The 72089-nt window shown below is 40.1% G+C and overlaps 2 protein-coding genes across 5 annotated transcripts in view; both read right to left on the bottom strand.

Moving 5' to 3' along the window:
* Positions 1-24947: 24947 nt before the first annotated feature.
* mdfi (MyoD family inhibitor) lies at positions 24948-52985 on the bottom strand. 2 transcript variants are annotated; one of them, XM_067587735.1, is made up of 5 exons: positions 52486-52985; positions 50839-51040; positions 39893-40030; positions 29190-29561; positions 24948-28105 (listed from the first exon to the last, which is right to left on the bottom strand). In XM_067587735.1, the coding sequence occupies exons 2-5, from the start codon at positions 50987-50989 to the stop codon at positions 27852-27854; spliced, it is 915 nt and encodes a 304-aa protein (XP_067443836.1). In that variant the 5' UTR covers positions 50990-51040; positions 52486-52985; the 3' UTR covers positions 24948-27851. The 2 variants fall into 2 exon arrangements, with proteins under 2 accessions (XP_067443836.1, XP_067443837.1); XM_067587736.1 differs by lacking the exon at positions 52486-52985 and adding an exon at positions 52331-52479.
* A 9384-nt stretch (positions 52986-62369) lies between these two features.
* The window catches only part of foxp4 (forkhead box P4), a 95670-nt gene continuing 85950 nt past the window's right edge, over positions 62370-72089 (bottom strand). For all 3 annotated transcript variants that reach the window (XM_067587734.1, XM_067587733.1, XM_067587732.1), the window contains 4 exons: positions 70977-71098; positions 70285-70351; positions 68922-69091; positions 62370-68141 (listed from right to left, as the gene is read on the bottom strand). In XM_067587734.1, the coding sequence (XP_067443835.1) occupies positions 67994-68141; positions 68922-69091; positions 70285-70351; positions 70977-71098 (507 nt within the window). In that variant the 3' untranslated portion in view covers positions 62370-67993. The remainder of the gene's footprint in view (positions 68142-68921; positions 69092-70284; positions 70352-70976; positions 71099-72089) is intronic.

The following is a 72089-nucleotide window of genomic DNA, read 5'->3' as shown; positions in this document are numbered from 1 at the left end:
CTGCAGGATTTAATCCCTAGAATGAAACCTGACACCCGTGGAGGCTAATGAAATCATCCTTTTAATCCAGGGAAATGTCCCCCATAAGCCTACAGCTTTAGAGAACCACGGGACGCACGGCGCTCTGCACAGCGGACAACACAGCCCAGGATAAGTTCAGGCAGAGGCACTGGAAGGAGAGACACAGACCTCTATATGAAAGATGTTTGGATATATTTAAAAAAAAAAAATCAGAGACAAACATAAAGCAGAAGAATGGAGTGTCTGAAAAGAAGGCAAAGAGCCGGAGGTTGCAAAATTATAGAGTATCGACAGTGTTTGATTAAAGATGAACCTATCTTTTTAACATTTCTCAAGAAAAGAGAGATGGTTCCTCACAATACAGGAGCTCTCTCTCCCTCCCTCTCTCTTCTGTCTTTCTGTCTGTCTGTCTGACTCTCTCTCTCTGTGGCTGTGTGGGATTGAGTTGTTAATTAGAATCGTGGCCAGGCCAAATGAATTCAGACCTTCTTCCTTCTGTAATGGTGCTGCAGACCCCAAGCTGTGGGCTTTAATTCTCCTCTCATCAGTCTGATGGAAAAATCACCTCACCGCCATTCAGCTCTGCCACTCATTAACCATGCCAAGAAAAGGTGATCGGCACAATGGACAATTTTATTATGTTTTTTTCTTGTCTTTTTTTTTTTTTTTTTGATGGCAAGCATATGCATATAAATCATTCTGTAACCAAAATGTGTGCATACTGTATGTGTGCCGTAAAAAAGAAAAAGGCAAGAAAAAATATCACATATGTAGAAATCAGACTTGCATTTTCTCTCTATTTTCATGCCATGAAATTTGCACATCAATGCTTTTATGAGAATTAAATGGAATAAAGAACAACAAAGGGTCCATAGGCACCTATCTAAAAACATGTGTATGTGTATCTACTGTATATGTGTGTGTCTTAGTGCCTAAATACTCAGGAGGGCACAGTTTGCTCAGCTTGTGTGTATTAACAGGCCATGTGTGAGGCATGAGGGTCGAGTTGCGATATGCTTAACAGCCAATTTACAAAGGTCAGGTGAGTGGGATCAAACGGGTGGGAAGATCACACCTCACACTCCTAAATGAGAAACAATCATCCCTCCAAAGGTCACCCAGACACAACCAAGGATTAGAATAATAGAGCAGGCCTTCTGCTCCTCCTTCTCCTTCTCCCTCGGTTCTCCATCCTCCTCCTCCTCTCCACGGGGGGCACAGAGGAAACCGAATGAGGTGACTTCTCTTTCTGGTTTTATTCAGTTTCCTCATCCTCATTTTACAATATAGTCTTTGTGAGCTTCTGTGTGTCTGTTTGCAACTGACATCAGGGTTAGGGTTAAAGACAGACTATTAAAGGCAGTGGTCACAAATAACAATTTCTTATGATAGGACCTCTCCTGAGTATATAATTTTTTTTTTAGGAATGGAATTTGTAATGTTTTTTTAATTTCCAAAATGTTTTTATTATTTCTTGTCATTCTTTTTTATTTTATTCTAATTTTAACCTTCCATATCATATAAATTTGGAAGTGCTCTGGCTATACAGATTGGTTTTTTTCTATCTCCATTGCTATCATGTTGCATAAAGTCATTCTAAAATACATACACATCATCCTAAAGGCCAAAAAAAAAAAAATGCATTTTTGTGTTTTATAATAAAAATTCAAAATTAAAACAGGTAAAATCTTTGAAATAAAGTATCTCCTTCATTGTGATATAATTTTTAAACATAAAATTACTGAAAAAGTTAAAAAAAAACAATTTAAGACTGTCAGTTCAGACAAACTGTACTGTAGATGTAGTTGGATGAGGAGGGGAAGCGGCAGCAGCAGCATCGTCCAGCCGGCAGAGAGGTGCACAGACACAGCGCAGCAACAACAGGGGGCAGTGTTGGGTCATTTTAAACACCCAGCTCTCTGTCCACCTCCCTCTCTCTCTCTCTCTCTCTTTCTCTCTCTCTCACTCTCTCTCTCTGGCCACAGTCCAGTCTCGCCACCTCTCAGGATTAATTACACTTTTTCAATTAATGTTCTAATGAGAGCTGGTGGTGCAGAAGTCTGATAAGGCAGTTAGGGAGTGAATGAGAGAGACACACACACACACACACACACAGACAGATACACAGACACAGACACACACACACACATACACACACACACACACACACACACACAGTAGAGACAGACAGAGAGAGATGTACTAACTACAATGATTGATGTGACATAACAGAAGCAGATGGAGTTGATACAGTGTAGATGGAGCACAGATCAACTTGAAAAAAAGTGGACTGAGATGGACACAAACACACACCCAAATGCAAGATGTATGTGTGTGTGTGGGTGTGTGTGTGTGTTGGGGGGGGGTGTTAATTTAAAAACACACACGCAGTATGTTTTGATGAGAATACTTGCTTTGGCAACACCAACCCACACATCTGCAAACTGGGTTTCCATGGTAATGAGCTCAACTGGTGCAGAAGGGGACCTCACACATACACACACACACACACACACACACACACACACACACACACGAACTTTGCCGGCACGCACCAGGGGACCTGTCGAGTATAAATTAGCGCCGTTGATGTGTCACAAGATGCCCCCGAAGGTCATTAATTGGTCAGTGATTGGAGGTTGGCATGTCATTTATATGAAGATAATTTGCATAAGGCAGCAGAGTACTTTCCCCTCAAAAGCATTTTACAGATTCTATATGGTGAAGCCTACACTAACTAGGGCTTCTTCCCCTTCTTCATCGTCTCCAAGTGAGACAGTCTGCTTCTGAGTAGCTGCAGCTTTATGTTTCAGTGCAGCAAGACAGAGCCTCCTTTGAGAATGTGCATTCTTTTTCATCCACTATTAAAAATGTAATAAATTCAGTCAATTTATCATTCATTCATTTAAGGCTTCAAGGCCATATACCTGACAGCAATCCAATGTAATAAAGTTAGAGTCAAAAAATATTTTTATCCAAATGAAAACATCTGCAATTTTAAGAGGCATTATAATCCTTTGAATTTGGACAAATTTGAATATGCATAGCTCCTCTGTCAAATACAATACATTCATATTACCATTTAAAATAAGCCACAGAAAGAATAAGTACATTTTGAATGGAAGGAAATGAAAATCAATGGAGATCTGATGAATCTTAAAGGGGGCCATTGTTCAAGAACCAGAACCAGATTGAAGGTCAAGGAATAAAATGGAAAATCCCCGACTTTTTCATGACGTCCTTTTGAAAGTGCGGAGGCTGACTGTTCTTAGAGGACAAAGGAGAAGATACTGTATGCTATGTGTATGTGTGTGTGTGTGTGTGTGAGAGAGAGAGGGACCGTGAGTGAGTGAGGAGAGTGTAGAAATATAGTTTTTAATTTAAAAAAAACGCTGAATGTGATTCTTACTCTCACTAATCAGAGCAAACCATTACATTACATTTTACACTTTTAAAGATAATAAGAATTAATAGTGTCTTGTCTGTATACGCATTAGTCCGCATATGCATTAGTTAGGAGTTTGTTAAATTAGAACACCATTTTCTCTCATGTACTTACACAGTCTTCACCAAAGGAGAGTATGAAAGTACGAGTGTGAGAGATTGCTTTTCTCTCTGCTGCTCTCTCTTTCACACACACAGACACATGCGCGCGCACACACACACACACACACTTATTCACTCACTTTCTTTCTCCCTCTGCTTCATTCTCTTTTACTCTCGCTCTCTTCGTCTCATTGCCCCATAACCACAGAGAGATGAGTTCAAGCCACCATTAAAGCGTTAAAAATTTAAATATATAAAAAAAAATCTTAACGCTCTTTTTAATTAAAAAGGATCCTAATAATCCACATCATATTATACGTCGCAGATTCATCGGTCAATTTAATAACAGTGAGGCTTTTGGATCTTAATATCTCTGCTACCAGGTTTCCTTCATAACTGAGAGCCCGTGTTAATTACAGTAGAGCCTAATGGTGGGGAATATTCAGGGCCTCTCCATGTTTTGATAAATGGCTTTCCACTAAGATTTATTCCTAATTATCTCATTTGTCTTTCTCCATTACTTTTTATAGCTTAAATTTATGAAGTCATTAAGACGTTAGTGGGCCTGATAATGATTAGGAGAAGGAATTGTATGAAAGTGAATTATATGAAAATGATTATGGCTAAAGGAGTGTTTAAAATGAGGGCTGCGGAAGCCTGGACTTGTGTGTGCGCGCGTGTGTGTGTGTGTGAGGTACATGGCTTTGTTTGAAGGTGGTGCATGCCACCCCCTCTCCCCCACCACCGCTCCCTGTCCTGCCCAGCTGAAGCCTCCACCTTACACCAGTGGAAACGACCATGATGAAACATCTTTGTCACTCTCTTCATCCCTCTCTCTCTCTCTTGTCGCACTGTCTCCCTGTGTGTCTCTCCTCCCTGTTGGCCCCCCGTTAGCTCCTCTCTCTGCTCCATCTATCTGTCTGGTCTGACTCTGTTAACGCAGGGCAATGTTCTCAGAGTAATGAGAGATGATCTTTCTCTGTCTCTAAACCATTCACACAGAGAGAGAGAGACAGAGAGAGAGACAGAGAGAGACAGAGAGAGAGAGAGAGAGAGAGAGAGGGAGAGAGGGAGAGTTTTTGGGTTTTGTTTAATTTCATTTGCCCTAGAAGATAATGAAACATATAAATACAAAGGCCCACATGTGCATTTGGGGTTTTGGGAGTATGATCATTTTATAGCGCCGTCACTCTCTGGTCTAATCTGTTTGATGAAGGCTTTCAGGTCCTGCACAATGGGGAAATAGCAGTCCTTCCCTCTGCCACCAGACACACTGTTTGGTCTAAAATGGATCAAATGCGTGTATACCTCTGACAGACACCACCCTAAGTGGAAATTACACCTTTTTGGCAGACACGTTGAGTCGCCCTCCTGTCGTTCTGGCCCTCCCTATAGTCTCTCAGCAGTCTGCTTCCCACCCTCCTGTACCTCTTCTTCCTCATCTCCCCACCCTGGCAGGCTGTGTGCCAGAGATCATAAGAGGCAGTGCAAGCCCCTGCTTAATGAATTAATAATTTGATTATTTAATCACCCAGATGAAGAGCGTCTTTAACACTGGCGTTAATTAGCCAACATCTGGGCCAGTCAGCGGGCCAGCCACACAGAAACACAGAGAGCAATACCAACACACACTCTACCTCTCTCTTAGGTGTCACAATCTGCATCATCTTTTTGTCCACTACCCTCCTGCCAGTGATGTCTTCAGTGAAAAAGCGGGCAAACTGACCTATAATGTGTGTAATTATATGGAAACAAAAAATTTCCAGAATGCATTTCTCTCAGGTTTTTTCCCTCTTGATTTTATTGTGTTTGCCACGACACACATTATGAATCAATATCATACATGCTTGTCTGTTAACCTCCAACCAAAAACCATCCTTCTCTGCTACTGTGTGTGTGTGTGTGTGTCTCACCTTTACTTGCCTCACCCACATGCAATGCTGCCTCTCGCCATTGGGAGGAGCAATGTCTTTTCTTCTGATCTAGTAAGACACGCTCACACACTTGATTTCACTTTCAAACAGAGCTGTCCACAATGTGATTCATGATGATACATGCAGGTAGTGTAGTGTGCACTGTTGTACTTTCACACAACACCTGTCTCATCACCTATTGTGATAAAATTCCAACTGATTCTGCCACTAATTATAATATATAAGTATTTATATTGCATTTTATATAGAAACCTGAAGGTCACACATGTGTCCCTGTCTTGCTCTATTTTGTTTTTTCAGTCTTCTGTGTGTCTGGGATGAGGAAGACAGAGGGATGATCTAGTGAAAGACAGCAGACAGTGAAGGAGGGATGGAGGAGGAGAGAGATACTTGTGACTCTCTACTCTGATTAAGACCACTCCAGTCTGGGTGGTGCTACTTCACACCGGCAACAGCCTTCAGTGGACGAGGGGCGACTGTAGAAGTGTGTGTGTGTGTGTGTGTGTGTGAGACAGAGAGAGAGAGAGAGTGTATGGAGAGTGATGAAGGGGGGTAGAAGGAGGAATTCCCTTTAATTGCAATCATTCTGGCAGCACTGCAGGGATCTACATGCTATGCATACAATTAGAGAGGAGAGGAGAGGAGAGGAGAGGAGAGGAGAGGAGAGGAGAGAAGAGGAGAGGAGAGGAGAGGAGAGGTTACTTTCTTTCCTTGCAGCCATTCCATGACTATCTACACTACCAACTACCTACACTACCAACCCTAAATTTACACACAGTTGAAGTTGTACAACTGTGCAGTGTTTGTAGCTGTTATTATAGTTATGAGCTCTTTGTGTGTCTTTGGATGTGAAAGTCTCTGGCTTGAATGCATCTGTCTATGTTGTGTATCAGTGCCGGGATGGCAGCAGCATCTTGATTTGTGTGTGTACGTGTTTGTATATATGCTTTCCGTGTGCTGCCGAGGTTAATTGAGACACACAGCTCATCTCTGCCCTGATGAGGGTCAGAGCACACAGGCAGATCTGCATCACATTAATCTAACCCCAATTTATGCTGCCACACACTGTCAGTTGCAAACCCTGCCCCCCAATCACATACACACTCGTATGCACTCACACATACCCATTAATTTAGCCCCAATTTGTGTTGTCTTCAGCTGCTGTGATGCATGACACGTAACACTTGGATCGGCAATCACAAATGCATACAGAAAAAACTCACTAAAACACACGAAACACTTCTGCTTACTCTCTCTCTCTCTCTCTCTCTCTCTCTCTCTCACACACACACACACACACACACATAAAGGCACATGCAGCTCAGGCAGAGTTGATGTAATCTACTTTTGTGATCTACTTAAGTGTAAAATCAAATCAACTGCTAAAGAAAGCAGCTCTCTCTCTAAACAACTGCCTCGCTAGCACACTTTTCCTAGCAACACACACACACACACACACACACACACACACACACACACACACACACACACACACACACAATATCTCACATCCATGTGGCCTCTATTATTCCTGCATAAGTTCCTTGCAGAATGCCGGCCTGACAGAAGCTAAATCCTGCAGCACCCAGAGAAGGAAGGCAAATTAACCAGCTTCACTTTAACACTGAGGGACCATTAAAGTCGAAACGCCTGATCTCCCTGGCCGGTTTTCCTCTCCATCCTCTCCCTCGTTCCTCTCTCGTTTCCTCACTCTCCAGTTGGAAAGGTTAACCGCGAGAGGCTCTCAGAGACACTCCAGCAGACACACAAGTGATCTTTCCTTTAATTGGCTTTTCCACTCCCCTTCTCCTCCTCTCTTCTCCCTAGCAGGTCAGCACTGTCCACTGCAGGGCCCGACAGAGGAAACACACACACACACACACACACACACACACACACACACACACACGCATACACACACACACACACGCGCAGTCAGGCTGAACTGAGGACTGGATGCATTCGGCAAGGTGTGTGTGTGTCTGTACACCTTTAAATATCTCCATCCGACCAGTCAATCTGTCGTTAGTAGTACAGGAGAAGCAGTGCTGTGTAATTGAGCTATCTGACTCTTGGGCCTCCATGATGTCCTCATCCATGAAGCAGCTGACACTGCGGCTCTGCTCCTAGCTGTCACACAGACAGGGCACACAGGAAATTCATAAGGAGAACACTGACAGGCGTGGAGCAATTATCAGCCATAGCACAGTCTAGTTTTTTTTTTTTATCAGCACTGAAACTTACAAACCCTTGCTTCCTCCTGATAGAGATTTTCACAAAATCAAAATTGTTTTGAAGTTGGAAATAAAGGGATGTTGAATTACTTTCAGATAGACCTTAGGCTCTGTCAGAATAATAATAATAATAAAAGAGATGCAAGTATTCTGGCACCATGAATGCTATTGTCTCAGAGCAGGATTTGAGGTTAAGCTGAACTCTTGCCACTGAAAACAGCAGAGAAAAAGTTATCCAATCCTATAACTTCTCATCACATCAGGAAAAAATAATTAATTGTGTTCTTCTAAACTCAATCTGGCAGCTAGCAGATCTAGATAAGAGAAAGAGAATCACAGTGTGAAATGAGCTACACGCTACGCTGACTTAACCGTGCTAGCCTAGAATCAGAGCAAGATGACAAGGCTGCTCAACGATTGCACCCTGGACCGAGCTGTGCCAACTATTCTGCTTCATCTTGGCCTATGCGCCGGTCTCGCCACAGCCATTATCCACAGGGTGCGGCGTGTGAGAGGACATCATTACCAGCTGTCTGCAGAGCTGCCTGCTGCCCCTATCTCTGCTGACACCATTCTATCTAACGGCTGGGTCCGAGGAGAACCAGAGCCAGGCCAGCAACTGAGAACAGTCTCATTCCCACCTGCCACAGAAACAGATAGGACACCAGACATAATGGAGTGAGGCCTATGACTCATCAAGTCAGAAGTGCAGATGTTCAATCCCCATCTCAGACGCAAGACTTATTGAGATACATTTAATCATAGCAGTGTTGAAACAGAACCTGTGTGTATGTGGGGCAGATCAGATGAGACTGAAGGCTCTGAAGGTTAGTGTGCATTTACCCCAATTTTTCACTTTCCCCTCACAATGTTTAGCTATGAAGACATATAGTTTCGGTTTTATTTGCCCAGGCTTTGAAATACAGCAAGCACTGGCCCAAATGGTGGCAGCGGCAGCTAGCTGTGGCCCTTCCAGTGGCAGTCTTGCTGACTTGCCATGGCATCTGCTACTGTTCGTGGCAGCAGCCACTGACCTATCATGGCTGCTGCCGCTATTTACTGACCTGTCACTGTTTGTGGCACCTGCCATCGCTGCAGAGGAGATGCCAAGGACATGCCAAAGTCTATAGTTTATGAATGCTAACAGTCATCAATGTTGTGTTCGACTTGCTTGAAGAAGCATTTCCATGATGTGATTTGGGCATTAATTTGCAAGGTTTTCTTGATTAATATTTCTCAATATTTCTGAAAGTGAACTACTTGGTGTTCTTTATTTATGTTTTTATAAGCAAGGCATTCATACAGTTATACTACAATGTTATTCTAAAATTCAGTTTTCAAATGCTCAAATAGTGAAAATATGAACCTAATAATGTCAGAGAACATACCACACATCTTGGTACAATATTAAGAAAGATTGTGTTGTTAAATATGATAGAAAATATTCAATATGCTTGTATGTATGATACACAGATATGTTATAAAAAGAAAATGAAAAACTGAAAGCAGTTTGTAGTTAATGAATATTAACAGTCATCAGTGTTGTATTAGACTCTCTAGAAGTAGCATTTCCTTGCTCTCGTTATTGAAACATGAGATTTGTCTTGTCTTGCCAATACAATGGAAGTCAGTGGATTTTTTTGTGATTATCACTGCATTGAAAAATTAGGTTTAAATTAGACTGAGATAAGACTATGCTAACATGCTCATAGTGACAACAGTAACATGCTGATGTTAAGAAGGCATAATGTTTCCCATGTTTGCTATCTTAGCTTGATGTGTTAGCATGCTAACAATTGCTAATCAGCATGAAAAACAAATCGCAGCTGAGGAGTCATAATTGACACATTTCAATTTAGACCCAATGATGGTGATAGATGAAAAGAAGTGATTGCTACAGTGATTACAATTGAAGCTGGATAACATGGATGTCTGTACCAAATTAAATGGCAATCCATCGAGTGGTGTAGTCTAGTTTTTATCGTGGGTATACTTTGATGATTTCCTTCCAGCATCATACACACCTGTCCCGGAGCGACACCCCATAAGCACCACCACACTCACTAACGCATATAGTACATGCATCCATACATAATTGAGACTATTCTGAAAGACTGGGTATGTGTTATCAACAATTTATTATAAGAACACAAGACTGTAACAGCCAATGACATTTACAGCTGGGGAGATTGAAACACTTTGGACTGATTTTCTACTGTTTTAGTGTTAATCACCATTCCTGGTGATTTCGCATGGCTGGAGGAGACAGTCATTCACTGCTTTGACAGTCAATGGGGCGCTTCACATGGGGGTTCATCACAATGATAGATCTTTGAGCTTCTCAAAAAAAAAATAAAGAGGAGAGGAAGAGGACCTTAAGGAGAGGAATTAAAACAGTATGTTCAGTTATCTTCCAGACCATTGTCAAACTTCATCTATGCATCAGATTAAATGCAGGGGAAAGCATCCAAGAACTGCTGCAAGACAAATAAGCTTTGGAGATCGAACTCCTTAATAGATAAAGGCTGAAAAGGCACTTTTCAAAATCGTCAAATTATGCATACTGGGTTCACTGTGTGGCAGCCCACAAGCCCCGGAGAAAGGATGGAACACTCAGAGACGGCCCAGCTCCTGTTCCACCTTGTCCAGTTTCTTCTGTTTGCTGGCAGTGTCCTTGGGGTGGGTGAGGTAAGAAGGGAAGGGGTGGGCTCACTACAGTTCTGTCACAAAGATATATTGTTACCTATCCTTGCACATTTTTTAGTGGGTATACGCAAATCCTCAAGTTTTTTTAGTGGGCATACGGCATATGCCTGCGTATCACGTAGACTACACAACTGAATCCATTCAATAATTGTTGAGACATCTCACTCAAAACCACAAATGTGAACCTCATGGTGGGGCTAGAGGAGAAGTCATAAGATAAAGCCAATCGTTGTTGAGGTATTTCAGTGTGGACCAAAGAGATGGACAGACTTACCAACATTGTCATGCCATGAGCGTGATGTCCACAGTTTTCTTTGGAAGTCCTTTTTTAAAAATAAAGTAGTCCACTTAAGCTATAATATGTAACTATTCCGCATTAAGATGTCTAAAAATGAGTAGACCTATGTTATATATTTTGTTGAGTTGTGTACTCATATTATCCCAAATGTTTCCAACAATTTTCAAACACAGAGAAATCCGTAATTTATTTATTATCTGTATACTTGCATAAGATGTATGCATCAGTGTTGTGGTTGTCCGCCACAATGGTGTACACACATACAAGATAATATTACGTGAAACTGCTTTATCTAGTGTTTTTACCAGTTTTAACACCCCTGCATGTTTGTTATTGAGAGGAGGAGACCTCTGCTGATAATTCGGCTCACAGTAAAATCCTACTGAATGTCTGTATTTTAAATTGTCAGAGAAACAAGCTAAGCAAACGTTAGCCACAACTTGGCTTGCAGCCCCTCCTTATGTTCTGTGTCCACTGAACAGTGTTGGAGAAACATTGACTTTTTACATGAAATTGCTTTATTCAGTGTTTTGACCTGTTTTAATCACCGCGTCTGTTTGTTGTGGAGAGGAGACCTCTGTGGATAATTCGGCTCCTGGTAAAAATACCCTGAACAAAGAACATTGTAGTAATCCTAACCAGGAGAAGCTGGTTGTTAAACAATGAAGACAATAACTCCCATGATCCCGTGCTACTTCACAACGCCATCAAACTCAGTATTTTGTTATTGTTTTGATTGAGAGACCCTTAGTGGTAGAAATTGTGTGTTGTGTGGCTTAATTTCTCCTTAGCTGAGGGACTTTATTGTGTTGCACGGAATCCCTTAAAAGGTTTCCTTAGTTAAGGAAAAACGTTATGGGATTTACTGCATTGAAAGAAATTTTACAGCCGTAAAATTCTACAGCTTCCACAGAGACTGTTTGTTTGCACTCGTGCTTGTGATACCTGTTATTAGCTCAAAAAGTTGGCCTATAGTAAAAAGATGGAAGAAAAGAAGTCAAGAAAACCACATTGGTCAGAGAAGGAAAAGACTATACTTCTGGAGTAATACAATAAAAGAAAGCACATACTAAAAATTAAATTTGATGTATAAATAACTGCAAACAGAAAACAGTGAATGTGGAGGAACTTGCAGTGAAAATTAATTCAAGAAGTCTGGTGAAGAGGTCCATCCAAGAGGTCCAAAAAATATGACAACTTTTCTGTTCTGGCCATAAGAGAGAGAACTAATTACAGGAGGAAATCCAGCAGCTTACTTACAATATGATGTGACTTCTTCTAACTGTTAACGTTAGACTATATCACTGACGACAAAAGAAATCTCTTTACAGAAGTTGTTCATAATACAGATGACATCTTGTAATGAATTATTTTTTATTGTTGATTTCATTACACATTAAAGTATTAAGCTATAGATATAAACTAGATTGTAATGGTAGGTAATGTTATAGTCTACCGTTAGCTTACTAGCTAGCATGAAGCAGACAAAAGGCCCATATAATGTTCTATGACATAACTAGCCTTCTTGTTTAGACAGTAACCTAACGTGCTATAAAATAAATAATTTATTAACAGATTTTTTCCCATACAAAATGTAATGTTCTAGGTCGGGGTCCACCTCCAAAACCTCTTCCAAATGAGGCAGTGATGTTAGCGGACATTATTGGTCATGACTCACCTACCATGGTTGGAATTAGTGGTGGAGGGGAGAGCGGTGGTCATTTGGAAAAGTAACAGTCTTCAGTTTAAGTCTAATTAATGACAATAGTGTTAATGGCATGACTGTATAGTTAACCACTAAAACCTTCCCCAGTGAGCCAGGTGAGGAAAAGAGGGAGGAAAGTGATGTTGCAAGTATCAACTGTCAGACCTGGCAGCCCAGCGAACCCTTCAAAGACACCAAGACTGTCTTTGAAGTAAAAAGTTATTGTTATACTACGGTATTTTCTTTTTTCTTATCAATTAAAATTTCCCAAAATCTCAGTCTAAACACACTGTAAAATAAAGATTATCTTTTACTCTAACAAAGTTTTCATTTATATTTCTTATTGCAGTGCAGTTAATGTTCACATACATTTACCGTCTTGTGTGACCTTTTTGCGTGCTGCTAAAGTTGCATCATTGCCTGTCCCCTCTTTTTTTCATTACAGAAACAGCGGAGATGATCCATCTGTTCTGGCACTCCGAAGGGAAGTTTGGCTTCTCCAAAAAAGAAGCTTCAAATTGAGAACTTGGCCGTAGAGAAAAGCAATTTGCACATGCAGAATATTTTACTGCAACATAAAAAAAACAAGCTCTCTGAGGAATCAATCACATTTACTGTGGCTGCTCTTGAAGAGTAGATAGGCAATATATCCACTACATAACAAATAATTAACAAATTAAGTATTAATCATTAAATATTTATAATCATTCCTGGGCATATACGTTTCAATAACAAATAAAATTACTTAATTACGATCATTTTTGGAATCATTCTTTATTTATAGTCTATTATTTCTTTTAGCTGAAGAAATTGTTAACTATGGTCTCTTACAGTGTAGCCACTGTTTTCAACTCCTTTCTCCACATCCTCCTCAAACTCTTCAATGGTCTCATGCTGCTCATCCTCATCTACTGCAAAGTCCTTTAATAAGTTGAACAGCACTACACATGCAAGAATGATCTTTCATTCTCTGCCTGGATCCACACGAAGCTCAGCATGCAGACAGTGGAAGCAGTGTTTCAACTGCCTGTTGACCCGCTTGATAATTGTCCATGTCTTGCATAAACTGAAGTTGTAGTTCTCCTGTTGTGAGGGGAGACGGAGAGAGGAGGGTGGGGGAGCACATGGTACTATCAATTATTATCAATTACATTTAATCAATTATAAGTTACGGTCATGCATGCAGCTGAACAAGGTAGGCCTATGTCACAATTTGGATACCTCTTGCCTGAGATCTGACAGGATTTCTGAATGGTGTCATTAGCCATGAATGACATGGATAACCACTGTCCCCAAGAAGGACGCCTTTATGCCTCCCCTCCTCAAACTCCCTTGAAAGGATGCTCTCATCCAGTATCTGAGCATCATGGGTACAGCCAGGCCACTGTGCTACAATGTTGGTTATTTTATTGTCATGCTGCAAACTAATTGGACATTGACTGAATTTTTTTTTAAGGTTTTGAAGTTTGATGGCAAGGCCTCTCTTGTTCTCTCTAACTGTGCAACAATGGTGATCTTCCTCTTCAGGAGCTGCTGGCTGAGTTCATAAGAGGTGAAGAAATTGTCGCACATGACATTGTGTCCCCTCAGTCCATCTGTCACATCAAGCACAACCCACATCCCTTGGTTCTTCTCTGGGCTCTCTTGCAACTCTCAAGCGTAGCTGGATTGTGCATCACAGGCCACCCACATCTTGATGCCATACTTTGCTGGCTTGCTGGGCATGTACTGCCGGAAAGGACGTGACATTTTGACAAAAGAGATTACTATCAGTAATTAGTATCAGTGTCACAAAAAACAATCACATAACTCAATGATATAGCAGCAATGCATAATAAAATTAACTTGAATCACTTACATTATAGATATGAAAATAAAAATTTACCACTGAATGGAACCAGTTGCTCATCCGCTGTTACTTCAGGCCAAGGGTTGTAGAAGTATGGCAGACACTCCAGCCACTTCTCCAAGACCTTTCTTATGGCCGCCAGTTTGTCTCTCACATGTCTTGCAGATCTTGACTCACGGTTATCGAAACATAGCATTCCTTAGAAAGTGTGAAAGACTTTCAGTGGCAACATGGCACAGAAAATCATCTTTCCACTCTCTGCATCCCAGAGACTCGATGTAGTCTCGCCTTAGGACCTATACACACCTGCTAATATTAGCAGCCCTATGTGTGCACATGGGTCAATCTCATTCATCCTTTTCCAGTTGTCTTAATTTTACGGCACCTTTATTGCCTTTGTCTGCATTCCCCATTAGTACACAATGCTTACAAGAAATGTTTATTTTGTCATGTGTCATGTGTGGGGTCATGGAGGAGAGATGCTGCAAATGCACAAGAAAATCTTTCAACAAGGGTAATTTTTCACTTTTTCTAATATTGGGATCACTCAAATTTCAAGTTTAAGAAAGATCATTTAGGGAGTTTTCTCTGCTGTTAAACATCGTGGTGTCTTGTTTTGACGGGAACCTCTTGTGTTTGAAACTCTGACTCGTGGAAATGAAATATGTTGTCTATTACTGACTGGAAAGATCCCATAGCATAAAACCATAGAGCAATCATTAATTGCAATACAGCTCTTAGAGCACAGCTGTGGAAAGCAGAATGATCCAACTCTAGACGGTCAGACAAATCATGAATTGATTGCCGGTCAAATCTACAATGTAAAATCAATTGCTCATCATTAAGCGTATCCATTAGGTTCTCCAGGTCATGCAACACTCTTGGGAATGCTTTCATTTACTTAATTTTTCACCATAAACTTGGCCATGTTGCGGTTAAGATAGAGTCAGAGTTACCTTAAGTTGTTTTCCTTACCTTGGTTGCTAAGGTCTTCTGTGCAATGGTTTAACAAACTTTATGGGATTTCTTATCCCATAAGTATGAGACCAAGATAAGAAGAAACCCTTAATTTCGAAAGTGAACATTTAAAGGGAACCTTAAGGAGAAGGCTTAAGGGTGTTTTGTGCAACTGATTTTTTTTTTAAGAAAATCTTAACTTGGACTTTAAGAAGGATCTGAACTGAGGGTGTTTTGTATAACCAGCCCCAGTTCCGTAAATGTCAGTGAACTGTGTGTTATGGAGGCTATTATGTACACTGATCAGCCATAACATTAAAACCACCTGCCTAATATTGTGTTGATCCCCCTCATGCCACCAAAACAGCTCTGACCCGTCGATGCATGGATTCCAAAAGACCTCTGAAGGTGTCCTCTGGTATCTGGCACCAAGACATTAGCAGCAGATCCTTTAAGTCCTGTAAAGTTGCGAGGTGGGGCATGTAGGAAAATGCAGCAGTAAAATACATTAAGGGTTAGATATCACGTTTCTTTTTCACATATGAATGAAAAAACATATGAGAGGTTTGTGATTTCGACTTTGAAAACAGTGATTGTGGTGTTTTTTGATGGAGAGCTGTGATGTGCTGCAGTTTGACTGTGTTTGAAAGCCGTCTTTTCTCCGAGGTGGACATGTTACAGCAGGTGGGCAGCTACACAAGGGTAACAGGCACTAAAAGGAAATGGGCTTTGAGGTTGTCATGGTAATGAGAACGTTATGACCCAAATAGTCTCTGGGCTATTACCCCAACCCACGCTGCTGCCCGTCTCCTGACCCCTCCTCCCTTCACCCTCGCTGAGGTGTGGGTCTTGCGTTGAGGTCAACTGGACCAGACTTTTTGAATTTCTGCCATCGCACCCACCCACCATGCTGTTACTGTATCCTTTTTTCTTTTTCTTTTTCACATACAGACACACACACACACACACACACACACACACACACACACACACACAGACAATAGTCCAAGGTGCTCTATCTGACACAGGGCAGGATATAAGTGTTTATGTGGACGAGGAGCCCCTTCCTGTGCGTTCCCGGAGGGTCACCAACCCCCTCTAATCCAGGCTCTGTGTGTGTTTTCAGGATTTCACCTTCCCTCAAAAACACTAACTCTGGATATAATTCTTTCTGAAAACTCTCTTTCTATTCAGTCTCCTCTCACACTTGATTTTCCTCATTCTCTGTCTTTTTTAATCCTTACTGTCACTCCCTGCTTCTCTGCTTTTACTGGCTGTGGAAAACAATGGAGTTTTGTTAGTGGATTTTACCTTTATGGGTATTTTCACATTTGTTTTTTCTCCAGATGACCCAATAAATGTGTACATATTGGGTTTTTTAACTGGCAGCGCAGGGGCTCCAGTTCTGCAGTAGGTCATTGGTGAAGTAGACAGAACTGTGTGTATCAATGCCAAACAGAGATGGAGCAGAAACCGGAGAGGCTGTTTAGACCTGTGAGATGTTGACTTGTTGCCGTTGCATTCTGTGTGTGTGTGTGTGTGTGTGTGTGTGTGTGTGTGTGTGTGTGTGCATGTGTATGTGTATGTGTAGGTGTGTGTGTGTGTGTATACTGTAAGGACAAGGCTCTGGTCTGTGCTCCCTGTTTGCTTAAGGTGGCATGAGTCAGCTTGACTCAAAAACAGGAGCCTGTTTTCGTGTGGCCTGCCAACTGCCTGTCTGACATTTAGCTAGCTTTCTCTCTCACACAGTCACACACACACACACAGTCTCTCTCTCTCTCTCTCTCTCTCTCTCTCTCTCACACACACACACACACACACACACACACACACACACACACACTTAGCCGCAAGTCAACATCACTCTGTGGAGCTGAACTGCCCCTTGGCTCTCCATCGACCAAATGTTCGCTTTTCAGCTCTGTCATTTTCTGAGCTCATGTTTCTACCAAAATTAATAACAAGTAAATAGATTCTGTTTATATTCACATTTTTCATATGGAACCAGGATTTCAAGTACCAAAGTAAAGAGTATGGTTGAAATGAGACTCGCTGTAGGTGCGCGATGTAAAAATAGGTGGTTGAATGTTGGACATGGGGAACAGTTGCGATGGTTAAAACTTAACCTGACTAACGTGTTGAGGGCACATTTGGTGGCTCAGGCAGGATGGGAGTGAGCTGACAGTTTTGGCTGATATGGTGGTCTAGGATCAGGGATGGGAGGATATAAAGAGGTTAGGGGGGCAAGGCTCCCTGTCTCCTCCTCCCCTGTGCCCCTCTGAGCCACGTTGCTGCGATTATGAACAGCCAAAAGGGTTTGGCTGAAAGCCAGAAGTTGCATAATCGTGCCCTTAAACCAGCGGGGTGCCATGCCTCGCCTCCCCTCTCTGTCTCTCTCTTCTCTTTAGTTTTATCACCTCAGCTCTTAATCTCTTCCTGTTGGTAAATTTGTTGTACCAAACATTCCTTTTTATCTTTTAATTTGTCCATGACAATCATACATATATCCCATTCATCCCTCTATCATGATGGAGCATCCCTGTTCCTTGCTGGTGCTGAGTACATGTTGTTTTTTAAAGGATAAAGCTGTTCTCTATTTTAATTCTTATTGTCAACAAATATTATCAATAGACCAAAACCAACAAAGCAGTGATCCTTCTTACAAGTATTCTCTGCATAGCCAAAGCCACAGACTCCCACTGTTAAAAACTATTACAAATACATCACTGTGGTTTATCAGTCAGTTTCACATACACCTTCCTGCATTCTTCCATAAATACTCTCACCAAATATGCATTAATCCACAGCTGAAAATAGTCCCCCCTATTTACTCCTATTTTAGTATAATTTATTAAAACCTACAGTGCCCTGCTGTTACTTAGCCCTTTTTTTAAATGAAGCTATACATTTGTGACCAATTTTTAAAAATGTATGTGTATATGTGGGAATGAATGGGTTTGAGGCTGAGTGCCACAGGCAAGTCAGAAAATATTGAGAAATGGACTAACAAATAGTTGGTTTATGGTCTTTCATTGGTATGTGTTGACTACAAGAAAAATAATGGATAACTGCCGTTGAGTCATAATGATCAGAAATGATCATGAGACACAACTTTTTCAAAATCTAAAATGTTTGTCCAAGATCATTATGTATGGGAACAGACAACACAATGTTTTTTGAACTTTCAACCTGTATTATTTAATTTCCTCTCAGGTTTGTACAGCATTATTTTTACCACACTATTTTACTCCCTCCAGGATATGAGCATATGCCAGTCCTCAGATGAATGACTTCCTCCTGCTGCAGTATGTCACTCTGACATTTGGCTGTGGGCTATCAACAGGCTATTCCCTTGATTGTGAAAACAAGTTGAGCAAATTAGCACTGATTAATTATCCATTATTAGAATAAATTATAATGTCAGTTGCATGAGTCCTCCTGTTTTTACAAGGCTTTGGGTGAGTCATCTGGCCAAAAATACAGGACTTACAGGAGCAGCCAAACAGGAGGAATACTGCTTGCTGACAGAGAGCCAACATTCAGGCAGTGCTTTATTGTCGTAGTGCCAGCACTGGGTATCTGGCATCTCCCACCCACACAGATGAAAGCCAACTCTTAAGTGGCAGTGTCTGCTCTGTATGCACCTCCCCTGTCTGACACAGGAGCTCTGAGAGAGAGAGAAGAGCCAAAACTGTGATGGAGCTGATGTGTGTGTGTGTGTATGTGTGTGTGTGTGTGTGTGTGTGTGTGTGTGTGTGTGTGTTTGCTAACATGGCATTCATTATGTATTCAGTTAGGAGTTATATCTCCCCCCATCTTTCAATTTCTGCCTTTTTACTGTTCGCCTCTCTCCCCCTTTATGCTGAATTCACAAGCAGCTGGGATGGATAAAGCATTTTAATGATCCCTAACTGATTTCTGCATTTGCTTTAAACTTGCCTTCAAGTTGAGGCAAGGGTAATGTTACGGTTGTGGTTGAAATTTGCACGAGTGGTTGTGGCCAGAGGAGTTGGAATAGGTTTTTACCCCCAAATCCTCCATCTCAGTTATGTACATCGTCCCTGCCCTGGACTTTGGAGTCTCTTTCATTCAATACACCATGGCCTTGTGTCCCTAAACTCTGCAGTGATAAATACTTGTTTTGATCCGCTGATTTAGATAACTGTTACCTGCTACAGTTAAAGATTCAGAATAATCTCCCCTTTATTGGCTTTTATATTGCTGTATGTGAGACAAAGGAGCAAATGAACCTTGGGCAGTCATAGCCTAACTTCTGCAGGGAAATGACCAAACTGACCGAAGATCAGCATCTCAGATTGGCCACACAATACTGCAGTGCAGAGTGTCACAGGTATGCATAGCCATTAAAACCAAATGACTTTACTCTGTCTTAGAGTGAGATCGTTCAGGTGATTCATCAGTGATTCATTATCTAACGGATGCTCTGACAGCATAGGCATCTACTCACTAGATTAATCTATCTGTCATTGTCTTATAAGGAAGATGTATGGTCATTGTTCAACAGAGCAGGGATGAAGTAAGGGGGCGGGTTTGTATGAGCACTGGACATAGACATTTGTAATGAGAACATCACATATTGGGAGTGAGGAGCTATTGTGCTTCTGTCCTATGAGGAGATATTAAGCACAAATCCTCCTTTTTTAGAGCAGCTTTACAACAGCAGCTGTAGAAAGCTTTCCCTTGTCTCAACTCTCTCACACCGACTGACGTCAAAACACATATCAGATGGTATGGGATACTTTTTAAGGTTCACACATGCAAATGGTCATCTATCCTCCGCCCAGGCTGTGTTCCACCCACTCTCACTGCTCAGGCCTACTGCTTTGCTTCTGCTGCTGCTTCCGTGAGACTGAAGCAGAAACAAATGTCTGAATCCTGCCAGTTTTGTGTGTGTTTGTGTGCTTGTTCATAAATGTGTATTCCATGGGAGCCCACTGGGCTGTGGTTCCCTCAGTAGTCCTGCAGCGGCAGTAACTTGATACAGTACACTCACATTTTTGTTGCTGATCCAAGCTTGTCTGCTTGCCATGATTTTGGTTCAGTTCAACTTGTTGTAAAACACTGCCGTGCACCGTTAAAGAGGAGAACATGCAATCAGTGTCTAATGAACACAGTGTGCCATGTTGTGAAATATGGGTGTTTGCCCTTTAATAAAGTTGATTTGTTTTTGTGGAGTCGTATTTGATTTAACATTTTTAGCAGCATTAAATCATATTTTAATGCAGCGTGTTTTGTCAATGTTTCAGAAAAGTATAGCTGAAAATTTTATCTGAACACCAGTTAAACCCAATTCCAAAGACAATACATTGTGATGCCAAAGTAATGATAAATCCTAAATTTTACCTTCTCTTTTTAACCCCATCCACCCCCCACATTGCTTCTCACTCTCATGTACTCATGCAGGAAGAAAAGATGTTTCTTTGTAGGGACTCACTGGCACAAGTTCCAGTGACTCACACAGCTGCCCCAAAAGAGCTCTCCTCCCTCTGATTTACAGCCAGTAGTGTTATTATAGATTTCTAGTCATTATCCAGAGTTATTTACTGGCACTTTTAATCCATCTGTCTGTGTTTCTGCAATTTGTGCAGAGATGTTTTTCGCTGTTTTAATTCTGACCTTAAAAACATGATCTACAGAATGTGACAAGGTGTGCAATTGCAAAGTGAATGACTTTTTCCAACCCTTAAGTTGATTTTACAGCCATGTTGTTTGACTTGAATTGAAAAACGCTTCTATTATAGCAGATATTCAATACCTAACAGGAGTTCTGGACCACAGCTCAGGCAAGTTTTGTATGTTTTAATGGCCAATTAAGTTATGGCCCACTTTCTAACCAAAGTCATATTAAAATACCTGCGGTGAAGTCCAACACATAAACTTGTGAGCCTAAAAGTTGATGGTGAATGTGATAATGAAGGTGCTGAGGCGTCACATGACTACAAGTGTGATTTCCAGAATATGAGCTGGAATGTGTTGCATTATGTGTCTCTTGTGAGTTTTTAAAAAATGACTAATTTAACCGAAATATGTGCACAATTTTGTGCAGACACATGAACCACAGAAACAGGTAAAGTCAATGGTCTCTTAAAGAGGATAAATTTTGTTATGTGATTTACGTGGGATTGAGTACAAAATCCATTTCATGCTTTATAGTCCTCATGGTGATTTAAGAATTGTACACTTTAAAAGATGTTGTCCATCTCTGCAGATTGCTCCTGGTTGGGCAAAAATGAACTGAGCCGTGTTTTAGGACGGGAAGATTTTTGTGACGGGATTTATTTGTGTAACCCGAGAGGGGATTTGATTCACAATATGGAATTTTGCTTAATATTTTGTGACTTTTTTGCTTTCTTTCAACATTGCAATGTTTTGTTGTATCTTATAAGCATATATGCCTATGGGCATATGTGTAATTCATTAAATAATCAATGTATATTGTAATTATGAGTATAAGTATGATGAGTGAGTACTAATATGTCAAAATGACTTTGAGTTGCATGAGTCCAACAAGTTTTATTCTACTGTAGGTGGAATCATATTCAAGTTTGCAGTAGTATGTAATGTTCTTTTCTCTGTGCCTGGCAATGTCAAACTTCTATACACTATCAGTTCCCAAACAGTGCATATGTACAGCAATTGCCAGACAGAGTCATCACAAAAGATGTTGCCAAAGTACTGATGAAAGGAGCAGATTTGAATGAATTACAAAGGATACAAAATAGCTGACATTGTAATAGAGGTCCCTTAAGAACACTTACAACAATAACCCCTATAGATGTATCCACAGATGAAGGTTACGTGGTTGTCGTTGCATACAATAGTCACATCAGAAAAGTATCAGGCATATTGTATGAGTGCTGTGTCTGTTGTGGTATTCCTTTGACCCAATATTAATAATAAATCGAGTATTTCCTTCTCTAGGTGTCTTTCTGACTTCAGTGGAGGAGGGGTGAGCTGTGTTTGGTAGGAGCCAAGGGCGAGTGGCTTGTCATGTCAGGGGTATTAATTTATGATTTCCATCCCAGCTTCTGACCTCATCACCTCCATTAGAATGCAGCCTTTGTAATTTCATGGTTAATATTCAATAGCCACTTGTCCCCTGCGCCCGCTTTGTGCATGTGAAATTTCTAGAGGGGGTGTGTATCATTTTTGATTTGTTAGGTTTGTGTATGTATGTGTGTGCGCGTGTGTGTGTGCATGGGAAAGGAAATGAGGGTTGACTGCTGCATGGCTTCCTGCAAAACAGTTGCAGATGTCCAGCGATGTCCTCTGTGTCTCTACTCCCACTGAGGAACTTGAATTGCCTCTCTGTCTGACCTGAGTCATTTGAATTGCCTCCCTCATACACGCACATTTCTCTACTCTCTCTCTACACACACGCACACACATATCTTGACGCATGCATGCACACATACACAAACATACAGTAGCTGACCTCTTTACAGGCACTTGCCTCAGGGCCAAGTTATTGGCCTCTTATCAGTGAACTTTAGAGTTTACTAGAAGCAGAAGGTGGCCAACATATCACACCCAGTGGACAGCTCACACACACAAATATGCATGCGCACGAATACTGACGGGAATCATTTCATGAGACATGACTGCAGGCCACTTTCAAGACGCAATACAGGGAGAGAATGAAAAGGGAGGAAAGATTAAGGCAGAAGAAGAAGAAAATCTTCAACAGTAAAAGTCCCCAGCATTTCTCCACACATTGATGTATTGGCCTGAACACACATTCCTACTGAACGACTTTGGCAAACCTTTAAAAAAACACATTAAAGGGCTCTGTTCTGCATGAGCCCAGTTGTTGCTCTGTTTTCTCCCTTTTTTTTCTCTCTCTGCTCCTCTCAGCCCAGAGACAGCTAATCTGTTGGGGTTATGGGAAAATCTCCAGATGCTAAAAGATGATTGTATATTAATGGAGAAATAATAAAACACAGCAACGAAACAGATGAACAACAACACTGTTAAAAATTGGAGAAAATGACCTTAATATACTGTAGATCCACCATTACATGCTTTATTAAACAAACTTTACAAACTTGAAACACGTTATCCTCATTCTATATTGAATTATGTGTTGTTGAGTTTTATACGGCAGTACAAGACTACCAATAACAGAAAATGACACTGTTTGTATGAAGGTCTGCCTTTGCATTTGATATGTTTGCCTTTTGACTGCTGCTGAAACCTCAAGAACGGCTACTGCTGGATAGAGTTTGCTTGCTAGGAATTGAAAAATGAATTAATGTACGTCAAGGAGAGGAGTGAGACACTTCTATAAAGTATTATCCAACCTTAAATCAACTGCAAAACAGTTGTCATGTATGGGGCTAAAGAAAGGACAAGAGCAGCCATGAAAACTGATCCTTCATTGCTCATTATTCTTCATGATTTTTGTATGTTGTGGATAGATCTTTAACCATACAGAAAGTCTTAATAGTTCCTGGTATATAATGTATAAATGGCAGCCACCATCACACACCCGCTCGCTCTCTCTCTTGACCACACTCCTTATACACACAGCCTAACGCCCCCCCCCCCCCCACCTTCCCCATCTATTATGGTATGGTACTATGGCATATGTGAAAAGGCGCAAGACCAAACTGTTCCTGAATGTAGCTGCATGTGTGAAAATCACAAGAAATGCCTGAAAGGTTATCCCAGTAATTTAACGGGAACTATGTGTGAAAGAGGCTTAAGTGTGCTGAACAGTGCTGGTGGGGATGCCAAATGTTCAAATGTAGTTTTGAATTTCTGTAATTCTACACTGTCCGGGTGATGAATAAGCAATTCTTCATTGCCATTAGATTCATTACATAGGAATGCTGCATGGACACTTTTTGTTTTATATATAAATAGACTATGGTACAACAGGAGTATTTATGTAAGCATAATGTAATAAGACCATAGTGTAAAAGTAGGAGCCTTTGTGAAAATAAAGAAGTCAGTGATACATGTAGCCTGGAGTTCACATTGTTTATTCAGTATTAAACAAAGAGATTTTAATGTGACTTCCAGGACAGCAATTGAAATTGACATTAAATGGGGGTAGTGTAAACAAAATGACATTATAGTGGACTACAGTCAAGTAACAATTCAGCTGGGCTAGGATAAATTTAAGACTAACAGGTGGCGAGCCCTTATAAATCAATATCTAAATTCCATCTCAAAATAAGATTACAAATCCACAAATGTCAACAGTTAGAAATTTCTGTGGTCATGGTAATCATAACGAACAACTGCAGATACTGAGTGTGGAAAATACTGAGAGTAAACTTGTGTTTTCTTCCAGTACTAATAACATCACTGAATACCAGGGAAATATTTGGAAATGAGACATCAAATCCACATCTCCAAATTATCTCTAAGATCCAGAGAATGATCCAAATGCAAGACTGGCATTCATTTCCACTTACAGACAGTGTTTTCCATCTCCAGACCAACCAATCAGTCTTTGCCTCCAGATTGGCCCACTGCCTCCATTCTCCACGCATTGAAGCACTTCTCAGTATAGATGTAAAGTACTATTTAATGAAAATTATACCAACAGCATTAAATTAAACTTAAACGATATGTTCACTGTATCACCCAGATCTTATTAAAATGTTTCACATAATTTATGTTGCATAGCACAACCCAACTGGTAGCTTTAGACTTGCCACTCTGTTGCACTTTCTCACTGCAACAGGGACTTTTTTTTTTTTTTACAGTACATCTGCAAAAACCCAGGGGAAGCAACTTTTGGAAAACAGGAACCTTACAGAATGGTTAGACTTCATTACTACTGCTACTCTACTGCTAAAAAGAGGGTTGCAAAGCTGTATGCTTTCTATCACAGGTACAGCAGGTTTTGTTGACTTCATTTCTTCAGCGACTAAGCAGGAAATTAAGCAAAATAAAATAAACATGGTTGAAAGAAAGATTGGGGCCATTTCTCCTGACAGAACAATAAAGCCCTGTCTATGAGCTTCCCATTTATCCTGGTCTGGAAGACCTAAAAGACTGACTCTTTTTGGAGTCCAGTGAGAACCTCAGCATCTTGGTGAGAGTCTTGAAAGTTGAGCTGAGTTTGTGGTTGTGCCATGTGTCATGAATGATAGGAAACAACATGTCAATTGAGCTGGGTTGGAAAACAGTGAACCTGTTGTTTTAGGTGCAAAATGAGCCTGCAGGAATGGTAGGATAAAAATGTATCAATATTATTGCTTGCCTTAACCAAATAGCTTGCATGATAACAATTTGAATTGTCTTTGTTTTAACACTGCCGGCTAACAGGCATAGTAGCCTTGCCATTGTCAACAGTGGAGACGAGTTATGCAAACATTAACTTTGTAGCTCTGTAACGAGCTAACATTTTTATGTTCATGGTGTAAAAACTGTATTCCAGTGGTACAAAGCTGTTCTCAATGTTTGACATCTGTTGAAACCAGTGTTGTTAAGGAAGGAGATTTTTTTTCTGTTTCATACTCATACTGGGTTTGTCATGCAAACCAGATATTTATTGCTATTACTACTTCTTTTTGTGACATGGTAGGTCTGGTGATAGAGAACATGTTCTCAGGTGAAGCACCATTGATGGACTCTTGACTTGAAAGTTCTTGTAACCCGCCTGCCCCCCCAAAAGACATTGTAATCACTTCTGTACATAACATTTTATAATCCAGTTCTCCCTTCATAAATTTCTCTGTACTGTGAAGAATTGCATTGTTTTCCAGAACTTTCCAGGATTTGGTCCCAGTTGAGTTTGAACATGTCCTAAAATATGAAACATGCTCAATCTGAAATGACGAGACAGAGTTATAATATCTTCTCAAGTCGCATTCCCCCAAAAATTGCATATTCTGCTTCCGTGTTATCAGGTTGATTACAGTCTTAGTGTATATTCATAGTCAACAGTGTTAGATTTCAGCCCTTAAAATAGGGTTTAATCAACCACAGCCACATTAGCATAGCAAAAACCCTTCTATGTACAAGCAACTATAGGTCTAGAAACTAAGGTCCAGTACGAGTAAACTCTTTGGTATTTCCAAGAAAAAAAAAAGGATTGCACAAACAGTATTTGATCAAAGAGGAGAGAGATTTCTATCAAGTCATTTTAAAATGCACAACAGATCTAGGTGACATCTCGAGAGGTATTGGGTTGGAGAAGGTATGCGTCTGATCATATGAGAGTGCGGGCCTGTTATCAAAAGCGTACCATTCATACGACAAGCATATGGATCTAACTTAGCATAATGGCGTTGAGATTTTCACTCAAGGAATTAAATTAGATGTTGAGCAATGTCTGCTTTACAGAGAGCCCAGCAAAACCTGATAACACAGAAATGTGATTTTCACATTAGAGGAGAAATGCAAATATCTTAACTAAAATCTACAAAACAAGGATTAATAGAGATTTGGTAAAGGCGACTTGAAAATTCAGGCCTTAAGCTAAGCCAAGGCCATTTGTTCACATAGCAAGAACGACAAAGAAAAATGAAATGTATTAAAAAAAAAAAAGAGATGATGCCTTCCAATCCTCTACCAGTCCTTTACCAGGTCTGACTGTTCAGATGAGGAAGAATTCATTGAATGCAGCCAAAGCCCCTCAAACAAAAAGAGACTTTTGATTAAGAACTCGCTCTCTTCACATGTTAAGTAAAGAACGTGTCCACTGCAGATGCTGTCAAACCATTGCTCTGTGTGTGTGATGTCCACCACTTACAGTGCTCATTTAATGGGACCCATCTTCAGGCTGATGCATGACGCTCCCATCTTTCTTCTCTGAATAAGTCTGTTAAGTGAGATGCTTATTAACAAAAGAAATTTGTCTAAAATATTGCCACAAGCCACCATTAATGTTTTCTCTATTTTGTACATTGCAACAACGACAGCAGCGGATTCAACATACACACACACACACACACACACTTGGGCTGTGTGTGTCACAAATGCCGCTGCATGCAATCAAACTGGAAGAATTTAACCTTGCCAAGGACAGGAGGACAGACAGAAGCATTTCTACTGAGATCTGAGCGTCCATTTTTCCATTATGCTGCTGCTCTTATCAACAGAAACGCTAAAATCCGGTTAAATGGAGCCATTTTCTCATTTGCCTTTAGAGGTCATTTTTCATGCTTGGTGAACTCCAGTCATTCAGACGGCACAAGGGGCTTCATTGTAATAATCCAGAGGCCCGGTCTGCGCAGCCTGGCAGGCACTTGTGGACCACAGCTGAAAGTCACTCTGCACCATACACCCAGCTGTGTAGCAATGGACCAACAGCAAAGACGAGGCAGGAGAGGCTACTTTCCCATGGTTTGATCAATAAAGGAATGAAGAATTCACCAGTGACTGCTCTCAGCATTAGGTCACATCTTTTACTTGGCAAACCCTGTAAGAAATATTGGACATATTGTGGAGCCAACTAGGCCAGCCAATATAGTGTGACCCACAGAGCCCAGGCAAAGCTAAGACAACAAAGACTGGGAGTAGCACTTTGTAGCTTTGATAAGACGCTGGTCGAAGTTGTTGCGGGGCTTGTGGGAATACGAAATCGGACATTTGCGTTGCCCCCTGTGTGGCGGCTGTGGCTTCAGGAGGAGAAGCAAAGGCTGCAGCACTCCATGCAGATCTCCAGGCAGTCCGCAGACTCACAGCAGGCGTCGATGATGCCACAGTCCATGTCACACGGCAGGTCACAGTCACCGCACTCCTCCGACACACAGCAGCAGCAGAAACATGAGTCATCACCCGCGCAGGAGCCGCAGGTGGCACAGTCCAGCACGATGTTACACAGAGTCAGGAACTCACAAAAGAGGCAGGCTAGAATACAGTGAACACAGCAGTCTGGAGAGGAAGACAGACAGTTAGTGAGGTGAGTAGGTTTCTTTCATGTTCAATGTCCAATTCTTTGCTTAAATAACCAGCTTGTGTTTTAATATCCTTTGTTTTTTTTCTTTTTCTCCTTTGTCCACTATTTTCTTTCTCTATATGCAAAGTAAGTGTCATGCCAATAAAGCAAATTAAAAAATGGATCCACCAGAAACAACTGTGCTCTATATCAGAATAAGTCATATAGAAGACATGTCAATGTGTACTTTTAAGTGTTTTACTCCAAGTTAGTGAAAAGAAAGACGCCTTGTTCCCTATATTACAGTTACCTCGAGGTGAAAATGATAAATACCATACTTTTTACAGTTTGTCATTATATTTCAAGCGTGGCGGGTCCAGCCTGCTTACTTTCAAAGACATAAAAGTTGACACTACCACTCAATCCATGACAAGAGGTGCTAAAACAAACCAACACTTCAAAGCATGCAACAGAAGACTGCACATCCGGAGTAGTTAATGGAATGACAAGGTTAATAAATTGAGATATTTTCCAGAGTAAAAAATCGATCTTTTGCTTCTCTTTGGTTAATAAATTTGCAGTTGGTAAAGATTTACAAATGCAGTTTATGTTACAAATTTAGAGTGGGTAAACACAACAAAGCTGCATACTTCAACTGAACTTGAGTCAGTCAATGACATTTTTGATGACTTTTTAAAATTCATTTTGCTGCTGTATAATAAAAACTGTTGAAGCTAATTCATGGCAAAAACTTACCTATTATGCTCATTTCCAGCTCTATATTTTTATTCTTGGACTCCACTAAAGTAGTTTTGCATGATTCACAGTTCAAAAAACTCCTTATTCATCTTATACTGGCCCTTTATGCACCGCCTCAGTTCAGCTTCTGTCTCTTAACAGGCAGTCTTAGCTCCTGTCTCTTTAAAGCCCCCCTTTTTGCTGCTGATACAAACCCAACATTTCCTGCTTTTGCCGCTTCATATTAAAAGCTAAATATCATTTCTAAATTTTTGTCCAAACCAGGCCCGACCTGACATCCACCCTCTAGCCCAAGTTCCTCCATAAGTTTCTGTATCTCACCATCCTGTGCCTCTGTGGGAATCTGGGAGCTGTTGCTCTTGGAGCTGCTCTTGCTCCTTTTGCTGCTCTGGGAGGTGATGGAGGGGTTAGACTGCAACTTCTTGGTGTGTTTGGGTCCTGCTGAAGAGGACGAGGAGGTGGATGAACCGCCTCTAGGGAGAGAGCCAAGCTTAGGATGCTCATGAGGGCCGCCGTTCCTGACCCCGTTGGAGTGGAGTGTATGTGTGTGAGGTGTGTGGGTATGATGTGGACAGTGCGTGTGAGGGGAGTGCGTGTGTGCATGGTGTTTGGCTCCATTGCGTAGTTGGCTACTGGGCTGTGTCCGACACGGCTGGGTGTGGTGGATGGGCGTAGATCTGGCTGATGGCTGAGCTGCGTAGGGACAAAAGTACATTTATTTACAGTAGGCCGAAGACAATGAGCATTTGTTATTTATTCAAATTCAAATTAATTCAGTTCAGATCAGCAGTGTTGCTGTCAGATGTTCCTGTTATTGTGTTCACATCATATAAATACAAGAAAAAGACAAGATCATTAAGGTAGTATTCATTGTGTTGAATTGCACTATTTTGTACAGCTGTTCTTGATTATGAGGATCACATGAATATTAGAAGTGACTAACCGCATTCCAGCATTAACATTCTGACTGAGACTTCTCATTATCAGTGAATCCATTGATTATTTGATGCAACTAATCATTTTATCCGGCAAACAGTCCACAACTCAAAGATATTCGATGTACAATACAAAACAGAGAAAAGCAACAGATCATCACATTTGAGTAGCTAGAACAGTGAATCTTTGACATTTTTTTTGATGAATAAAAAATGATTTATTATAAAAGATTAATTGTAGAGCTGCAATGATTATGTAATTAACTGATTAATTGATTGACAAAAAAATTAATTGCCAACTATTTCAGTATTCAATTAATCGTTTTGATGGATTTTTTAAGAAAAAATGCCAAATTTCTTTTACAAAATTCTTATTTTTGGTTTCTTTAGTCATCTTTGATAATAAACTGAATATCTTTGGGTTGTGATCTGTTGGTCAGGACAAAACAAGACATTTGAGGATGTCATCTTGGGCTTTGGAAAACAGTCAACATTTTTCACCATTTTCTGACATTTTATAGACCAAATGACTAATCGATTAAATGAGCAAATAATTGACAGAATAATTGATAATGAAAATAATCATTAGTCGCAGCCTTACTTAATTGATAATCAAAATTGTTGATTGTTTGTCTATTTACTTAATTGAACTGTATCAGCACTAGAAGTATTGCACTATATTGTGCAGCTGTTACTGTTAGAGATTACGTTTATATCATGAGTCACTGACACAGCTTTCAAGCAATAACATTTCAAGAGATAGAGAAATTAATTTATCAAGCATTAATATAAAATATTATATATATTTATATAAATTACACCTGATCAGTGTTTAGCCCTGAAGCAGGGCTGAGGCCCCTCTCAGTGTGTGTGCAGATTTGTGCTGATGCAGCATCATGGAGAGGGAGGCTCTGGGAAACTGAGTCCAATTACACAGCCCCCCCTCAAAGGCAAGAGCTCAAAGGAAGAGCTATGTATTTACTGAACTGACCCCTGATCCTACTTGTCTAGACTCTTACACAACAAGAAAGAGACTGCAGGGGAAAAAAATGATAGGATAAATGAAAACAGTGTCAGAGAGAAGAAAAAAGGACTTAAACTCATCTCTTTGTTACCCGAGATTTTATAAGAATCCAGTTTTGATACAACATATACAGTATCTACCATCGCAAACATTTGAGCACATGCACATATGTTAATCTTGGCTCAATATACAACTTGGTAGGCCTCTATTTTACCTCTGAGTGCTACCGAGCACTAAGTAGAGAGAAGGAGGCAGAAAAGCACACCTTTGTTGCCAAGCCAAACACACACCCTGAAAAGAAGAATAAAATGGAAGCCTGGTTTTTATATATTATGGTAGTATTTGATACCATCCTATTGAGGCCCTAAATATTTTCTTGACCTGAAAGCATATGGTGTCGAGAGGTGTGGTGAGGCTTGACAGGGCAGGGTAGAGTACAACAGACCCACAGAAAATCAAAGCACAAACTGCACCTCTCAGATACACACACACACACACACGGTTGCACTGAGAGGCAAACACAGTGTGGTCCTAAGCTCCAGCTATGAAACATGACTGGCAATAAAAGCGTCCGTTCGATAACCGCTCTGAGACAGATAACCCAACTGGGCCTGTTTTGATTGGCTGATGGCCCTGGTCACATAACCAATCCAGTGTTATTAAAGATTCTTTCATTCAGCGTTTTCTAACTTTGCTCCAGATGTTTGGCAGGCTGCGGGGCCAGTGTGTGTGCATAAGTGTGTAGGCGTGCATGCATGTGCAGAGGTAGTGAGAAGGAACCATACTTTCTCTTCCAAAGTATGTCAAAAGTCAATACCTGCTGCTCTCTTATGTTATGTCTCTCTCTCTTCCTCTTTTTCTCCCTCACTTCATCTCCTCCCTTTCTGTCTATCTTTCTTGTTGCTCCCTTTTACCGTTTTGCACAATACTGTATTTTAACACCCTGATCTGGCCAGGATGTAGCTCAGTAAGAGAAGAAGGAGATCATAGAGAAAGAAGGGATGGTGTGTGCAATTTTTCAGTACCCTCTCTAGGTTTGTATTGTCCTCCAGGGGATTGTGAGTTGTTGAGAAATTCATACTTCTTGTGAGTTTGCGGTGTGTGTGTGTGTGTGTGTGTGTGTGTGTGTGTGAGTGAGTGCATGAATATAGGCGGATCTGGCAGGCAGGCAGGCAGGCAGGCAGACAGACAGAAAGAGAACGGGAGTCAGAACTGTCTCCAAACAGAGCTTGAGGTTAGACCCACTCGCACACACACAAATATACAGTATGCATGCAAGAACACGTGTGGACACACACTCATTCACATGCACACACACACAAAAAAAACACAAGGTCCCTTTGTCTGAGATCAAGAAAGTAAGTGAGAAAGAGAGAGAATAAAGTCGAAGAAATGGGTTGCTGCTTGTGCATATTTGGACCAGGAGGATGCATGGGTGTGACTCATAAACACAATGATTCAGCAGTGGGAGCTAGTTAAAAATAACAGCAAATAAAGAGCCAAATGACTGTGGGATTAACATGATGAGACGGGGAAACCACAGAGTGTGTGTGCGTGTTGCTAACACGGCAATATTGTCCACTGAGGGTCCTGTGACCTCTAATACAATGGGCATGTATATCTGTGCAGATGTTTCTGGCCAGAGTAAACCGAGCATAAATGAGTCACAAATGCAACAGCACACCCCCCATTCATACACCCTCCACCTCTTCCTCCTCTCCTGGCGTCTCCCAGCTACCCTGTACTTACCCACCTCCCTCCCAGACCAGAGCACTGTTGTTCATCTCTCTCTACTTATCCTCTGCTGGAATGAGTCACCAGGATGACTGAGCTCTGTCTGTCTCTGTTCCAGCTGCTTTATCCTACCGTCTCCCCTGGTGCAGTTTGTCTGTCTATGTAGGTTTATGTATTTAATGCACTGAACTATAAAAAGGAGCAAAAAGATGAAAAAGTTGCAGAGAAATTGGGTTTTTCATCAGATTGTTTTTCATAACAGTATATTCTGCTAACTATGAATACTGAATAAGAAATGCTGAATGCAGATTTGTATAGCTTGAAGTGTATTTTTTTTTTGTTAATAAACAATAATGACATGGGCTTGGCTTGGCTGGCACAAAAACATTACAGTTTCATTGCACAACTTTTTCAAAATCCTCTCTGACTGTTTTGTATCTTACTCACTGAATCCTGCCTGAGTTTCTCTTGCATAGTTGAATCGTTTTTAACTGTGTCAAGCACTTAAACTGTGCAAATGGGAAAATGATATGTTGTTGCTGTGAAATGTTATTGAAACAGTTTTCAATTAGATTTCCCCACATTTTTGGCTGTTATACAGCCCTCCAGCCAACACTACAATGTTAATGAGGCTTGTTTAGTTGCTCCCACTCACTACATTGAAAAAGTCACGTGAAAGAGGAGATCTGTCATATACAAAAAACTGCTGCTTTAAAATTAGGCGTGACTCACTCCTAAAATTAGGAGTGAGTCACAAACTGTGATTCAACTTTGGATGAAATTAAAGGTTAATTCTGGTTACTTACATTTCAAAAAACATTTGTTTGGAGCACTTTACACACACAAATAGCAGCTTATAATATTCTTAGTATCATTCAGATGAAGAGTTTAAATCTTATCTATTAAACCTTTTATCACACCTTTTTCATTTATAAAGTTCATACTTATAGAAAATACAACATGATGTGCACACAGTGTCACAATAACCATATTTATCTAACAGACAAATGTAAAGGTGGTAGATACAGTGGGCAGGTCCCATTGAATTGTGTGTGTAATTGTATATAAAGCACATGTTTCAGATGCTCTTTAGGTTCAGTTGCTGGAGCATGTTTTGGCCCCTGAGGGTGCACTAGAGAGCTGCACTTCTAGCAAAGTGGAGTGGCAAAAGCTCAGCTGAGTACTTGAAGAAATTCTGAACCTAAACAGTCATCATAATTGCAAACAATTATGATGATTGATGATGAAAATAAGAAGAGTATCCTTTAAATGGGGAACTTAACCAAGTAGCATTCTTAAAGGAAATAGTAGTGAAATAGCTCTGAATTACAGTATTAGTCTATACTATTTATGAGGTGCTTCAAGATGGATAGACCCACCACAAGTCTGCTACTTGATATCATAATAGAATGGATTTATCTTACTAATATGTTTTAGCATGTGCTTCATTTGTTTCTGCTTCAATGTCATAACTAAAAACAGTTCCTGTTTCAACCCATTCAGAATAAAGACAGTGTTTACAATTCAACAAGCATACATTTATTTAATAAATCAAATCAAGAGTATAAAATGCAAATTATTAAGGTATTTTCAACCATAGTATTTACATACAAGAGCCTAAATATGATCAAACTATTGAAGCACTCCAACTTGATTGCAAGTTGACTGATGTGTTCGTACCTGCACTTGTATGTGGCAGAGCCTTTTCTAAACCAGGAAAAACAGAGATGTACATAGGCATTACTGAGTTGTATTTTGCACTGTATTTTGAAAATTGGCAAGTTCATTTTTTTTGTGTTCCCATGAAAACATGAAATATGGACAACAACAGCTTGCCCAATACCCATAAGGTCTGGAAAGACTTTCTGGGGGTTTTTTGACATTCAAAACCCTATTTATTCATTTCAACCCAGCTGTTGGAAAAACACTCAATTCACTCCTTTTTTTTTTTTTACAACATTTGACTCATTTGTGTGAATTTCATCTGACAAATCAATGGAAAGAGTGTGCAAATATTTGAAGAAGAGGGTTAGGCCTATATTTTGAAGAAAAGAGGAAAAGACATTGTACATGCAATAACAACACGACACACAACTTTATCCCTGAGACATCAACCAACGGGACGTGACCCCCACCCGTGAGATCATTACCAACACAGCTGGACTTTTCAACACTCAACTCTGTGTCACTGTTATCTAATTGACAGTAAATATGAAGGGTGTGTATATCTGTTTTTTATGTGAACAACAAAGAGATAGCTAATTAAGAAAAACAAGAAAGACTGAGAGAGAAGGAAAGAGAGAATTAAGGCAGAGGATCACAGATGGAAAACAGTTCCAGCACAATGACTGGTCTCTAATTAAAGGCAATGTCACAGTCCTGCTCGATTTCCCACCAACAACACATTGCACACTCCTCCCCTTTGATGACAAGATAATAACAAACAGCTCCACTCAGCATTTCCTTTACACACACTTTCCTGCACTCATACACACATGCTTATAAAACGGACTTCTCCTCTCTTATATTTATTCAATTTGTCATTTTTAGTATTTCAAATTGAGAAAAATTAACAAAGTGGTGGTGACATAAAAGCTGCTGTGATCTTGTCAGTGATGAATTACATGTTTCATTGTTTCCTGGTGAGTCCGAAAGACTGCAAGCAGTTTAACATCTGTGAACATGTGTATCCTGCTGTGACTGTGACGTCAAAGCCAGCAGAGTATTCATGACATCACTGACAAGGAGTGTGTCTCTGTGTGTGTTTGACTCTGGCTGTAACACACACTCACATATGTTAACAGCTCTCTCTGCACATTGTTCTCAGACAGCTTTTCATAGGCCTAGGGCCAGACGCATACTACTGCTATGATGTCATAACTGCGAGACAGAACATACGGGCTGAGGAATTTTCTGTTTTTGCTTCTGTTTCTTCATCCTCTTCACTCACAAACACGCACTTGCTCACAGATGTCACACAACCATGACCTCACCGCAGGCCTGAGTCACTCCCACTCACATTTTATAATGTCTTCACATTCATTATCAAGCCAGAAAAACTCATGATGACTGATTCATTCAGCTGCAGATGACATAAACTGCATTCCTGCTGAGAGTGGCTTAGGTAGATCTCAGAAGACACACAAACCAACTCACACAGACAAAACACATAATAGACAGGACAATCAAAGTGACAGACATATAATTATGGAGACAAGCAGGCATAAGCTATCTGTGTTCACCTGAGAAAGGGATAATGTTTAGAGCTTAGCACTGTTTAGTTTGTGGTTTAAATCCCTTAAACACGTGTGATTGTGCAAGTTGTAGAGGGAGGAAGCTATGGACGAAGGGAGGATGCACATGAATGCAAATGGGAAGGCAGTGAGGACTGGTGTGCATGGCGGTACATTTTGTCCAAGCCTACTGTAGTTGCATAACCCTCCCTGCAAAACATATGGAGCTGGTGGGTTTCATAGATTTTATTGGGATGTAAAATAAAGCAGAGAGGGAGAGAGCGCGCGAGAGAGAGAGGCAGAAAGAAAATCAGACTCAAAATACTCCGTCTTCCAGCATGGACCTGAAAATAGACACACAGCAGACAGGACAGGTCGAGGCACAAACACACTCCATTCACCTACTTATCCATTTCCTGACAGAAATACTGGTTATTCAGTTACCACAAACTAGCTATTATGGTAGGGCAGGTTTGTGTGTTTGTGCATGTCACCCATGGCTAGCCCTGGATTCCGGGAAAAACGCTCATAGTTTTCTGACACATGCTCATATGTCAGCTTACTCAACCTTCTTCTCACCCCTCTATCCCTCCTTTCATTCATCACTCATTCACTTAACACCATCCCTCCTTTTATCCAAGGAGGGTTGAATTGAGGGCAACTGGACTTGGTTGTAGATACTTGAAGGAGTTTCGCCTCTCATCCAAGGGGCTTCTTCAGTTCAATCTGATTGGCGGGGAATCCCAGGTATTTAACCTCTGTGGGGTCATTATCAAGGTCATTGATACCACTTTGTTCTTTAGTGTTCCTTGCTGGTGTAACGACAGTTGTTAGAGTCGTTGGAATCACCTGAAGCCAAGTGTAAATGACAGTGGGTGGAGTTGTCACATGAAGCCAAATGTGAATGGTTGTTAAGTCTCCTGGGAAGGGATGAAAGGACAGCATTGTAGGTGGGGGATAAGTGGCTTCATCGGGGAGGGGCGATATGGCAAAAATATCATGAATTTTTTTCAGGCAGGATCACAATCCAAGATCTTATCATGATTCTTTTTCATGTACATTTTTAAGACTATTTTGCAAGTTACTGAACGGTGCTCAAGATTTAAAAAACTTAATGTTTCACATAATAGAAATTTGTCTTAGTTTAGGGGCTCACAAACAACATAAAAACATACATCCATGAAAGACTCACATAAAATTACACTAGAACACAAACAATTACATAAATAAATAAGAGCAGGGGAGCAAAGCTGCTTTAAAAAGTAGTGACAGTCTATTTGGCCTTGTTAAAAATGCATATTGCAGGTGGAAACCAAACTAACAGTACAAACAAACTTAATTCAACAACTGAAAATCAAACAGTCGATGTTGTGTAAAAGTGTGTCATTTTGGATAACCAGCAGGATGTGCACTGTTATAAAAAAGGCACCAACACAGTACAACAGAGCTGACACCATTTACCATTAAAAACAAACAGTTAAGGCTCCTGACATGAACCATGCAGATAGTTTTCTCTGCTGTGAAATTGTTTATACCCAAGATCCTTATCGCTAGAAGTCGTTTTCACCAGCAGATTGGAGATGTGGTATGAGGCACTCAGCATGTTTATGCTGTTACCCGTCCTTCTGGAAAAAAGCATTGGCGAGGCAACAGTAAACAAGTCGCAGATTAAAATACAACATCAGCGGAGTCTTGTGATTGGTTTGCTCGCTCCACGTGAAAATGTCTTTCGTCAGATGGATGTAACCCTTTACATGCTTGTCCCTAAAATGTTACTGCTTTCATTCACAACACAGCCGTACCAGCATTTTCCCTGGGGTGTTACTAGATCTTGAAGTGGGAAACTGTCAGTACAGATTTCCTTGAATATCGATCCCTGCTCCCATTCACACATATCCCCATGCAGGATATGTCCCTGAACATTTCAAGGATAGACTGCATGTGTGAAAGAGGCTTTGGATGAGGGGCGAAATGTCTTCAGGTATCTACAAACAGAGTCCAGTTGTCCTCGATTCAACCCTCTTTGGAACACCATGACCTGGATGACCGAGAATCTTCACAGACATCCCTCCTTTTCTTAAATTGACAGGAAGGACAGATTTAGACCAATGTTTTAAATTTTTATAGTGTTTTTAGGTAAGTGGCAAAGCATCGAGACAACTAGAGATTTGTGGGTGTTATTATTGTGGATCTTGGTCTTCTAAGTGAATAAATGATATAGTAGAACTAGTTTGAGAATTAGGTTGAGATTCTACTTATTTCAAACTGGAGTGAAAGCAAGAAAAATATATGTGGTGGGGTAATGATATAGCATACTTTTGTAACCTTTGGCTTTGAAACAGAGGGTTGGAGTGACTGATCCCTTGACTGCACATCAAGGAGAGTGAAAGAGAGTCTCACTCTGGCTGAGACATAATCATTGGACTCGTAATATTAGGGAGGGAAATGGGTCGTGGCGGTTGATGATCTGACTCTGGAAGGAGGACCTCCAGGTGTTGTGGCCGTCTACACCAGCAAATTGAGGTGGAGAAGCGCTGATACACCCAGTGAGGAGTGCAGTAATTGGACAGCTGGAGATTTTGGGAAGTAGTTTAGACTTGGAGAGCTGAGTGTAAATAAAGCGCACACAATATGAGACACTTTTAGGCAATTTTCATGCTTTTGTGCTACTGCCAACTAGCTATTTTATGTTACAGCAATGAGGACCAATATTGTGTTGGATCAGTCAAAAACTGGTTTCACAGATGGAATAAACAGTGACATCAAACAGAGAGCCAAACCCGGAACCTCTAGGTTTTGTTACAGAAGAAAGAAAACCACTTTCAAAATCACATCTGTATTTGTAATAACGCACATTACTAAAAGTCCAGCCCTGGAACATAACCATGCTCAACTGTATGTTCTGTGTTTCACTCCATTTTTCAAGATATGGGTGGTATTTTTCACAAAATTATGTAATGAAGTTGTTTATTTAATGTTTCTGTTTTAAGTTGGACTCTTGGGCGATTCTTGAGCTAAGAGGGATCCAAATAAGGAAAAATAAACGAATAAGTGGCCTTTAACAAACAACATTTCCCACAAGCCCAAGACCATCTCAGATCAAAAGATTTAACGATAAATGTTTTAGGTGTTTTTGTATTTATTTTCAGACATTTTTGCCTTTATATTTATTCATAGTCCACAGTAGAAAGGATATGAGAGATATGAGTAAAGATGACATGCAACCAAGGTTGGACTTGAAGCAGGAATGTTGTGATTACATGGTCGCATCGATATTTTTTAAAACAGCAGGGAGATTTCATCTAAAATGTTGGAATGATGATATTAGTGACATGAGCGTGGGTGAATAGCAAACAAACAAACAGTTATGATGACATATAAGAAGCGCCTCGTTGCACTGGAAAAAAAATGATGGAAGATGGAGATTTTATGAATGCAAACAAATTCAGTTATTTAACTTGGTTAAAAACACAAATGGTTCAAATTATATTTGCAAATGCAGTAGTAGACACCCCAGAAACACATTTTACTTTTTCAGGCAGACTGATCAATGAGAGATTGCATTGAGTTTCAGAGGCTGGTGGATGTGACATCAGGACTTTGGCTCCCTATTGATCAAATCTAAGACTTAATTAGGATTCATTTTGCCATGACGTCCCATGAATCCTGGATAATTACAGGAAACTTACAAATGGAGGCAAAAACCACACTGCCAGTCAAACTCACCTTGTGTTGTCATGGTAATACCCCAACAATCCCAGGTTCAACAAATCAGAGTGATGTGAATAAAAATGTAGAGAAGCAGAAGGAAGTGGAAGAGAAGAGGTGTTTCATTTTAAGTGTGGAGATTTAGGTGCAGACCTGCTTGTGTTCAGAAATCACAAACTTAACCTACTTAGCTGACAATGTAGATATTTCTGTCTGTGTGTTTGATTACCTGACCTATTTCTTCAGTGTGTGTAAATGTATTTGTTAAAGGTCAGGACTATGTGACTCATCAGACCAATGATCGGTAATGGAAATAAAACACTCACCAGTCTCTCTCCATTTGTGTGTTTAAGTGTGAACTTTTTGTGTGAGAGTGTGCTATTTACTCACATGTGATACTCTTGCTGGGTGTCGTAAGCGCAGAGTGCGGGAGGCTGCTTTTGCCATTGTCTCCATCATTGCCTAGCAACCTTTCTGGGGTGACATTTGACCTCAATATGAGGGGCTCAGTGTAGGTGTTGGCCACGTCTGAAAAGCAAACATACACAAATACAAACCCAAAGTTTTAAAAAAGACATTTGTTGTCTGTGAGACCACACAGTCTTATGTTTATGTTAAGGTTATTTTGAAGGTGATTCACATTTCCTGCATGAGTAGCAGCTTTTCATGTGGATATTATCAGGTATCAGCAGCAAGCCGTTTTCCCACTTGTAGTAAACATGTCTCCTCCCATGTCATTTCCCATCCACCAGCACTTAATTAATTTAAACAGAGTAGTTCTGCTGACTTCAACAAAGCAGAAGATTTTGTCCGTGTGTGTGTATGTGTCTATGTGTTGGTGTGTGCTCTGTACTGAACTTGCATCTGGAAGCAGTTAAATCACACCCCTTGGGACTGTTTAGGGGTCTATGTGCACGCTTGTGAAACCTGAAATCTGTGTGGGTGTATGTGTGTGCGTGGGTGTCCGTTTGTGTTTGAGAGTGGACTTATATGTGCGTGTATGTGTGTGTGTGTTTGAAATGGACATATAAGTGGATGTACACATCATATGCATACAGTGTCTGGGTGTTTTATGTGTTCACTGGTACTATGCAGCCATACATACACACACACACACACACACACACACACACACACACACACACACACACACACACACAAACACATACACTACACAGAGGCCTTCAAAGCAGGGCAGGCTTGGGCCTCTGAGAGGTGCAGACTCATTCCTGGGCAAATGGGAGCCAGCTGGGTTTGATAAACACACACACACACGTGCACACACACACACACACACACACACGTGCACAAACACACACACACACACACGCACACACACACACACACACACACACACCCACACACACACACACACACACACCACACACACACCACACACACACACGTCCTGTGCATGGACTCAACACTTCCCGGCTATGTTTATTTACTCTATCCACTCCAGCTCACTTCTCTATCTGTTCTCTCGTTCCTGTCCCCTGCCTCTCACACTCTTCGTCTCCAAATTCACATTCCCTCTTCACTCTTACAAATAAATTTCTTCACATATTTGGCATAACTCTATAGATATATTCTGCTGTATAGTCTGCTCTATTCAGCTGTAGAGTAGAGCTGCAAAAGCAAACTTTATTTTACTCAAAAGCAAAAGAAAGATGCAAAATAACACAGGTGTTTTCTTTCAGTGACACAATAAAAACAAAAATGTGATTGTAAGAATGAGCTGAATAGTTGATAGAGTCTAAATATCTGGTTCTGATATTGTGTTTTTCCAAATACAACTACTGTACTGATAGTACAGGCCAACATCTGCACAGTAGAGGGAGAAAAATTTTACATTGTTCATTAAAGCATTACAAGAAGCAAACATGGTACATATCAGAGGTCCATGCAGGAACATGAAGTCATTAGCACCAATGATGATCAGCTGATGATGATCAGCTGATCACCAAATAAAAATGCAAACACAAATCTATTAACATGACATGTTGTCTGTTTTTGTCTGTTTGCATTTTACTTACAGGATAAGTAAACTTTATATAATCTTAGATTATCTACAATAGAGAGGGTCAATTTAATTTGCATTTACTGCACTATGATTTCAGTATTATTCTTACAGTCTCCCTATAATCAAATCATGACAAAATTCTCATTTAAAGATGGCAAAAATTAATCTGTTAAAGACTGAGAAAAAACATTTAATACTTCTAATACGTATTTTTTACTTTTTCACTCACACAAAAGGCATCTGACTCCATGAGATGAGCATGGGTTTTATTTATAACATACTGATAGATGGAACTCTATAATAATTATAGTAATATCTTTTTTCCATATTACCAAAACCTAATAACTTCACAAAAAATAACCATGATGATACTGAGTGTTACATTTACTGACGACAACTATTGTAACAATGAGTCTGAGTCATGTTTGTCAAAATTAAAGCTCAAAATGTTGACACAGTGAATCTGTTATTTAATTCATTCAATGAATCAATTCAATACTGTTCAATTTTTGATGCTTTTTGAAATGTTTGTAATGTTCTGTATTGTTAAACAATGAACCCAGATAGCCCAGATTTCTGAGCACCCTTACCCTGCCCGAAGGAATACTCTCTTTATTTTCTTAGAAAATAAAGTATATCAAAGCTACTGGCCTGAATCACTTGGTTATGTAAGGTGTTCTAACCTTGATGAAGAGGAACAGTGTCTTAAGCAGAGGATTAGTGTTTACCTATGCTCCCATGTGTCTATGTATTTGCAGGCATTTTTGTGTGTAGTGAGATCTCTGTGCGTGTGAAGTTAGAGGAGACGTAAACAGGACCTGAGGGGATGGGAAGTGCTTCCTGCTCTTCCGTTCTATTAGACAGTGGCACACACACACACACACACACACTCACATATATATAAAACACATGTAATTCATACTCCAGTGCTACTCTCCTACATCAGCTACCAGCTCTATCCATACACTGTGTTTTTGTCTTCTGCATGTGGAAGCCATTTCTATGGCCTTGTCTTCCATGTTGTATCCATTAGTCTCAATCAGCCTCCTTCAGATATGAAAGCCACTAGTGAGAACTGTTGCCCTCGACACTGGCAAATGTCTATTTCGGAGATACATATGTGTATAAAAGGCTATGTATGTCAGTGACATGCACTGTACATGTCTATCATTACATAAACCCATCCATCTATCCTTATTTTACTGTCTTGTATTTTATTTTTTTTGCATTTACCGTATTATACACCTAACACTCTGCATAAGGTTTCAGCAAAAAGAAAATAAATCCAACCATACATGTATTCATGTATTTGTAATAATTCATTTAAATTTGATGTATAATATTCCTACTATTAGTTAATCAGTTATCAGCTAACTCATCAACATCAATCTGTTCCTATAATCCATTGTCCATGCAGCTGTTATCCATTTCATCAAAATACTGATGAAAGATCATTAAAAAATATACCTCATATATGTGCTGGCAGGCAACAATTTACTTTAATGACTTTAGGCATTTGGCAGGTTTTTTTAGAATACTGAGATCAGAAATATAATTTCAACAAAAAGCGCTTTAGGTGGCATTTGTGGGTTATACTCAGCATCTTTCTTGTTTTGTTCTCATTCTTTGGAAGCTGCTTTCAGGGGGCGATTATGTCATTACCAAAGCCACACGAAAGCCCTGTGTAAGCAAACTCCGGGAAGGGAAAAGGGCAGTTTCTCAATCATTTTAAGAAGAATCAGGAAGAATTTCTACATCTGTGAAACACAGATTTAGCTAGACAAGAGTTGTGCAAACTCCTTGGAAGTGTGACAAAAGTCAAAGGGAGCATCTCTGCCCTTCTTGGGGGAATGAATGAGCCTTACATACGTACACCAGGTAGCTGAATATCTGTATAACACGTGTACATGCCTACTAAGAGTTTAATCATGTGATCAGCTTAACCCCTCCATGCATCAACACAATAGTCTCATTCAGACTGATGCCAATGGAGCACTATGGGTTAAAATTCTGTAGGTCTTGTGACTCAGTCAAAGCTTTCCTTCTGTAAACGTTCTTAACCACGATTGTTGGAGCTAAACACATCCCCACCAAACCCCTAGTGCCATCCAAGCAGGCCTTCAACCAATTGTGTGTTGGCATCAGCATCAAACCACCAAACCGCCCGACCTCAGAGCCATTTCTGAGATCTGAGAAAGATGAGCCTCTAATTCAAATCAGACCAGAGCAATCAAGAGCCGCCGAAGAGATCTGGCTGTGTGTTTACACGTGTCGGTGAGTATGTGTATTTGTTTGTGCATCCTTGACTGTGTATGTGTGTGTGTGTGTGTGTGTGTGTGTGTGTGTGCATGTGTGCTTGTAGTTTGGTCTATGTACACGTGTCAGTGGCCCTGAAGGGGCGATCCAGAGGAATTTCAAGTCTGCTAGTAAACACAACCTTCACTATTAAAGCAAAAACATATGCATCACATAGGGTAATGGTTATTATGAACACAACACACAAACACACACGTACAGTTTATATGAGCAGGCAACTGATGTGACATATCCTAAATCACCAGCCTGCTGTTCCTCTTGGTATGATCTCTGAGGGGGAGAACAGAGTTTTACCTGCTGCCTTTCAAACCACCTCTACCATGTCCCTACAGCTTCTCTAATACTTCTTTAGCAGCACAGACTTCTAATGCGCATACAAAAGGACGTCTCTAAGGTGTGTACATCCCTTTGGCAAAGACATACAGTACATTTGCGCCCTCACCCACCACCCACAGACAAGAGCAAACAGGCTGAAGTGAAACTCATTCACAGACATAATGTTTAACTGCACCTCTCTTTAATACTGTCTAGTGTTCAATTACACCAGTGGTGCTGAAATAAGGGACGGTCAATTAACTAAACCTCAATTGACAACAATTTGGTAATCAATAAGTCATTTACTAGTTCTAGCTTCAGATTTTTTTCATAATTAGCAGCATTTTGAAAAAAACATTTTGAGTATTCCTCTGTTCCATGATTGTAAATGGACTAATTTTAGGTTTTGGACTGACAAACAAATAATTTGAAAACATCCCTGGGCCTATGGGATATTCTGATGAGCATTTTCCACCATTTTCTGACGTTTTAAAGAATAAATGATTCATCGATTTATCGATAATAATCCCTGTTGCAGTCACACTTGAATGTGCACTAACAAATGGGTGTCCACACTCACACCCTGCTGACTCATCTCTTAAAAACATAAGGATAGAGATAACAGTTGAGAGAACTGGAAAGAAGACACAATGAAATGAGGTGGAGAGCAACCAAGCAGAATAATGTTCAGCAGAGTGCAGTTAGTGGAGACGACGCAGTAGTAGCTCTCTGGCCAACAGTAATGACTGGAACTGATTGAAACCACACAGCAACGCTGGAGTTCTGACCGGGATGAAGGATAATACAAAGAAAAGAGCACACAACTACAGCAACGGTGCGATTTTTATTTGTTTCCTTTAACAAACACACACACACTTATACATGCATACACACACACAGTGAAAAGGAAAGAATAAGCAATTGTTTTCGCTGCCATCCAGCCCAAAGCTGAAAGCAAATACACACACACACACACACACACAGATTCACACATTGTGTAGAGGGGCTGTAAGAGTGCAGCACTGGAATATGTCCAAAATCAGAGATTATAGCTGCTGAGAGAATGAAGCAGTGTAAGCTCATTAAAGACAAAAACTGTCTGCTGTTGAACAGGCTTAAGGGGTATTTAATTGTGTTACTTTGTCTCTGAGATTCCTCTGGTTCCTGGGAAAATACAGCTGCTTTGCTAACTGACTGTAACACTGCTGCATCTTGCTCAAGGAGCCTGAGAAGTCAAGGTTGCTTAACATGGACACCATCACCAGATGCACACACGCACATGCTGTACTGTACAACATATGAAAATAATGACAAACAGTCTCACAGTCATAAACAGTCAAGGGTAAACGGAAATCACTAGTCAGGAAGAGACCATGTGAATTAACAAACAGATCGAAATAAACATCTTGAGAAGCAATGGGAAATGTATACACTGCTCTAACGCATGCATCGGAAGTCTGATATTGGGTTATCACAAACATATTAGCCTTGAGATTTCCTTAGAGGGAATTCCTAACCTCTGGAATAGTTACAAAGTGAGAAGAGGTATTTCAGGTGCCCCTGGTTCCAGAAGTCCCATTCATTTTCTCCATAGACAATGTTACGTGACTCACAGTAAAAACACAAGGTGAGCATTTAGCATTGACTCCTATAGCACATTTCATGAAGAACCATCCAAACACAGCTTCAAATTCTTTCTCATGAGAGACAATATTTCATTCCCAACTGCAATGACAAACCATTTTTCACTGTAATTGAACTACAGCTGTAATTTGTGCCTCTGTCTGGATTCCTCTCTATAACAATGACAGCTGAGGATCTTGGGTATTGTAGTATTTAGAGCTGTCTAGCATGTTGAACAGATGGGAAAAAAACAGGATTTCTTGAAAGTAATAATTAAAACAGGTGGATATAAAATTAACCTAGAGGGTTTTTAATTATCAGTGATCCTGGCTGAGTATGGCTTTTAATTAAGTTCCATGTATTTTATTTGATGTATTATTATTCATCCCTTTACAGTTTTAAAAGCAGTCCTGTTTTAAAAAAATGCTTTACAAATAAAGCTGTTATTATTATCATGATTATTATATTGGTATCAGCATGTATGTTGGCAGATATCCAAAACGAATACTGAAGCAACAAATGTTTGACTGGCACATTGTTTGTTTTATGTGTTTTGTTCATAGTTAAATGTCAATTACATTTACCATTAAACTATATTGTTACAGCCATTTTTGATAATACATTTTATCATTCAACTGTAAAATACTCAGACTTCACTGAGACATCATTATCACAAAATGTTGTTTTGTCTTTGTGTAATATCTATAAATTGTTATCTGATTTGTATTCTTCTAGGGCATCAGTACCCAAAAGAAGTATCAGTCGGGTTCTACATAGGATAATACTTCCACCACTTTTGAACCTGTAGGAGACAACAAGTGCACACATGAAGGGGTTACCGCCATCTTTGTCACTGTGGCAGTAAATGTGCAGTAACTGGCCTCTGGCTCAAGTGTCTTAACACGACAGCTTACTTGCTGATTGACTATCACATCATGTTGACACGATCTGTCAAGAGTTTATGACAGAGGTTGTGAGGATTCAAGAGACTGACTCAAGTAGAGTTGGTGAGAGAGAGCAAGTTAGCGAGAGAGAGAGAGAGAGAAAGAGAGAGAGAGAGAGAGACAGAGAGAGAGAGAGCAGGCCACCAGAGCAGAAGCAGCAACAGTTTCTCAAATGTTTGCGAGATGGTGAAGTAAAAAAAAAGCATGCTCATTTTCGTAGCTCAAATATGCTGTAAAAATGCCTGAAATGACTCCTGGTTTATTTCAATCACTGTGAAACCGAATTAGACACAAGCCTCAACAAACCTCAGTTACTGAAAGGAACGAGGAGGCAAATAGCGTCTAAACACTGGAATGAAGAGAGAGAGATAAAATAAAATAAATGTAGTTTGGAGTGTGACGTAGACAGAGGAGTCATTTCACATATACGAGAGCATGAACAGGATGGACACACAAATGTTACACAGCCTACAGATGCAAAATATATAGAGTAGGGCTGAGCAATTTAAGGAAAATATCTAATTGTAATTTGACCAATATTACAATTGCTATTTGAACTGTTATTCTTTTCTAGAAAGTTTACTCCAGGCCTGTTTTTGTGGACTACAAAGATGGGTACCGAGCATTATCACAAATAGTTTGTTTCTTTAGAAAAACACTCAGATAAAATGGAGCAGTTGCCTGTTGTTGAGGTCCTCCCACCCTCTTCTTTTCAAAACAGTCAATGTAGAGAAATATGTACTTCTAAGTAAACACAGAAAGAATCATTTTAAGTATAATGATGTAAGTCAAAATTGAAGTTATATGCATTTATAACAGCAACGAAACCTGATAAGGACAAACATTTGGTAAGTCACGTATGTCAAGGTAGCTCACTAAAAGTTTTGATGTCAGGCAAATGATACTGGTGACCAGTTTGAACTGTATTTTTAGAGACAGGACGATGATGCAGTATGATGTGCTAGGAAGTTTTAACTAGGAAATTTCAACTAATGTTCAGATGTTTGTCATTTACATTTGATTAATAACATGATAACTGCAAGCTACCTGTCTGAAAATGACATTGGTGTTTCTCTCTTGACCAAAAAAGATCATTGAGCAAGGGTAAATAGTAAAATCACAGGCACACAGAGAGCATATTGACCAGACACCAGCCAAGATTTTCATAGACTTGCCAACTTGTGGGATTAAACTTTAATTAGCTACAGCTGAATAAAATTTCCAGCAACAGTAGGTGTCAAAAGCAATAGTTGCAAACTAAAATGTTCCCCTCCTGCAGTTATTGTTAAAAAACGCTGCTCTTGCAATTTGAGAAACTGTACTATCAAATTTCAATTATGATATAAAAACAAATGAGAGTGACAGAAAGCGAGATAAAGAAAGACGATCACAGAGAAGCGGGTAAAAAAAGATAGAGAAAGAGAAAAAAATAGAGTGAAAAAGATACTAGTGGGGATGAAGAATAAAGGTTAACATATGTAGGTAAGAGGTTCCTATACAAACAGATGGCCTCATTGCATCTTCATGCCTGAGCGAGAGCAACACTCACAACAGTGAGAGGCACACATCTGTCAGCACACACCACCATTCAATGGCCTTGTAATGACTGAGCAGGGCTTTACACACTAACAGCAGAGAAGACTGTTATCCCACTGTGGGGTGACAAGAAGGCTAAAAGCTCTCTCTGGACTAATCTTGTGCATTGTGATTGGCTACTACAGAACAGGGTCAAAAATTCTTATTAAACCATGGCCTAAGAATGTGCAACAGAAATGAATCTATAACCCTTTAACAAGGTCTGAACCAAACTGAAGAGAAAAAGCCATTATTTTTTACAGGGCTTGTTGCATCAGATTACGCTCAATTGCAGGTGTCAGTGATATTGGTGTCTACGCTATATGTGCTGATCCGCACGCAGACAAACACCCACCTTATACCATAGCCATATACATAAAGCAATGTGGCAAAACCATGAATTACGAGAGCCGGATGTGACGTGTCAGAGGTGCTGCTACTTTGACCCAGTGGCCCACTGTGGTACTGCAATTTAAAAAATCTACTGCGTCTCTGAAAACATTTTCCCCACAGAATATCATTATAAAAGACACGTCAGTGAAACTGTATAGCACACTTCCAACTACTCACAAGGTCAGTTCTTTGTTCTGTATTTGCATTTTTAAACCACAAAGATTTAATATTGGTAAAACCCCGTGTTTTTGAGCATTACATCATTAAGGAATTGAAAATTAGACACTAATTCATGTGTCATGAGCTGCACAATGTAGAGGCAAACCAGGAAGAGAAAAACCTTTTTTGGGTAAGAAACTTTCATTAGAATAAAGGGGAGCCATCTTGAAAAAAGTTATCCATTTCTGATTATACATTCATGGTGTTCAGTTAGATCTTTATATGTGCCTGTGTGTTGTGTGTGTGTTCTCAGCTGTGTGTTCTCACTGTAGTTGTGTCTGTTGTGTTGCCCTCTTGCTCTGCAGGCAGAGGAATGGGTGGTGAGGGGTGAATCATGAGCGCTGAAAGCAGGGCCTTGTTGCCCTCAGTGGTAGCTTGACCAATCTTCTCCTCCCCACCCTGGCTCACCAACCTACCCTCAGTCTATACACACACACACACACACACACACACACACACACACACATGCACATTAGACCAGTCGGCCAGACAAGCTGTCTAACTTTAGTGGGAGAGGCCACAGTGTACTTTGTGATGGTGTTCCTGAGGAGCGAGCGCAGGTAAAGTCAGCACAGCCACAAGAACATGTTTGGGCACAAACTTGCTGTTTAATAACTCTAAAACTCTTTAGTGGGTTATTATGATTAAATCGGATGCTGTACTCACACTCATCATGGTACACCACAATGTAGCAGAGAGAAGAGATGTGCGTGTTGGATTCTGTGTTTTGCAAATTCAACACAGCAATCATAAAAGATTGGGTTGAGACTTGCCTTTAAAAAGCAAAAAAAAAAGAAAAAAGAATACAAACTAAAACAACTTAATCAACCAATGAAGATTTTGTGGCAGGTTCCCATGGCAACAAGCCACTTAAATCTCTGCACGCTTCCCTAACTGTTAACCACACCTACCCTAATTACCGCACAGAACCTGCACTCTGTCCTGCAAAGTCAGAGCTGTCGTTTTCTCACTGAAGCTTGAGGGAAACTGATGCGTTTTCAGCCAATCCCCGATGAGTCATTCAGGCATACTATTGCTATGAGTTGGTCCTCCTGTCCACTCCCTACTGCCAGTCAACCCTTACCATGACCAATCACACAAAGGGAAAAGGTCATGGGTTCATTCCCAAATTCCCAAGAGTCCCATTGGTGATTCTGAACGTTCCAGAGCACTGAATTGGTCCTGACCCCTCAGATCATCCAAGGCGTCACACCCCCCCCCCACCCTCCTCACAGACCAACCCCCTATCAACTCACTACACAACTGTTGTGTCTGTCAGTGGTGAGGCCTCTGACCTAATGAATCATTACGACCAAAACACACAATGGCTTTGCTGGTATTTTGTGCGAATCAATAGAAGTCAGCTTCTCCACTTACCATTTGCAATTACTAATTATCAGTCTTAAAGTTTTACACACAACAGTGACACAAGATTATTCCACATCAACCAGTTTCTCATTGGTGAGTACATCAGTCTGTTCTTGTTTTAGGGTGAGAGGGTCTCCTACAGCTTATAAAGAAAGGAAAATGTGCTACATACAGCTATAGACTCACACACATAGTGGCCAACTTTCTACCATAATGAGGTTCACATGCATGAGAGAGCATAGAGAAGTCTTCTCTCTCAGCAGTAGTCCACTAGCTCCTCTTTCTCATAATAAATGGCTTCATCACTCTACAACTACTGTCTGTCTCACTTTTCTTTGAGCCAGCCATACTTGTGTGTATACAGACACACACAAACCACAAAACAACAAAGGAGTTATAATACAGCTTGGTGTTAGTAATTATAAAAATTTGCCTATTCAAGGCATGTTTGGACCCATCGCATAACTCATAACCCATGAAGTGTTCTCTCTCTAATAATATACACAAACAGATGGAGAGCAGTTTTTTGTCACTTTTTTTCTCTGCAGCCTCCTTCTTACCTGTACTGGGACATGGCTTTGGGTTCAGGCAGCTGTTTGCACTCTCTGTGGTGAAGTTTGAATGTGAACTGGGTTGTGGAGCTTTTGGACTGGGGTCCCCATCATCAGGTGGCTCTGGGGAGATGGCAGGGGCACTCCTCTCCTCATCCATTGGGCGTAGGCCTGGCTCTTATTGGAGGAGGTGGGGGGGCAAGGAGTGAGCCTGAGAGAGGAAATAGCCCTAAATATTATTACAGAAATCGCTGCATGAGTCACATGAAAGATTTTTCATTGTCTTAGCTGTGCTTCATAGTGAGAGGTGTTGTCAGGCAAAACTTGAAGCAGCATGAATCCCTTTGAGTCTTTCGAAAACCACTGAAGAAACAGACCGTTTGCTGCTTGAAACAGTGGTAACACAGTGGAAATGACTAATCATTGCTTAATTTCAATTGTTTTTAATTGTTTTAAAATAACAAAAAAAAGTATTAAAACACACAAAAACCAGAGCAGTAAAACAAAACAAACAAAAGCTAACTAAACATTGTTCACATTCACAGAAGTTTAATTCATAATCCCAATCAGTAGATCCCAAAATGTCCAATGATGGCAACGTACAATATATCATACAGACTCACAGGGAAATGTGCATAAAGTGCATAAAAACTGAAATCTTGGATTCGAATATTTCAATCATTTTAGTAATGAAACTGATTCATTAAAGCTCCCAAACAAGCAGACAAATTATGTCCACACACATGTGATGGGTGTAAAACTGTTTTATCAAATTTTGAATCTACTTCATAATAAATTTAAGGCTGCTGGAGAACATTATTCAAGTAGTTAGAGGAGAGTATAACAGAAAGAATGTATAATACTTAAATAATAATAGGCTGAAAGTTATTTTTGGCCCAAGACTACAGCCTTAGTTCTTACCAAATTGTTACAAAGTTTGACTTTCAGTTATTCCATTCTTTATACTTATTAAATGTCTTTTATCTGATATTTTAAAGAGGTCAGAAGCGATCTACAGTCTAACTAATTAATAAGACGGGACAAGTTGAGTATGTGTCACGTGCCAACGTGTGTTTGGCGCGCGCCTACCCTACCAAAGCAACTGGACAGCTGTTTGCGCGCCCCCGCGATGGAGCTCCGCACTCACTGCCCTAAAACTTTCGACTATACCTACCCAGGTTTTTGTGAAAAACGCTTGATGAAGCGAAGTTTACCGTGTGCGTATTTGAAAGATAAAAACTACATCACTCTAAAAAAAAAAAAAAAGATTTAAAAAAAAGCAGCAAAGGGCCTAATTTATGTTTTTAAACAGTAAAAAAAAGTTGTGAGAAGTTTCGAGAAAAAGGGAATGACATCCCACCACACACTCAAAAACAGTGCCAAACTTCTAACTTAAATATATACACCCACGTCTTACTTCCCAAAAGATTTTCAGGCTGAATTTTAGATTATAATCATACTAAATGTTACTGTTAGCTAATAACGGACGTATTGTGTTTACCTTTATTGCATGTCTGCGCTCTGCTTTCCCAAAACGAGTCCCTGCATGCTCAGACCGAGCTCAGCTCAGTGTGGGGATCCTTTATCTGCCTGCATTTATACTTCACGATAACTGACGTTGAACTTCAACAACAGCACAGGAAAACAACTTCTTACCTTCTCTCTGGCTGGGGCACGGTGCAACCGAGCCTGGGCTAATTCATTCTCTGACCGCTCCAGATGGACTTCTCACCCTCCGAGACCTTTCCCCTCCTCTTTCCCTCCGGTCTTGTCACTTTAACACGACCACGAATTTTCTCCCCGGTTCATGTAGGTGACCTAAACTCCCAATTCAATGCATTTTCCTCCAGCGGAGATAGTTTTCTCTCCGCCTCCCAACTTTCTCTCTCCGGCTCGCCCCGTCCTCCAGCAGACCAGATGTTGGGAAGCTTGTGTGTTTCTGCAGGCAGCTCGCTGAGCACTCTGTCTGGACTGCAGGTTTCTCACCTCACACGTTTCTGCACACAAAAATCTAACTACACCGCCTTCCCAAACTTGTTCAAACTCTTAAAAATGAGCAGTATCCGTCCTGTGCACTCGGTCTCTCTACTCTCCGCACTCCCACTATACGTGCCTCAGGGTTATGTGCTGCAACTATTGGACAGGAAACTACAGTCAGCAGTGATTGTGCTTCCTCCAGGCTAGAAACTAGTTGGGCTGAACTATACTGTCATATAATTACCCCTTAACCCGAACCAGACACAGCAGCACTAGGCTAGCTTTCATGAGGAGTTATGAGACCAGGAACCATATGTTTTCTCATTAATAATAGACTTTGTGAAGATGGCAATAATGCAGGTAACTACATAATTACTTAAAAGCATGATCACTATTTAAGATATGGTATCTGCATTTTAATCTCTTATAGCAAATTAACCATATTCCCCTCCATATGGGGTCATTGTTGCTATACAGTATTTGTATCTTTTCAGTTGTTAAAAACAATAGGTGTATTATACACAGGAAAATATCTCCAGGTGCCTTTAATCAGTCAGATGATGTTTTTTTTAAATCATTTAATTAATTAGAACATATTTTTCAAGAACAATTTGTGGTTATAGTGTATAGCGTTTAGTAACATGTTTACATCTTCAAATCAGTGGCTTTTGTTTAGGATGCTATATGTATTGTGCTCTGACGTGACAAGAGACCCAAACTTTAGTTTTTCTGGTGCAGGGTCAGTGTTGTTAGTTTTATGTTGTTGTGATTCACTGTGGGAATTTTCTTCACTCATTATTTCCTGCATGAGGCCAACTAAAATGCCTTGTGTGAGAACTGAATTAGGTTAATTTGTCAGTGATGACTCATGATTCATCGTGGTAATAGAAGTGAAACAACAGAAGAAACACTTCTACTGTAAGTGCACTCCCCCTTATAACGGTATGTCGTTGACATGAGCTGTTGTTGTTTTTTTTTAAATTCCAGCATTAGTTCCATGCAAAAAACAGAGATACTGAAAATAAACTTGGCACATATAATTAACTGATAACAACATATCATCAGTAAGTGAGGGTTTTTACTGATAAACAAATAACACTGAAAAAACAATTTTGTACTCTTGTAACTGGAATGAAAATTGAGACAAAAAAAGACAATTTCTTTTTCTTTCTCTTGGATTTCTTCAATACATGTTGAATGTATCACACTTGGCATCTGTAGTGGATAAAAAAAGCTAAAATAGTTCAAATACAAACTGACTGCGGTGGCTAGATAACATGTACTGTATGTCTTTGCATTTACAGTCATTCAAATAAGGACTTACAAGAGACAACTGAAGAGTGATTCATAGAGGAAAACCTCTGTCTCTGTAAATCTTTTAGTAGCTGTCAAACCAGTGTTTTAGTGCTACTTACATTGTAAATATAATGACCTTTGACAGTCTTCTTAAGTCACTAATATTCTCAACCAGTTTTTCCTCTTTTCTACATGTCTCTTTTCAACAGTTGGTGATGCAGGTGTGGCCATCAGAGGACCCGATATTCACATTATTATGAGTTTTGATATCACTAGTAACCCAGTGATAATAAATGTTTTGAAAGAGATAAGAAGACAAAAGGATAGTCTAAATATCAAATGGAAAAACACTCCATGTTATGTAGTTTATTTTACTTAGAAAGAAATAAGTTTTTAATGAGGATAATCCAACAAAATGATCCTTGAGGCAATCTGGCCAGTAAATTTCAACAAAATCTTTTGCAATAACTTGCCGATAAACAGATGAAACCATAGCTGAGCTCCAGGGTTGTTGAGGGTAACACTGAGAGTAGTTTGACTTTATAATATTCCAAACCGCAGGGTTTGTTGAAAAATGTTGTAAAACGTTCATTGTGTTTATCTTAGGCTTGCACAAGAACTAAAATAAATGACCAAAATATAAAAATTTGTTTCTTGGGTCACACATAATACAGAAAAATACTGCAGGCCTTTGTCTGCTCATGCCATGTTGACATCTGGAGGTTGCAGCTGATGAGAGTGTTTTCTGTGATTGATGTTCGAAGGCGTGACAGGGGCACGGGGATAATTCACAGCAGCAAATCTTCTGAGGCTTTTGAGACAGGCTTCATTTTTACTAACAACTTGATAACCTCCTTTTCAATTTGTGCGTACAATCACTCATCTGAACCACTGAGGCTTTGACAGTGAAGCGTTTGTAGGATTCGTGCTCTGTGGGGGCTCAGAATCTGTCTGGGCACGAGGGTCAGAGTTTGTGTGGGCAACGGTAGCATTAGGTCTTGCTCCAGCAGGAATCTTTTGTTTGTTTTTCAGTTTGTGTAAGGAATCCAGGCATGCTGTGTTTAACTTAGTACAGTTTAGCTGACCAGACTCACTTTATGAACTGAATATTTAGTTACACATGTATTGAAATTAAGAAAGATCATTTACTGTGGAGACACTGCTCAGAAAATAAATGCCAACAATGGAGGATTTTAACCAAACTTACCAAATACATTAACAACGACGAGCAGCATTTCAAGTCTCTTTGAGCTAATTCATTTCAACACATTGCAAACAGTTGCTCCCCTTGCTGTTTTACATGCATAACTTACCAGTTTGTCATCCACTGCAGGGGATTTTTTTAACAGGATGGGACAAAGCAACTCTCAATTTATATCAAATTAAAATTCAGGGTTCATTTCAGCTCATTCACAGGATACGTTAAAGGTGTTAATGAGGAAATTCTCGTCTTTCTCCTGATATCATCTCATCAGCCAGAAATGATACTGTGCAATTATGGTGTAATAAAAATAGAGGAGTCACATAAATAAACCAAATACAAGCTTCAAAAGACATCTGAAGATTGTTGACATTACATTGTGGCTCCATTAAAGTCTTCAATGTTTGTACAAGACTCCCCCCCCCTCCCCCCAATTCCAGCATGAACAATGTGAGTGGAGAAATTTTCTTGTCATCGGTTTCCTGAAAAGCTTATGCTCTTCATCCTCTTACTTCCGTTCATGACTCACACCCCACATCACCAGTCACAGCCGCACCCACCAGGCTCTCTACAGTTCGGTGTGATAGCTTTAATTTCTATTGCTTACTATTTACATAATTATTTTAATTCTAGTGATTCAGTACTCTATGGTAATTTAATCAAACCTTATTTTATGGTTATTTAATGGTATTTAAACACATTTGTCACAGAGTAGGTGGTGAGTGTTATACACACCTTGTAGATTTGCCGGTCGCCTTTGTTCTGGTTCTGGCTGGTTAACATAGAGGTGAACAGGGACATTTGGACCGTCCAAGGTCTAGTGCACCAAGCAGACAAATATGGCAGTGTCCTTCCACATTCCTCACCTCCAACAGTGCTATCAAATCAGCTTCCAATTATGAAAGAGGAGCTGCTGTTGACACACACACACACACACACACACACACACACACACACACACACACACTCCTCAACAATAACTGTCCTTTAAAGGAATGAATGAATGAATTAGACATTTTTTTGTGAAATATGCTTATTCTTATTCTTGCCAAGAGATAGATGAGTAGCTTGAAACCACTCTAACATGTGGACAGTAAATATGAAGCTGCAGCCCGTAGTCGGTTAGCTTAGCTTAGCATAAATCTTGGAAACGGGACAGGGGTCTTGGAAACAGGTAGCCTGGCTCTGTCAAAAGGCATCAAAATCTGCCTAAAGCTCACTAATTAACACATTACATCTTGTTTGTTTAACCTGAACAAACTGTGGTGTAAAAAAAGACAATTCGCCGTTTTTACAGGAGGTTATGTGATGTATTATTTTTGGCTAGAAGGCAGATTTTGTTAGGTTTGGACAAAGCTAGTCTAGCTGTTGCCAGTCTTTATGCCACATTAAGCTAACCAACTTCTGGTGTTATATTTATCATACAGACATGAGAGTGGTATCAATTTTCTCATCCAACTCTCAGCAAAAAAGCAGATAAGCGTAATAAATGTGAAAAATTATACAATTTTTAGTCTCTCATCTCACATTGTGACTTTGAGTTCTTGCAATATACTACCTTGTACCTTGCTAGTCAATATCACCCAGCATTCATACAATGGAATGAAATAATGAAACAAGGATGTCTATTTAGGAAGGGAAGACCAACATTACATGTGTTTCATTGTTGTTTTTAGGTGTGACACTAAAATGAAAGGGTTGCAAATATCGCACAAATGCCACCACACTGTATCACATTGTATCACTTAGTTTAACTCTTTTTTTTTCTTTTACAGTCACAACTGTAGCCTAGAGGCTGCACTGAAGTGCCAAGCATAAAGAGAAGTTCTGCTTCTACATACACTACCAAGGGCAAGTTGTCCTCACAAAGGCAGTCATGCCAGGCCTCAGTATGTTTAAAGCAATTCTACCTTTCTCACAGCATGTAGACCTGCTCTTTAGGCCTCTGAGGCTTTCCACTTCACTGAGAGACAGCAGAGAAAGAGCAGGTTGCCTCCGCTAGCTGTTGCTAGCCAGCGCTGGAGGACTGAGATGAGAGCTGCTCCACTGTTCCAGCACTTCTGACCAGATGGCACGAGATGCCACATCCAGACCCAGGCCGGCATCAGATCAGCAGACAGCAGGCTGGGAGGGGCAGACGTGAGGAAATGTAGAGATTGAAAGAGGGAGAGAGTCCAGACAGAGTGTATGTGAGTACAGTGCGCGTTTGTGTGTTCACAGAGGAGTGAAACTGGAGACACACGCACACACAAAGAGTATCTGCTGAGACCGTCTCAGTATTATTCTAAACTTTTGACGTGGATTGTTTCAGTGGTTTTGAACAGCCTGGTGTGACTGGGAGTGAGATCGAGGGAGAGGGAGAAGAGAGAGAGAGAGAGAGAGAGAGAGAGAGAGAGAGAGAGGAGGTTGAAAATGTGGTTCCAATCACTCACAAAGATGCTTTTGTTCTGTAGCTGGGGCCCGCTCTCTCTCTCTCTCTCTCTCTCTCTCTCTCTCTCTCTCTCTCTCTCTCTCTCTCTCTCTCTCTCTCTCTCTCTCTCTCTCTTTCTGTCTCTCTCGCTCTCTCTCTCCCTCTCTTCCTCTCTCTCCCTCTGCCACACATGGAGTGGTGGAGTTTCATCCACTTTCTCATCAGATTCATGGCTTCTCAGGGGAGGGTTCTTGAGAAGAAAAGTATACCTTTGAGAAACTAACAATTGGAGGCCTCTTATTTAAAAGCCAAGACAACAATCCAGTATTTGTGCAAGCTGTGCGTTTCTGATGTTTCTTAAATGCTGTAATATCCCATGGACTCAATATGCTGTTGTGTACCTTTTTTACTTCAGTGGTGGAAGAAGTACTCATATCTTTTTTTTTAGTAAAAGAAACAATACTACAGTACTCTGTAGCAATACCCTGTTACGAGTAAAACCCTGCAAATACAATAGTATTAGCAGCAAAATGTACTTTAAGTATCGAAAGGAAAAGTATGCAGAAGGGCCGGCTTACTGTTACTGTACATTATTTATTGTGTTATGATTACTGGTAGGCTATATTAACATGGAAGCAGTATATTATTATTATTATTATTATTATTGATGTATAATAATGCATTATATTTTGAGAGTAGATCATATGTTTTGTATGTAAAGTCTTTATCTTGAAAGTAACTAGTAGCTATAGCTGTCAGATAAATATAGTGGAATAAAAGTATATCCTCTGAACTTTAAGTATAAAGTAGCATTAAATGGAAATACTAAAGAAGGTACAAGTACCTCAAATTTTTAATTGAACTTAAGTAAATGAACTCAGTTACTTTCCACCATTATTAGACTTTAGGTTTGGGGAACTGTTGTAAAGCTTTCTTGTGCTACTGTATGTGTCTGCTGTTGGTTTGTGAAATGCCTGCAAATTAACCCACAGAAAAAATAAAGCTGATGACTATACTTAGCTGAATCTCAGGACATTATTTCAAGGCCTTGCACTCACCACTATTCCTCCTGCAAAAGGGCAAGAATGTAAGATTTCATAGCTAACTTCAAGAAATGTTTTGAAGGAGGAAATGCCCAAACAGATTTCCACCAGTGTTGCAGTTCATGGTATCAAAAATGACTGAAGACAAAGTGATTGAACTCAATTATTTATTTTGGCGGGTCAGAATAAAATACTATTTATTTGCAGTGCATTGATGCTATTAGTGTTGAAACGATTAGGCCACGAATCAGTTGGTCAATCGGCAGAAACTTAATCATTGATTATCAATGAATCATTTAAGTCGTTTATCAAGTTTAAATGCAAAAAATTCACTCTTTCTAGTTTCTCAAATGTGAGGATTTGCCATTTTTCTCTCTCTAGACAGTTGGTCAGTGAAAACAAGCAATTTTCAGATGATAATGTTAGTCTCTGTAAGACAATAGACAAATGGACTGTTATCAGTCCATGTAGAATCAACTTCATTAATTGCTATCTTTCCCATAATTATGCATCAGTGGGGGCATACTGCACCTACAGTACTGACAGTCAGATGGTGCATATCATTGATTCTCATCTTTGATAAACAGTTAAGAAATTCTGATCCATTTCCTTCACTGGATCCATGAAGTGTGTGTTAATTATTGATATAGTAATGAATAAATGTACAAAATTTTAAGACAATGTGATACTATGTTATTTTACTTGTTTACTTTTTTCTTCCTCAACAGCGTCTTTAAAATAATTTAAAATGTTTTTTTCATCACACTTCTTAGCATTGTTCATATTGTTGTTATCATTTGTTTAATATGTGGTATGTACAATGGACCTACAGTTAATTAGGCCAAACTGAGTGCATAGCTTTGGTGTTTACATGTTGGATATAGCATAGAACAGAAAATTGCCAGCTTTAATTCTCCTCCAGACAGAAGAGAAAATGAAAGAGAAAGAGTCTCAGCTCATTAAACTGAGTAAGCAGATCCATGTGGATGCATGCAGCAGCAGATACACAGTATGTTGTGTTGTTTTTAGTGAGTCAATATACTGTTTGGAGGACAGCCCACTCCTTCAGCCACAGACACAGAGGGGAAGAGGAGAGAGGGAGGATGACAGAGTGAGTGAACGGGGGGAGAGCCGGAGAGAGATGTCAGCATGGCTCTCAGTAAATTTATTTTGTGACTCATAGGGTCTGCCTGGACCTCAGTGCTCTCCATTGCTGCTGGGACTAGCGGCCCTCCACACCCATCCACACACTCAATCACATACAGACACACACATGCAGATTGATTTGGCATTGCAAGTTCACATACATGCACCGGCAAGCAGATATAAGGATGTGGACAAATCCCTCTCCACACACACAAACAGGACTACAAATGTATGACACACACTCATACGCACACACCTAACGCTTACTCTGTCCAGATGAGCATTAAGAAATATATTCAGGGCTTCAGAATCAAGTTTATGCCAAACACTACTGCGCCATGCCAAGAATAACCTCTTTGTGTGTTGCTCTGCACCCTGGCTCACCTTGTACAAGTATATGCTACTAGGTTTCTGCTTAGTATTCAAGATGTGTGCATGCCAGCGTGTGTGTGTGTGTGTGTGTGTGTGTGTGTGTGTGTGTGTGTGTGTGTGTGTGTGTGTGTGCGCGTGTGTGTGTGCGTGTGCGTGTGTGCCCGTAAGTCTGTACTAGGCTCAGGATGGGGTCTCTCCCAAAAACCAAATGTCATTGGGATTTAAGCGTCAAGAGTGAATTTCCTCCCAGCTGACTAACAGAGAAGTTTGCTAAAAGCACAAGATTAAACAAAGTTTCAACTTTCCAAAAGACATCCAGCCATTTTCCATTTTTTTCTCCCTGTGGCAACACATCCACGATGCACTGCAGCGCTGAGGTTTAAAGATAAGCTGTAGGGCATGTGCCAAACCTGCAAAGAGAGTGAGAGACAGATAAAGAAGAAGAAGGAGAAATGGAAGAGATGGGTGAAAAAAGAGTAGGCCTACAAAGGTCACAAAAACTAGTTGTTTTTCTTTTACCATAAACAGCTAATATACATAAACCTAATTAGACTTCAGCCACTTGTATCCATATTATACTCAATCCATCACATACAATACAGGTAGTTCATTCTGTGCCTTTTGTCAGTTCTGCACTCTCTGGCCCACCCTGTTGGCGGGACCATGTCAGTGGACCACAGTGATGTTTGTTGCTGGGTTTGTGTTTGTGAGATGCTGCTTGTGTTGTCCGGTTTGTTTACTCCTCCTGGTGGCCACTCTCTGTATCACAACAGATGCTGACCTCTGTGGGTCTGCAGGAGTGACACAGACTGAACTTCTACAGTAAAAATTAAAAGCTGAGCAGCAGTAGTTGTCATCTAATGAGGTTTTCATGTCAGGTTGGATTGACTACACTAATATACAGTGATGGCACTAAAAGAATGATTAAATACATTGTTTAAAGGTTACTGTAGAGTGTATTTTTCTGTATCAATGTTGTAATCTAAAAGAAGTCATGTTTTTGGTATAAAGAGCTTAGGACCATAGCTATTAAAACTGCTATTTGCAAATGATCAGGTAGAATTGGTAAAACACTGTCTTTAATAATGATAATAATAATGAGCCCTATGCCAGCAGACAATATAGGACAGTAGTTATCACATTTTTGGATGAAATTTTTATACAGAGAAAAAAAAATCATACAAGAGAATTTCCCATACATGATGAATCTCCAGATTTTTTTTATTTTTTTTTATTGATTTTGATGTGTAATATGTTATTTTTTGTCTCAGCTGAATGGCTTGAATATGTTTCAGGTGAACATTATTTTAACATGGACATTTGGTACAGCACATTTAGTCTCTTTTAGGTGAAACTGAGTCATTTTATTGTAGTTTTTGTACAGTATGACTCAAGAGAATACTAAGAGGAAATTTGTTCAATGCTCCAAAAACATTCAGCCTACTTCCATTATTAACAGTAGTTGCCTTGATTGTTTTTTTAATAATTATACATAGCAGTTAGAGACTGCAAAAGTAGAGCATTTATGTGATGAGTAATCTGACAGACAGAAAATGTCACAGTACCTGCATTTATTACTGTATATTTTCTGCAAGTGCAGCACAGTTTGTGTCTGATATGTCGTCTTATTTCTTTATAATATATTAACAGCATGTGGACACAGGAAGATGGAAACATGTACAATGTAAAGTAATCCAAAGCAGCAGCTCTACAAACTACAAACTCAAAAATTTCTGGAGATTTCAATCGACACCTCTGACATGTTCTCAACAAATTATAAACTTTAACCTAGGTTTTGCTGCAGGGCTATTAAATGAACTGCATTATGTTATATGAGTTAATGTTTTTATATTATGTAAATATAACACATATATTTCACAATTATAGCTTCATTTACAGAGTTGGAGGAAGTTAAACGTGTATACTTGTACTTGACTTCATATTTCAAGATAATTATAGAAGTTCAAACTAATTCTTTCTCAGGCACTACACTGTGAAAAATGACAATTTGTGAAGTGGTTCCTAGTTTCAGGTGGGTTTTTGTGTATGTATGCCTTTTAGAAACTACTGCAGAAGAAACAAGGACACAGCGTGGGACAGTGTAATAAGTATTTTATTGCATTTTATAATGCCATTGTCAATAATTAGTACAGATTACATGCAACTAGACCTACTGTACAGTTTTTTATTGTCTGCATGGACAGACACAAGAAGATTCAGGTTACAAATACACAGATATATGTGTGTGTTTTTATACAGCATGAAGGAAAGGGCAGTGACTGGCATTACATGGCTACCCGGGGGTGGAGGGTCAGAGGGCTGGGCTCCACTGTCTGTCTAAAGCCACCACCCAGTCCCTGTCCCCGCCTCTTACTCGGGTCACACTTTCAAATATCAAGAAACAGAACAAAAAAACCAAAGGATAAAGAGAGGTAAACAGGTAAACTGAAACTAAGAAACAATACAGAGAGTCACTGCTGAAAATGTACACACATTCCTAAGGTTTAACCAGAGGAGAGCTGAAGTGGTAGTTCCATCGGATTCTGGCTGTCTACTCGATAATACCGTCAGGCAATGCTCCACTTTGAGAGTCCCTTCCCCCTCATGTGACACCTCAGAACTGTCCAATCACACACCAGGATTTGGGCTCCCTTTGTCCATTGAGTCAGTCACCAGCCAATAGGATGCAGGCTGGTCTTACAACACCATTACGTGAATGTACGAATGAGAGATAACAGCTATCAGTAAAGGTGATCAGTGAAGTCGATGGAGACTTTTGGAAGTAGCTTGGTTTTTGTTTGGTTAAGGTTGTGGCATTGGTTTAGTTACAGTTTGGTTACAGTTCAGGAGTTTGGACTAAGCAATGTTTGCTTGCAATGCCTTTGGTAGTCAGAGGATGAGCTGCATCTCTGAGAGCCATTCCACATTTTGGTATTGAGACTACGTGAGAGGAGGAGTATCAAAAATGCAACAGAGTCAGTCTTTGATCTGCCTCTGTGGGACTGGGAGATGGGGTTTGTGACTGGTCACCACCAGCCAGGTGTATGACTCAGTGACACCCCCATGGCGCCTGCAGATGATTGACAGCTCTGCGGGTCGGAGTTCAGCACAGGAATGACGGGGGTCAGGGGTCAGAGCGAGGGGGGGTCACAGGGAGCTGGGACACAATATTGGCACCTGAAAGGACCAACAGTAATACCTTTCTAGAGCTCTGCATTTTTTAAAGCAAGAGAGGGGCTACATATTCTTACATTTTTTTCTCTTTTTCTTTTCGGAGGTTTTGGTCCTGTCTTTGAGAAAAAAGTCCTTCTGAGGTATCAATACATAATGAAGTAACTTTTTAGTTTGTTTTCCATTTGTTTTTTTTCTTTCCTTAAAAATGCATAAATGCAGTACAGAGACAAAAAAGTATCAAAATAGACCTAGCTAAGATAAATATACAAACAGGTGTTACCTAAACCACTGATCTAACTTTTATTCTTTTCATTTTTTTTCGAGATAATACACTTAAAAAATCAGCGTCCCAGACGTTTTATGAAGAACTGAAAAAATGGAAACAAACAAAAACAAAACTATTAAACCAAGATACCTGCAGCACTTAATATGATAAATACATATACTTCAGCATTAGCAGTACAGTATAGGAATCAGAGCTGAAAGCTTTACAATAGCTAAACAGGTGCAGAAAAAAAAATCCAAAAAAGAAGAGGAAATCAAAGGACAAAAATGGGAAAGAATGCCCTGGAGAGATAAGTCAAGCATTAATATACAAGAATACATCATGTTATGCCAAGCTGGAGAAAGAACAGAAGTGTTACATGGCGACCTGTGAACAATCTACATCTTTATAAAACAGCTTTGTTTACAGGTGTACCTTAAAGCACAAGTCAGAGATCATCTATGTACTGTATGCAGCAGTTCCTCTTGGTTTGGATAGTAGTAGTGATGAGTTTCATTAAGTGTATGTTAGTCCTCTCAGCGTCTCTTTGAGTGTTTTGGTGAAGGGGGTGCTGCTCTGTGTGGGTCTTTGGATATTTGAATGGTCACAGCCTTTGTTTGCACTAACCCATAGCCCTGCTTCTATGCTTCTGTAATACCCCTGTGTGTGTGTGTGTGTGTGTGTGTGTGTGTGTGTGTGTGTGTGTGTGTGTGTGTGTGTGAGTGTGTGTGTGTGTGTGTCCTGGTGGCACTGATATATTCTGCCCATCATTACCCCTGACAACCAGCTCCCTGCAACATCACATAGCCATCAAGGACCAGTTTCTCATTGGCTGAGAGCAGAGCCCGATCATGAATATGCACACATACAATCAAAAGCACACAGTCGAGAGGCTCTTCACATAGCTCAGTGTTGATCAGGTGCAGGAATATGGTCAGTTTTACACAGCTGATAGAAAACTTTTTTTTTTATATATAGCGAGCACTTCACAACACACTTTGAGACATAGAGAGTGCTTTAGATGTGGTTTAAGGAGAGGTAGTCTTTTTAAATTCCATGGAAAGTGAAACGTCTCTATGTTTTTGGGCTCAAGCAGATGCGTTAGGGAGTCCGGATCACCAAATAGTTTTTTTTTTGTTTTTTTGTCAGTCATACAGTAAGTGAAACAACAATTTTGGCATTCATTATTATTATCGAGGAAGAATGGAGAAAAAAAAAAAACATATTTAAGAGAGTTCAGTCTCCCATTGGCTATGTATTGAACCGTTTTGAAAAGGAGGTAGTGTTATTTTTGGTTTTTATCTTGTTTCAAGATGTCTGTCTGCCACTTTGTACTTGGTTAGAAATCAGTCTCTAATGTGACAGGAAACAGTCCTGTTTGAACACAAAGTCATCAGAAAGGTTCTTTCATTAAACAAGAAAATTGTCTGAAGTGCAAGAGATAGTTTGACAAAAAAGTATGAAAATATGAACCCAACTTTTAATTACATGATGTCCCTTGGTTGTTTTCCTCTTACATTGGTATATTTTCATTAGTTTTACTTGTTCCCTCTTTATTGTAATATTCATAAGATACATATATTTGGAATAACTCCTCCATGTCTGAAGATGTGACTTTTGTAACCACATTACAGTACGTTTCCTCTTCCTGCTAATACTAGATACAGATCAAGAGGGCATGTTTGTGTTTAAAGCAAAGAGCATTTTTCCTAGAAAAGTATCCTGTAAAGCCAGGTGTTTCGACAGAGCCAAATATTTTCTTTCTGCATTTAAAATCACTTTTTGTTGGCATCTCAGATTGTGTTCAAAATGCCTCACGAGTGCCTTATTTTAGGCCCGCTCATACAGTAGTAGGGCCAGTCCTGGGATTGTGTTTGGAACACAGTTTAGCCTGAGCGTGGGAGAGACAGGGTTTCACCTCTAAGTGCTTTTTTCTTTTCTCTTTCATTTTGTTTTTTCGGAGGAACTGTGCGAGGTTTGTTATTATTAGTTTTTGGCCTCATATCTAATGTGAGTAATTCATAATCGCTTCTCATGTAAAAGCTTTGATGTCTCCAAATTCTAGTTTGCTTTACACACTTTGGTTTTCGGAATGGTCAGCACTGTAAGTTCATGTATAATTTCGAAACAATACTTATATGAATACAATAGTAAGAATTCAAACTCCTGGTTTGTTGTCTTTTGGCCAGTTCTTTAAGAAGAAAAAAGGGAACTCAAAAAAGGGCAAAATAATCTACAGGGTTTTTGGTTTTCTACATATTTCTTTGGTTACCTGTAACAAAAATAAAACGGGAATAAGCAGATAATAGATTAAAGTAAATGTTAAATTTGGTATGGCACTGTAGAGAAAAGTAATGCTTTTTATGCTCACGGAAAAACAAACAAAAAATAAATCTCACGTGCTATTCCTTTTAACACAAACTCACACAGTGAATTGCAGATAGCTTCTACACAGTAACTATTACAACCATAGAGCTTTGAATCGAAGCCGAGCAGAGTTGCCACATTTGGTGTCCCACAGAAAGAATTCCCCCTCATTTCTTTATCAATTTGGACACAGTTCCAGGCAGAACCTTTGTGGGATGAGGTATTCTCTGACTGCAGTAATAATATATATATTTTTTAAAGCATTACTGATATTTCTCAACTAAATAAACAACCAAAAACAAGTGAATGAAAGAGAATTAAACAAAAAAGAATTCAGCTGTTAAATAATATGTCTGGATAATGGCAACTTTAAGTGCTATTTCCAAATTTCTTGCCTGCTACACTTGGGACTGAAAGGGAGAGGGGCAGGAGTCGGGGTCGGGTATTACAAGTTGGGACAATACTGCGCTTTCTTTTTTTTTTTTTTTTTTTGCCAATACTCATTTGGAATGGTGTGAACAACCAGAGTAAATCAAACAAATTACAATACAAAAATAAAAACAGCATCCTTAGAAAAGGTACGTCGAAACAGAACGCCACCGTGGAAATATTGATCCTCAAAAATAAACAATGATAACAACATCAAATAAAAAAAGGAAATGAAAAAGCTACCACACGTTTTTTTTTTCTTGTTATATTCCATAATCAACAGTTTTCTTTTTAAGTCACAATATTTCTGTAGACAATTCCTCCCTCATTTCTCTCTGCTTCCCCTCTTTTCTTCTCTTTCTCAAAGTGTTCCAAGCTCATCCCTCCATCCATAGACAGAGGAGAGGAGAAGGACAGCACCAAATGGTCCTATTCCTGCAGTCTTTTCGGGGAGGGGGGATGGGAAGGGATGGAGGCGGGTAGGAAAATGTCTTCTTTTTATCTCACTTAGAAGCAAAGAGTTTAAAAGATGTCCGTCACTAAGTGTCTTGCTGGGGGCAGAAGTTTGGGCAGGGACCAGGGTCACGCCTTCATCTGGTCGGCCTCGCTGTGGGCTCGCACACAGACGTGGAGACAAGAGCCTGCTCTGCTGAAGTGTTGGAGCACTGTTGGAGGTAATCTTTGAAAGCACTCTTCCTCCCTTCCTTCCTTCCCCATCTTAAAGCCCGACAGTTTCATTTCAATCAAATCAAAGAAAATGAAAAAGCAAGTGATTGACTCAAAGGGGGGAGAAGAAGGAGAGGTATACTGCACAGCCCCAGGTGACTGCTCCAAATCTATATACACATGATCCTGTGTGTGTGTGTGTATGTGTGTGTGTGTCTTTTTCTTTCTGACACACACACCCGTGTGTCTTCTCAACTGACGTAGAGATAGACGGCTAGCCAGGCAGCCCGAGACAACAGTGAGGAGGGTGTATGCAGAGTGGCGGAGCGAGGAGGAGAGAGTGTGTGTCCAAACCTCTGGGGGGGGGGGGGTCTCTACATAGAGTCTGATGTGACCAGGGTTTAAGAGGATGATGAGGCATGGTTTGACAAGTGAATGAGCGTGTGCCAGTGTGTGTGTGTGTGTGCGTGTTTGTGTGAGTGTGTATGCATCGAGTGGTGTTACACCTCTGAGCCAAGTGTCGGAAAAGAAACACATGGAGGTAAAGCAGTGCTCCACAGTCTTGTTTTTGCGTCTGAAAGTAACGGAGGTCATCTAACCCTGTTTGGAGTTTCTCAATGTTGTCCTTGGTTGCTTGCATTTTCATAAAAACAAAACAAACAAACAAACAAAAAAAAAAAAACAAAAAAAAAAAACATTCTCTTTTTTCTCTTCTCTCTTTTCGCTTAAGTGTAGCTATCTTTTCCTCTTCACACTGACGAGAGGGCTTGGGATTGAGCTCGCTATGTCCCGCCCCTCAGGTCCGTCTTGGATCCATCCTACTCCAGCTCCTCGGTGGGAAGATCCTCCTCCAGGTCGCGATCGTCGCTCGGCAATGGCAGGCTGTGTGTGACGCCAGCCAGGAGGGATATTGGCCGACCGTCCTCCTCCACCTCAGTGGGCTCCTCCTTCACATGCACCGGGTGGCTACAGGAGAGAGCAGACAGCTGTTAGTGAGGCAGATGACAATAACATTTTTTTTTTATTCATGACACTTATGCCAAATATCTCCTGGAAACATTTAAAAGAGTTAATTCACCAAAACACACTAAAATGTATTTTTTCTCTTATGTGGAGCACTATCTATTTTTCTTTTGTTGTTTTGGAAATATGTGTCTATGAGTGCAGTTAAAGATTAGTGCAGACCTGTCAATCAAAGCACAAAAACGATACTATAAACACAACATTAACTAGACATTATTATAATTATTGTATTATAGTATTCTTTCTGTATAACTGTGTCATTATTTCTGGAAAAACGTACTGTTACGTTTTCTTTTTCAAAAATAAATGGAAAACTAACAATCTGGATTATGGGAAAGCATTACTTTTCTTATTTTGGCTCAACTGACAGTTTTATACTCATGAAATATAACCATTAGTTGTAAAAATTGTTTCCCTTGGGGTTGAATGTCTGTATTTTGAGTGGAAAAGCCTCAGAAACAAGACTTAGACCACCATAGAGCTTAGACTCTCCAAGGAATATGATGTTTTAGATTGTTCAGTTTAAAACAATAAGTAATCATTTTATAAAGATAATAACAATAATAAAAAATCACACTTTTAGTCTGATACACTGGCGTATGTGAACACAGTAAATGTAAATACTCTCAGTAAATTGGCATATGTTGAAGCAGTTTTGTGTTTGTCTGCTTGTACCTTCATGTATATGTGTATGCATGTGTGTGTTTGTGTGTCTTCATGTACCTGTACTGTTGAGGGCTGAGCGTTGGGCTGCAGCTGCCGTTGCTGTTGACCTGCTCCACAGTAGAGCTGACATCATCGTGGCCCACGTGCAGCATGTTGAGGCTGGCCGCAGATGGGGTCACCAGGGCAGGGCTGTTCAGCAGGGACAGACTGCTCTCGGCCAGAGCCGCCTACACACACACACAGAGTTGTACGGTCACTTTATATAATAGTTCTTTATCAAACAATATGATAACATTAAATTAGAGAAGCTATATGATAATGACAAAATGATGTGTGACGTAATAAAAAATACTGTTTGGAAATGATCCACACAATGTCCACAACAACCAGATATGTTGAAACATTTAACTCTACTTAACTTTAATATATTCAAAACGTAATGTTCAAAATGTGTTTGTGAGGTGAACTGATGTATACTGTAAGTAGTGTGTTCACAGGAACAAAGGATGACGGAGAGTTTTTTCTTTATGTTCTGATGAGAGCTCTTCCATATGGAGCACATTCTGATCCACTAACTTGCTAGTGAACTTAAAAAACCACTAGGGGGCACTTATATACAGTACAGTACTTCCCTCATCATGGTTTATACATTTAAGTCCGTTTTGAAAGTCTGTGTGTGTTCACATGAGAGTCGCAAGAGGGATGTTAAGTGAGACTGAGCGACAACCTCATCTTAAACACACACACACACACACACACACACACACAAACACATGAAACATCAATGTCTGCAGGAGGGAAAACAAGTGAACCAACAGGGGCAGCGTCTGTCACTGCTCCAAACACTCACATCCAGCTGTTTGTAGATGAGACAGATTGGACGCTGGCTGAGCCAACAGAGACTCACCCTGCCTCCCCTCTCAAACAGGAAAAAAAAAGAGACAAAAGATGGGGGAATTCTCACTGGCTCAGAGATGGATTTTCTGGGACAGGCGATAATTTTATGCGGTAACCTTAATTGACAACTACTTGACGCTATAAATCATCTCAGTCACAAAATTGCATGTGTGTGTGGGTTTGGTGTGTATGTATGTGTGTAGGAGTGAAGAGATGGGTCTAGTGTGTGTTTGTGTGTCTGTGTGTGTGTGTGTGTGTGTGTGTGTGTGTGTGTGTGAAGAGGTGGGGGTGGCACATGTGAAAGTGAGGTGGGAGGTGAGAGTATGTGTTGGTGTGGGAGGAGGAGGGAGGTTGTGTGAACGTCGTTAGGGAATCTGCTAATTATAAGAGGGAATTGATATTAGTGCCCTTGATTGCGATTGGCTGCCGTGTGTGTGTGTGTGTGTGTGTGTGTGTGTGTGTGTTTGAGGGAGAGAAAGAGAGGGAGATAGAGAGAGATGGGGGAGTAGAGGGCATTCCTTACCTGGTAGCTGGCGTTTAGGGATCCAAAGCCCAGGCCTGAAATCATGTTTTTCACCAGAGTGGGACTTCTACACACACACACACACACACACACACACACACACACACACACACACACACACACACAAATAGAGGGAGAGAGAGAGAGAGAGAGAGGGGTGAGAATCACAGATTGAGCGCACATGTGAAAAGATGTCACCTCAGCCAAAGCGCTCTGACAAATCTCACAAATGTGTTTGTTACAAGTAGAAACACACGCAGACTGTAAACAGATGCTTAAATACACACATATAAAAGCGTTTCTGGTATCTGGCGTGCAGGTGTGTGTGTGCGTGTAATTATCCCCGCTTTCCCTGGCAGTTGGAGAGAACATCTGTTTACATACGCTAACAAGGTTTTTTCCTCTCCTGCATCTCACACAGCTGCTTACTAATGGTGTCGACAAACAAGGAAAAACACACACACATACAGTGCGCACACATAAGCCAGCAGTCCCCCCCCCCCCCTTTTTTTTTGGATTGCTGAGTTGGCCCCTTAGTAATAATAGAGGGTCTATTTAGGCAATCATAGTGCCAGCACCCATAAGCTAGCATGCACATCAACTTCAAGTGTGAACCAAGAAAACAAATGCGTGTGTGTGTATAAATGCATATGACTGCATGTACTGATATGCATGTGTGTGTTTGCTCTTACCCGGTCATCTTTGGTGGTCTCCTCTTTTGGTATTCAACTTCATCCACAGTCCACACGGCCCCCTTCACGTTCTCAACACGAACAAAACACTTGTGCAGACTCAGGTTGTGGCGCACGGCATTCTGGGAAGAGAGAGAGGGAGAGAGAAAAAGAAGAGAGAGACGGGTTTAACATGACTGAAGACCAATCAATAATTTCCTCTGCATGATTATTTTATTTCATTTCATTTATCATTTAATATTTTTTCATTCATTTCTTTTTTTGTGAAAGTTTTAATGTTTTTTGTGAATTTTGTCAATTTGGCATCACAAAAGTTCAAAGTTCAAAAGAATTTAAGTACGGCCGGTGAAAACTACCATCTAAAGCAAGGAATGTATGAAACAATTGTTAAAGACATTCTGGATTTTTCCCTGTAAAGTGACACATTTAATGAAGTCACCACTGCCTGGTGTCACCTGATTCGATTACTTGGTTTGTCTGAAACACACCTCTTAAATTGTCATGCTATTCCATGAAATCGAAGGTAATGTAACACCAGCTGACATTGTTATTTTTGATCCTTTACCTGAAGTTCTTACCTACCAAGAGTTAAAAACTCTCACTCAGGGTGCGTTCAATACAAAAAAATGCTTTCTAGCTTGGTTTTAAGTTACTTTTTAAGTAGTGTGACCTGGAGGATAATCATCTTTTTTTTACCCATCAATTTTTATACACATACATACTGTAGCTGCATGAACAGTGCAGGGCTAATACGAGGCAGCCGTTCTCTAGTAGCGTTATTTTATCTCAGAATTTTTCTAATCAGTCATCATCAGCACACACACACACACACACACACACACACACACACACACACATCCACAGGCACTCAGACAGGCAAGCAGGCAGGCACGCCGCTATCTTCGTCTCACCCCCCCCAGGGACAGGCCTCCCTTTTCATCTGCTATTTGTAGTTTGTTCATGCCCAATTTCATTACCAATTTTAATTCGTCTATAATTAAATCCTGCATATTCTCTCTGACACGCTGTTCTAAGCCGAGAGGGAGGGACAGGCCAGGCATGCATCACTCCTCGTCGTAATTACACACGCAGATACACACACGCGCACGCACA

The sequence above is a fragment of the Thunnus thynnus genome, chromosome 4 (assembly GCF_963924715.1).
Source record: "Thunnus thynnus chromosome 4, fThuThy2.1, whole genome shotgun sequence".
Lineage (NCBI taxonomy): Eukaryota > Metazoa > Chordata > Actinopteri > Scombriformes > Scombridae > Thunnus > Thunnus thynnus.
This window is presented reverse-complemented; position numbering and strand designations above follow the sequence as displayed.

Coding starts and splice junctions, on each gene's coding strand:
- mdfi (XM_067587735.1), bottom strand. CDS start 50,989: ATGGATGAGGAGAGGAGTGCCCCTGCCATCTCCCCAGAGCCACCTGAT. Junction 29,562..39,892: donor ACCCAGCAAGAGTATCACAT/GTGAGTAAATAG, acceptor GTCCCTACGCAG/CTCAGCCATCAGCCAGATCT. Junction 28,106..29,189: donor TCCCACAGAGGCACAGGATG/GTGAGATACAGA, acceptor CTTCCTCTCCAG/ACTGCTGTGTTCACTGTATT.